Source organism: Battus philenor, unplaced genomic scaffold, assembly GCF_028537555.1.
Source record: "Battus philenor isolate CCGP_79_NKW_IND1 unplaced genomic scaffold, ilBatPhil1.0.hap1 SCAF_18, whole genome shotgun sequence".
Classification (NCBI taxonomy): Eukaryota; Metazoa; Arthropoda; class Insecta; order Lepidoptera; family Papilionidae; genus Battus; species Battus philenor.
In genome coordinates, this window is record NW_027181680.1 from 3,177,184 (window position 1) to 3,240,652 (window position 63,469).

Consider the following 63,469-nt stretch of genomic DNA (forward strand, 5'->3'; position numbering starts at 1 on the left):
AGATTTTACGAAATTCCATCCGGTTCCATGGGGTTGAAGGAGGCGTTCTTTAAAAGAAATGCATCTTTTCAAAGTATAGCTTTATAGGCATAAAACACTTTGTAGACCAAGCTTTACAGGCGGGTTAGCGATTGCAGTGTGGTATGGTATGGTATGGACACCTGGAACTCAGGAAACTTGTTTGTGTACTTATGTAATTAATGCACAAAGTGTGAATTATATGAGATTGTATCACGGGAGTCGAATCTTCTACCTACGATCACAAGTTTCAGTCCTCTACCGCCACGCTACGATAGTTCTTAAAAATTAACAAAAAAAGAATTTTCGAAATTACACGAACAAAGGACAGTGTAAGTAATTCAAAGTAGACGTTGCACAGACAATGTTAAACAAATAAATAATTAAAGAAAAACAAAGTATGGTCAGGTCATCATTCAATTTCTCTTAATAACCGACGAGTCATTGTGTAAATTAGTTGTTATCAAAATATTAAATATACGAATAAATACATCTTAAACGAGTTATCAAAATTCAAGGTCTGTTTATTAAGTTTTCGTTATACTGGTTCATTTAGTAAAAAGAATCGCTTGAGAGGCAACGTCGAGTGAAAATGTATTTTGGAAAAAATTGGATTTTATTTATCTTGTCATATATGTTGTTGGGAAGCGAAGGGCTCAAGATTTTAGTACTGTTTCCTATACCGGCACGAAGTCATTGTAACCTAGGCGATGGAATAGTTCGACATTTGTTGAAGGCTGGCCATGAGGTAAACAAATTAATTTTCATGTCTTATTTATAATTTTTAAGAGAGATGATAGTTTTGATGTAAGTGTTTATAAAATAATATAATTATTAGTGCAACCGACAGTCTTTGGCGCTGGCTGAAGACAGCGCACATTGTATTGACGTCTATTGGCGTATATAATGATGATATTAGATTTGATATAATTAATTACATAATTAAGATCCAGGTCAATTTGACGTTTTTATTTTTTACTTTTATTTATTATACCGTATTTATTATAGGTATATATTCTATATAAAAATGTATATAATTGTATGTAATATATAACTACCCGTTATTTATACTTCTACTGTTTCGTTGAGTGTATTTGCCTTATTCGAGGGGCAATATCTGATGAGGAAGCTCTTTGACTAGCGTATGTTACCGGTGATGATATTTAGATCTGATACGTGGTCATACGATGGGCCTTGTAAGAAAGCTCAAAGAGCAATAAAGATGCCTTTGCTCGTGCTCCGCGAGATCAAAGAAGAACCAAAGTAATCAACGTAGCTTGATGACTTGCACTTCTGAAGTAGCAATTAGTGGAGCACATCGCTCGTGCAACCGTCCGTAGTTGGAGTTGAAAGGTTCTCGATCAGCGACTGGATGGACTGACGAAACGGTGAAGGTTGCAGGAAGTCACTGGACACAGGCAGAGACCAGTCATAACGGCGTTCTTTGGGGGAGGCAGTTTACAGTTTATTTTATACTGTGCAGTGGGCGTATATTGGCGTATGATTGCTGATATGATGAGAATTTATGGCCATCATAACTAGATAAGTCGCGATTTAGTGTTACCAAAGTCTAAGTACGAAAGGGACGGATATAGCTACTTCCGCTATGTAGCAGTAGTCGTGCAATGAAGTGCACTGCCCGCCAGCCCGCTGATAAATGCGCATGCTGCAAACAATGCGAATTACACAACTACCACCGTTAAATCACTCAACACGTGTTTCACCCCTCCACGGGGCATCCTCAGGAGTAATGTTACACCGACCAGTGCCAAACAACGAGTACCCTTTATTTATATATTTTTATTACTCCTGAGTGAAACTATATATTAGTCCCTTTCTTACTTAGGATGGACTTCCGCAAAGTAACGCCTGAATCTATTAGATACCAACGTCTAAGTTGTACTCTATCATATTCCCAGTTTTCTCTCTCTATCTTCTCCTTTATTCCACTTCTTGCGTAGGTGTTAGTTCTATACGAATGGCTCACGATTCATATTTTTTTGTTCACGTTGGAATCTACATTCCATCATACATATGTATTTAAATGTGGACTATATCATTGTCTTGACTTTTGGAATGTGCTTAGCAAAGCAAATTCGAAGGAATAAATATGTGTTTCATTGTTTTTATATGAAGTTTTAATATTTAATTATGTACAATAATTTTGTCACTTTTGTTTTGCAGATAACATATATAACACCGTTTCCAGATGAAAATGCGAATCCGAATCTACGTCAGATTAGCGTGGCCGATAACCTAAAGGCCCTTGTCGGTACGTAGTTTTAAATTGTAAATCTGTGAAGGTCACATTTATTTATTAATTTAATTTAAAATAAAAAAATGTTTAATGAATTGTTCAATTGTAACTCTTTTGGTATTTCTTTATATATTTATTTTAAACGAACAATGAACAGATGTGATAACATTAAAGGGGTGAAGGTATAGCTATTTATTTAGCAAAAAGATTAAAAAAAAAATTTATATTTCCAATCATTCTATATAAACAAATCATTCGAAAATATGTAACATTAATTATTTTTTCCCACGAGATATATGAGACCTTCCTATTCTTAATTTTAAATCTATCTAAATTAACTGTATGTTATATATCTAATGGATTCAGGCGTTATTTTGCGGAAGTCCATCCTAAGTAAGAAAAGGACCAATGTATAGCTACTTCCGCCATGCAGCAGTTGTCGTGTAATAAAGTGCACCACCCGCCAGCCCGCTGATAATGATGCTGTTTGCCGCATGCGCATTTATCAGTCGGCTGGCGGGCGGTGCACTTTATTGCACGACTACTGCTGCATGGCGGAAGTAGATATATATTGGTCCTTTTCTTACTTAAATGTATGTTATTAATAAAACTTTATTAAAGCATTCAAGAGTTTTTAGTTGATCGAAATATATGGTACGTGGTTTCTTGACTCATATACACGATAGAAACATTGTTGAATTTCATTTAACAGAGCAATTTTTAGTTGCTGGCTCTTACCAGATCAGCATTTGGAGCTGGTAGTAGCTTACTATTTATAGTGTTACAATAATGGATTGAGTGTTATATATTATATATATATTATAATCGATTGTGAATAATTGATTGAGTGTTACAATAAACTATTCAAAAGCGCATGTAAATGTCTACTTGAATAAAGATATTTTTAATTTGAATTTAGAACACGACAGAACAATTGTCGTTTGACAGCCGCATTGGTCAATATTTATCGATTAGAAAATTAGTAATTTAATGAAAAAATTATGTGACTCTTCCAAAATACATAACATTAATATATTTTATAAGAATGCCGCAGGTCAATAACTTCTGGCAATATATAAGGAGATAGATAGTAAATAAAGATAATTTCTTTGGATCGCTATAGATTTTAAGTTCGTAAAGACCGTCTAATTTCCTTTCTTCTGAGTGAGCTTTTTAAGCATGTTATCTATAATTTGTGCTATTTTGATTCTCAATATCACAATTCTATTAAACCCACCAGTTGAGCTGTGCTAGAAAAGATCGGAAGTATAGTAATTCGTTGGTCATAAGTTAGATTCTCGGGGTACAATCTTATATTACTCACATATTGTGTATTAATTACATAGAGTTTACATTGTTTAGAAACAAGTTCCTAGAGGATGGGCAGCAGCATCCTCTGCGTACCATAACACAACACTGCAATCGCCAACTCACCTGCCAAACGTGGCGATTATGGCAAATCCCCTATAGACATCTTAGCGTCTATGGGAAGAAATAACAACGACGAAAGTGTACCGATTCATCTAGCCTTTTCATTTACAGGGCGACAATTTGACTTTAAATCGTTTATAAAAAGCGAGCCGATAATGGATCAGGAATCTATATTTCACTTAACAATGAACATCCTGAAGAAGACGATGGAAAATCCTGATGTGTTAAAGTTACTCAACGACCAGGAGGAAAAGTTCGACGTTGTGATAATGGAATGGATGTTCACAGAGATTTATTGCGGGTATGTAAATAGCTTTATATTGTTTACAACTCTCAACCAAAGTGTCCTCTTATGGTATTTAGTACCATCTGTACGTCTGTTAATCAAGCACTAAGGCACACTGCAGACTATTTATTTGTACACAAATCTTTATAAAACAGTTCTGTTATATTTTTAAGATAACTATAGGATATAACTCGTCAGATATGAACTATAGTCAACACTTTTGTGAATATGAGTTTATGAGGTATGCCAGACAATTTTTAATAGGTCACGCGGTAAGAAAATAAGTGTGGCGTGCATATCGCGCGTCACTCGCTAACCGCTCCGCCTTTGGACCGCGCCTCGAAACACGCGTTGCCTAGCAACGAGCTCTTACCCACGTGTCCGCGCAGTCGATCGCATCGCGGCAGCGTCGGTAATGAAACGGATAGATGATAGATGGCGCCACAGTAGACGCAACAAAAGTTTGCATCGCGCTGTTGAAAGTCTCCGCGCTCATTATAACTGCGAGCGGAGGTGTGGGAACAATAACAAGAAGCTACAGAACTACCTAGTCTCCCACAAAAGAAACACATGCGTTCGCCGCTGTGCCCGAGCTCTCACTAGGACGATCGATGTTTGCGAGAATTCGACGTCATCGATTCTCGCCGCCTGCGCACGCGGCTCTGCGCTTTGCACCCGACCTCGTTCACGGTAACTCCGCTAGATGACGTAGAGTAACATAGTTGTCACATATTTATGTTATGTGAATATTTCTCTCCTTTTAACCTTCAAAATTTTGATATATCTTTTTCTTTAACTTTCACAATATCTTTAACACTTACATTTTTCTCCTTTAAGAATTGCTGTGAATAGGCCCCTCGCTAGGTTGACCAACGACAAAGTTATGATCGCAGGTAGACGATGCATACGCAAGAGCTGTAAACGTTGCGATCTTTGAATAGAGGCCTTTCCTTATTTTGTTTTATTTTTTAATTATATCTATAACGTTAACACGAACAAAACATTATTAGAGCTAATCTTTAAATTAGTAAATAAACAAAACACTTTCTTTTTGAAACTATAAGACCATAAAAGAAAGAACTATGATACAGAATGACACAGAATGAAGAACAGGTGTCCGCCAGGGTTTTAAAGTTCTGGAGTGAAGATCACGAACCGGCAAGCGCAGCGTTGAACGTCCACCTAGATGATAGACAATCTTGTGAAGTTCCCGATGAATGCGTTGGATGCGTGTAGGTTCAGCTGGTTTTATAGAAAATCACTGAGGGAAGCCTACGTCTAGTAGATGTCATCCGCTGAAGTGATGTGATATAAACATAGAATTATTAGATGGACATTTAGCTGACAGACTTAGCAGTATAAAACAGTGTGTATGTACACACTGCTTTACAAAAGTGACAGTGACAACTCTTTTGATGAGATAAATTTGATTTAATTGAATAATCTTTAATTAATACATTAGAATTACATTTAACTGGACATGAAAAATATATGGTTTTAAATCATATTGCGAGAATAAGTAAATATTAAATAGTATTATTTCCTCAAATATATCAAAAATAATATTATTGTATATTTATAATAGGTATTGTTACAAAGCACAAGTTACAGAACCCTCTAAACAATGAACACGAGACTCTAGAATCAGGAAAAGCCGTAAACACGCGCGAACTTGAAATTATTTATAGATTTTTGTGTACGGTTCTCGGAAATTCTAACCGAGTACTATCTCGAACTTACTAGAACCTTCTCCGTAGTATAAATAGGTGTACTCTCCATGTCGACAGTTCAGTGTTGTTTTCCGAGTTATAATATTAAGATCTACGATCTTTCCGACTACGATCTCGATGTTATGTGGAGAGTGATTTCTTGAGCGATTTGGAAGAGAAGTTTGGATTAAGCGAAAGTATACTTTGTGCTAAACTAGGGCGATCATCTGATTTGTGAATATGGGACTCCTTTTGAACCAGTGGCATTTCACTCGAGTCAGAACCCACAGTACGTAATAGTATATATCGTAATATGTATTATACCTTATTTATTATAAGTTTATATGTTATACATTGTCTTGTATCAGCGGGCTGGTTTCCACAACCAAGCGACAATGTGCTCATTTTACGTAGTGGTTGGTCTTAATTAAGCCAATCCAACTCTTCGAGAAATCACAGCAAACCAACATCAGAGGTTTGCTGTCGATCTTAGATAGGCACCTCGTCGATCCGAGATGGGTAATCCTGAAGGGTGCTACACCCGTACACCTAAGTAGTACGTGAGGCACGCTCTGCACAAAGAACTGTTCGTAACGCCTAATGTAAATAGATGTTTGTTAAAAAAAACGGTTAAAATTACCGGTTAAGGTTCCTGCCTTCAAACGCAGTCGGGGTTAGAGGGCGTTAGAGAGCCGGCAGCTTATGGTAGACATTGGCCTCTTTGCTCTCTTCTTTTGCTTGTCGGCTCTCCTTATGGCTCATCCATTGCTCACTGTGTTGACACCTATGCTCCGCCACTAGATATCTGACCTTATTATTCATATATGTAGGAATGTTTGCATATATATATGTTTTGTACACGTTAACTACCCATTATTTATACTAATACCTTTTCCATAATAAGGTTGTTAGAGATTGCTTTGTGTGATAAGACCTTCCATTGTACTTTTTTGTTTATAATTATGAAACTATTTAAATGTATCCTAGCGTGTACAATAAAGGGTATTAAATAAATGAATATAAAATAAAAAAATCCTACCTTTAAGAGCGTGGGAGAAACTAATCCACTAAAGACTAAAATATTTGATCACTGAAATTATTCATTAGTTTTTTTTTTCTTTTTGTATATCCCCCGTTATTAGGGGTCTTCTTTAATAATTAATATTTTTTTTACATTTTATTTTATTTCCGCACTCTACATCCATTCATCTTAAGTTTATTCATTGTTTTTCTTATTTTCCACATTTCGCCTGTCTTACCCTTTCATTCTATTATCCTCTTTTCTGATTCCATTCATCTGTCACCTTCCTTAGTAATACAATTTTTCTCAAGTCTTATTTCGTTTTATTATGTCTTTTACAATTTTTCTACACAGTTTTAGGAATGTAGGTCTCGTATCTTCATCTTTTATTAGTAAAGCTGTAGTTTAATGGATTCAGGCGTTACATTGCGGAAGTCCATCCTAAATAAGAAAGGACCAATATCTAGCCACCTCCGCACATGCAGTGGTTGTCGTGCATGAAAGTGCACCGCCCGCCAGCCCGCTCGTAAATGCGCATGCGACAGACAATGCAAACTACAGTACTAGTACTAGTACCAGTACTAAGTCGGTGTTTAGCACTAATCTGTGTAACAACTCCTGAAGATGCCCCGTGGAGGGGTGAAACACGTGTTGAGTGAATTTACGGTGGCGGTTGTGTAGTTTGCATTGTCTGTCGCATGCGCATTTACGAGCGGGCTGGCGGGCGGTGCACTTTCATGCACGACAACCACTGCATGTGCGGAGGTGGCTAGATATTGGTCCTTTCTTATTTAAGCTGTAGTTTCTTCATCAACGTTCATGCTTAACCGGCATTCAGAGTCAACCCGGAGTTCTCCGAACGCAGGGCTACAAGGTGGACCACGGTCTGGTCCACGCCCGGTTCAGAGAAGCACGAGGGGACCTCCTTGAGTTTAAACCGGTGAAGATACTCGGAGAACCCCTATTATACGCTAGTTGTGTTAAAGAGTTTCGTAAATGTTTTTTTTCAGTTTTTCGGCTGTATTCAATTGTCCGTTCATCTGGTCGTTTCCATACGAGCCCAATTTCGTGGGCTTGAGTTTGATCGACGAGGCGACCAGTCCGGCGTACACTTCTAATGTTTTGTACAATGACATTCAGCCGTCGACCTTCACTCAGCGTGCAATAATGCTCTACAAACAAATAACTTATAGAATTAAATATAAACTGTAAGTATGATATTACTTTAATATTTTTTCGCCTTGTTAAGTATCGTTTTATTATTATATGGAAACGTATTTATGTTATCTATTTTATGTAGCAAACAAATGTTATAAAAAGTTGGAGTCTCTAGGAAGGTTGTTACGAATGAGCACCATAAGAGTTATTCTACTTTTTCTTTGTATGAGCTGTCACTCTTGCTTCGTACCTTTAATTTTTTATAAGACGACGCTATATTGTTCTATTGAAACATGGGTAATGTTGGAATTTACAGTTTCATCGGATTATCATTAAAAGCGCTTTCGTATTAGTCTCTTTGCAGTTACTAAGCTCGAAGACTTCTTTAGGAACTACATCTATTTGTACCTTAACATTATCAGTGGTAGCGCAGTGGTAGAGTACTGAGGTTTGCGATTGTAGATCGCGGGTTCGATTCTCGGGATACAATCTTATGTCATTTAAATTTGCATAGTATAGGCAGCATCGTCCTCTATTTACACATATCATACTACGATCGCTAACCCGCCTGCGGAGCATGGCGATTATGGTATATCCCCCATAGATATCTTTTGGGGTCGGCTTATGTCTTGTTAAGCTAAAGGAGCGAGCTTTAAATATTATTCATGAAAATTTAGCGTAAGAGCATTGACAGCTAGCGCCATCTATCGGCATGAATCAGTGACACGCGTCTCTAGCGCCATCTTGTATTAAACATCAGAAGCTAGCTAATAGATATGTTTATGTATGTATACTGTCAAATATATCATAAGAGAATTAATAGTCTATTTGGAATTTAGCAATGTTTGCCAGAATTTAAGACCCCATTAGCCGCTTGTTCGAAGGTTATATTCTAACATAAATTTTATTTATATCCATTGCAGTTTCTACGAAGGTATTGAAAACGATTTATATGAATCAATTTTCAAGCCAATTTTAGAAAAACGAGGCAGAGTATTACCACCGTATAGTGAGTTGAAATATAACGCCTCTCTAATGTTTGGAAATTCCCACGTTTCTCTTGGCGAAGCAACAAGGCTACCTCAAAACTATATCTCGATCGCAGGACATTACATAGATGATGTGAAACCTTTGCCTAAGGTAAAATAATTCGTGTTTAACTTTGTTTTATTTATAGAGTTTAATTTTTTAAATCAGACAATACGAGAAAATCCTTTAGATTTACAAAGTGATTAGTTACACGTAAATGCTTTTAAGGGGGCTCTCAATTAACATATACTTACGTAAATACTATCAAAAAATTAATGGTTTTAGAAATAATAAAAAACGTTATCATTATAGTTAGAAAAAGCGTTTTAAAAAGTCTAGTCATTTCGTATGAATTTTTTAATATTCTTTCCTTGTAGACGTCGTACTGTCAGAAGCGATAAATCTACACCTATAACCAACCACCCTGTATTTGTGCTATCAGAATTAATATAGTTAAAAAAAACATGACGTATAAAATATTAAAATGAAGTTAAATAGCAGATATAAAGGAAGAGATCTGTTTGGATTAGAATTAGGAGTAAAGATAGTATAAATTCAAGTTAGTTTAATTTAGTTAAAATCTTTGTTATTAACAATATTTCGCTTACAGGATTTTTCTCACTGAATTATGTCCCATTTTACAATATTATAATTTTGTCTTATCAAAGCAAATCATTTAACTTCTGTCTCGCCTTATGACGAGGTCTATAATGCTACATGCTTGCCTAGAAGAAACCTATTCACTCTTGACTTGAATACTCCCAGCTTATTCCTAAGACACCGATAGGATGCTTACATGCCTTGGCTGTTCGCACTATTAAAGTAGTATCAACGTACATTGTCTAAAATGTAGTCTATAGAACACCGCTAAACTGGAAACTCTTCGCCGATGCTCCAAGTTCTGTAGCTTAGCGCTTACCAAAACATCGTCATAGAACCTCTTGGTTTGTCTCTGTATGGAGTCTAGACTAAATATTTAATTTTATCATATTCTGTTTTTAATGCAGGGTTTTTGTTATTGGCTTTAATAGATATAATTGTTTATCTTACTTTATATAGGAAGTCAGGCACAAATTTCTGTTTATTGTTATTCAGCGCTAAATTGTCTCGTAATTCTATGGGTAGTCTATTAATCAATCTTATTAAGAGAGGAAACAATCGACTCGGTATATACAATATTAATAATAGACATCTTATTTATTTTTTATTTATCATTTATTGTACACCATAGATAATAACTAGAAAAGGAACAATTTATATAGGCGGTCTTTTTGCTCGAGGCGATCTCTACAAGAAAATCTTTGAATGGAGATGAGAGACATGAAGGAGAGGGCAGTTTAGGATGTATATACATTCAAATACAGACATTTTTATTATTTTATTCCAAAGGATTTACAAGATATAATGGACAATGCTAAGGATGGTGTTATATACTTCAGTCTGGGATCAAATTTAAAAAGCAAAGATATACCCGCTGATATGAAGGACGGCCTGATTAAAGTTTTCGGAGAACTGAAACAAACTGTAATATGGAAATTTGAAGAAGAATTATCAAACCTACCGAAGAATGTACATACTATCAAATGGGCACCACAATCAAGTATTTTAGGTAATTTTGTATTATTTCTAATTTCACTGTAGTCAGTATGGTTTTGAAGTGTATGTGCATCATGAAATTTGCGTATACGATGTTAGTAATGCGCAAACTATTTTACGGAACCATAGTAAGAATCGACTAGATAATTTTGCGAATTATCATTTTGTCTCCACAGTGATTGTTATTTAGTTTAATGGTTTTAATTTATAATGGCAATGGGTTTGACATGTCCTTAAAAAAAAAACCCCAAACCAAAAACAAAAAAATCCTATCGTTTGCTCGCAGGTTGGTGAGCGATACTGTTAAAAGAATAAAACAGTATAAATAAGTAGGTACCAATTAAACTGCACATAAAATAACTAGTCAAATAATTATAGGAAAATAGACTAAAATAGAATAATAAAAGTGTAGTAATGTATTTAAATAGTCAAACCCAAAAAAGAAAACTGTGATATAAAAAATAGGATACGTAATAAAATAAAATTAAATAATGTACCTATCCATCTAAGAGTAATAAGACGATGGAAGGAAGACGATGAAAGCAAGAAGGAATGAAAGAACAAAATGAAAGATATTGTAAAGGAAAAAAAGGTAAGAATAAAAGAAATTGAAAAGTATGAAAGAGAGTGAAGAATAAACATAAAATTTTGAAAAACTTATTTGTAAACAAAGACCCTGATCCCAACAAATTGGCGGTACGAGAGGCCTCCAATAGTGGGTGCCATAAAAGAAAACCATAAACAAAACATAAAAATTTTATTGTTGCACCACCAATGCCAATGTCCGAGTAGTGAGAAAATAAACATTAAAAACTATACAGAAGAACTGTGTGACTCAATGCTAATGCAATGTTTAAGTAATATATGGCATGCACAAAAATTATAAATAGCGTTATAGATAGAACAAATATTTTTAGATATAAAGAACATTGTACAAAATTATAAAAATAATATTTAAATAACGAAAATCGAAGTAAAAGTAATATTAAAGATCTATGAAAAAAAGCAGGAATAAATGTACAAGCTAACGTTAGTGGATCGAACAGATAAACAAATATAACAGTAAATACGGGCATAAATTTTAAAATGAAAGCTAAATGCAAAAATAATTTACCTTACATAAAAGGTCTCTGTAATTTGGCACGGTTTTCTGCAACGTCTTTTTTATATAATAATATCATGCGCTTGTATTGCATTTTATCTATAATATATACTCTTTGAATGAACCAGCCCTAGTACAGTTTATACACTCCACTTCATAAATCAAAGCCAACCGGCATTTTTGTTTACAAAAAATACATCAGACTTCCTTTCTTATCACTTGATATCCGCTGGTTCTATTATTAGTATTAGAGAGAGAACATGTTATAATATATGCAAGGTATATTTTTATTCTGTATTCATTTTCAGCTCATCCCAACTGCTTACTCTTCATCACACACGGAGGCTTGCTTTCCACGACAGAAGCCGTGCACTTTGCAGTGCCATTGATAGGAATTCCGTTTTTCATCGATCAAAACTTTAACGTGAATCAATACGTTAAAAAGGGCGTTGGTTTAGAAGTTGTTCTATCAGAAAATTTGGTTGAAGATTTAAAATCAGCAATTCACGTGATCATCAATGATTCTTCGTAAGTTTTTGTTCATTAAACTGTTAAATCAAGAGAGAAGGCTTTGGTTTATAATATATATGTAGAGATTGGAATTGTAGTCTCCGCAGATTTTGTACTGCAAAGAAGTTATCGACTTTTTGCAATCTATAAAAACCAAAATTATAATAATATATAGCTTATTCCAGAGTGATCATTTTATACATGCTGATTCACAGTAAATAGGAGGATATACGGGATAGATAGTAAACAAATAGTTTGTTTATGTATTATCATCGCGTCATTTACTATTTTTGAAACTTTTGATTTTTGGAAATTATCTATGCTATACAAGAATTGACAGCAAATCAGCTATATATAATATAGCTATAATTACAACAATATAGCTATATATTTACCGCTTTAAACTTTTACATCTATAACTAAATCAACCCGTATATAGCACAGAGTATTATATAATTTTATTTTACATTTACGTACTTATTTGTTGTCTGTGCACCATTCTCAGTTAACTGGGAGAGAATATTATACAATGTGTTAAAAGAGTATATATATAAAATATACTCGTATATTGTATATAAATGTGGAATGGAACGTTAAAGCATGCGTGAAAAGGATCGTCAGATGGTACAAGCGAGAGGCATGTAAGAGGAAAGAAGACAGACGACGTTTGAACGACGAAGGAAGCGTGCGCAGTTTAGGTTAGGAGTTCTTTTAAAATAAATATTTGTGCCCCACGAAGGACTTTAAATTCAATCCCTGCATCCCGATTACCACATATATATAAAAATATAGAGTATATATATAAAATAAACGTTGTTTTATATTTAGACAATTAATTGTACATATTACAGATATGGTAAAAAAATGAAAGAGTTATCATTTGTGTATCATCACCGTCCGGTACCACCAGGAAAGGAACTCGTTCATTGGGTGGAACACGTGGTAAAGACTGATGGCGCCCTCTATTACCGCTCCCCTGCGCTTTGGATGCCCTGGTACCAGAAGATGTTCTTGGATCTCGCTGCATTAATAGCTTCGATTGCATTCATTGCTATTTACGCACTTAGTTTATTATGCAATCGAAAAAGAAGAATCGAGAAGAAAAAAATGTCTTAGAAATTAATTTAGTTATTAGTACTCGTATGTGTAACTCTATTTAGACATTATTTAATACCTTAACTATTATGTACAACGTAATTTGTTAAACTAATATATCTTTATATAATTTTATTACAAGGATTTTAAGGTTTTATAAGAATTTTTCATTCCGAGGAGGGTCAAAACGAAGATTAATTTAAATAAAGATCAAAATAATTACTTGAGTTGAATATTGGTAATGTAACTTAGTGATGTAACGAACTAAAATATGCAAGAATAAAATTTCGATGAAGATGTTTTACTTTTATTTGTTTATTTAAACACTTCTTATACAATTTATGAATAATGGTGAACTTACCGTTTACCGTTTTTTGAACACAAAAGTCTGACGGGTGTTGCCAGTGAGAACATATGAATCCAAGAAAGGAGAGGAGAGAGCAGATCCGCAAAAGAACCATGTATATAGAAATGTTGTGTTAAAATTCCCAAGTTTTGCTAACACCTATACCAAGAGGTGAAATCATTTAAGAGGAACACTGCTTATTTAATCTCCTCTTAAGAGTTTTAGATAACTTTATCTTATTTTTAAAGAGACTAATCAGTGCCAATAAACAGAGTAACCATTAATACATTATAAATAGCATTAGTACGACAGTCTTAATAAATGTTTCATTACACTCGTATGACTTTATTGAAAGTATCTTGTTATATGATTTTTTTTAACTTCGATTAGTGGTATTTTATTATAAACAAGCTGACCCGGCGAACTTCGTACCGCCTAACAGTCAATGAATGTCGTGTTACCTTTTAGCTGAACTAATTTAGGCTTTGATGAACGTAATACAATGATACAAAATGATATTAATATAGATAGAAATATAAAAGTATTTTATTATGATGAATGATGAATGATGATGAACATATACAGAATGAGAATAAAAATTAAAAAAAATGATTGAAAATTATGCTGTGCAGATTGGGATACACTCGGATTAATTTATGAATCGGATTTTCATTCAAGCACCTTGTGGTAAACGACATTCATTGTTTTTTGGTCAGGCGCAAGAATATAAATAAACAAATAAAGCGGATGGTTCGCCGACACGTAAGCATGCCACGTACTATTGACTATAAGAAAAACATGCATTTTCTAGATTGAGGCCAGAAATTGTCAAGGATTGGTTTTATATATATAGATATATATACATATCAAATTCTAATTCATTAAACCTACGCGGAACAGACAAGGAAAATGATTGATTTCGGTAGTTACGAGGACCATTAGTTATAAATGATAATTACTGAGACCATTAGGAGCATTTATAAATATATTAACATACTACATATAGAAATATAGTAGCAAGGTCAGTGTGCAGTTCAGCGACCGAGTGAAAGCCTATGACATGATATTATCAATACGGCCAAATACAATAGCAATATTGACAATAAAAAACATATGTAATAAATATATTTTTGTAATCTCTAATTTATTTATCATTATACAATCGTTTACGTAAAATCCGTTTAAAAACGAACGTCATTGAAACTATAATAACGACTAATGTAGTGGTTAATGTTTCCTTGTGTTCATCAATTATGCTTTTCCGGAGCTGGTACGGAGTTCCAGCACGAATCGTATGGTTTACCCAATGCAAAAGTTCTCCTCTGGGTGATATTGTGCGGTTATGGTAAATAGATGATAGCTTCTTTACTTCACGGCGATAACTGAAATGGATAACATTCAAATTCAAATTCAAAATTTATTTGTAATGTATAAAAATTGTGATGAATAAAAAAGTAAAATATTCTATGCGTCCTTTCTCTCCTACAAAATACAGTTTGCGATAAAAATAAAATAAATTGTGATTCTCTGCTGGCTTAGTCACATCCCGTATATCAATTAAATTAGAAAGAGGCACACATAGACTCGACGGGTAACTATATTTTATTTTTAAAGTAAAAGATCTTAAATCTAAGTAAAATGACATCCTCAGTCATAATATTCAAAAGAGAAAAATCTGTAAGTAAACTTTTCAAATCTTAGTAGACATAACACTCTTTTTTGTTATGCTCCTTGAAGCTTAAGGTAACAGTAGGTGGCGTAAGATATTAAAGATGAACAATCCGCGTCTTGAGGATCACGATCCTTAGCAATGAGGGTAAATATGCAAGGAATAATAAAGCAAAAAAAAAAACTTAATGTACCTCGGATTACCCAACATTTCCACAACTGCCTTATTCAAATCTTCTGCAAACGAGTCCGACAAATCAACCCTCATTGCAATGCCTTTCATCACCGATGCCTCAATATTGACAAATTGATCACCGTATATTGGAATCCCAATTGTCGGAACACCAAAGTGAATCGATTCAATCTTCGACAGAATTCCTCCGTGGGTGATGAAGAGTATACAGTTCGGATGGGCTGAAAAGTTTTTTTGATATTAAATTAGTTATCTTAACGAGTTTTATACCATCAAAATTGATTAATGTCTCAATTGAAAACATACATAAATAAATCTTATTGATATTTCCGAGTAAATAAAAATTGGTTGACATGTCTCAATTGAAAACATACATAAATGAATCTCATTGATATTTCCGAGTAATCACTTCAACATTAAGTTAATGTTTTAATATTAAACAACTGTTACTTATCATCGATAAGTTTTTTGTTTATTTCCTATATGTGATTATATTTTCATTGTAATTGTTTTATAGTACACAAACGTTTTTTTAATTTTAAAAGTAAATGTAATAGATTTTTATTTCCCTTCCAACTTTTCTTTCTCTCTACATAAGAACCATCCTTGTGCTTTAATAAAAAAGGAAAAATAATAGCCGAATTAAAAAAGCTGCTCTTCGATTTTCGCTTAGAAAAATAATTCGCTAATTAAGTCGATTATATTAGATACATTATGAGAAATAGTATAAAACATATACTGAAATTGAATTATAAGGTGTTTCAAGAATTTTCTAGTTTTAAGTCTAAGTTTAATGAGTACATATTGTGAAAAAGAATTTCATAAAATTCTTTTTCACAATATGTATTAATTTGTTGCCTTGCACAAGTCGAGGTATTATTCTACTTCACAGTACCTTTCATCGCCATCATCATTATATTAGCTAATATACGCCTACTACAGGACCTGGGCTTTCCCTAAAGATCACCAAGACGACCAGTGTTATCATGCCCCCATCCAGCGACTTCCTTGACTATGACAACGGTTCATCTAGTGGAGGGCTTGCCCACGCCGTGTCTACCGGATCGTGTTTGCTTCGCGATAATTTTTGGCCCCAATGGTGGTTGGTTGTACAAGCGATATTCCACGCCTACTGCCACTTAAGACTTTTACCACACACAGTACCTTTAGGCACTCCTAATTGCAGACTATAAATTGCCAATAACTTTTTTTTTTGAAAAATCAGTGTTTATTAAAGTGAGGGGCCTACGCCCCACATGCGGGTAATTTGATTTTATAACTAGGTAATTCGATAATTGACTTAACACGAGTTTTACTCATTCAATCATTTAATTAATCATTATTTAATTTCAGAAAGGGTTAGGCGAGGTATGGCACGGAAATAGTTGGAATAACAATAACATAAACAATGTGTTAGGCAATATATTCAGAAACTTTCGGTCTACATAATTTATGTTATTTTGTTTCTAAAAATCAGATTTCATTGGATTCGGTTTTCAAAAGACAAAATACTACGCTCTCTGTTATGACGTACACAATGTTTTTGAATTGCTCAGCAATGTGCGTACACTTAGAACAAAATGAGGCAAAAAACGAATGGAAAAGAGCATTAGTGCCATCTCAAGGTCAACCAGACCTGCCAGCTATAGGGTAGTCAAATTTGGAATGTTGATAAAACAAAATTTACAAGCTACGCCAATATATACAGATTTTAGCACAAGTTAAAATAAAGGCGTTCTTTTTGAATCAAACTGTATATATAATCATAACTTACCTAAGATACTCTGCTGTGGAGCCCATTTCAAAACGTACAAGTTTCTTGGCAATCGAGGGAAATCAAGCTCGAGTTTCCAGAGAACTGTCTGTTTTAATCCACCAAACATATTGATAAGCCTTTGTATTTGTTCTTCGGGTATATCTTGACCATTCATATACGATCCAAAACTAAAGTATATCACTCCGTACTTCGCGTTGTCCATTATTCTCTTTAAATCCTAAGAAGGGAGGGAAATATTTACAATACTTAGTGGCACATAGCAGAAAGTTTTAACGAGAAAGTGTTGTGTGAAAATTTTTAAGCGCTTATGTTACCAATAATTTCTTTTTTGATGGTCTTAAATGTAATCGATTATTATACTGACAAATGTTTGCTACCACCAGTTCAATCATAGGATGTTCACTGCTGAATTTAGGTCTTCCTCGTAAATTTCAAAAAAGTCCGATTGAAAGCCACCTGCATCCAAAGTTTTCTGAGGACCTTGACAAAATCCCATTCCACCGATTGTCTGTCCGAAAAACCCCAGAGAACCTAAACCTCACAGTCCTAGCGACCAGTCGTTTTTTGCGCTATGTGATCATCTCACTGATATTTCAAACAAATCCTCACTGTTAGACCGATAACTTTTATTCGTCTACGGATTTCCTTACTTCTGATTCGATCTCGTAGAGAAATTGCAGATATATAAAGTATATTTGCTACAAATTACGTAATTTCCATATGTATACGTATGCCATAGTATAACATGTTACACTAAATTTTCGTTGTCCAAATAAATGCAAAAGAAATTAATTAAAATATACATCAGTTTTTAAAGTAACCTGGAAGTCGTAAAAGTTAATTGCACATAAAATTAAATATGGAATGGATTTATTCTTACTTTTAAAATGATGGTTTGAATAAAATATAACTAGCCAGGATTCTTTTTCAACTATACGGCCGACGTACCTCGGACGGAAGCATTTGTTTTTACAATTACATTTAATATCTATTCTTTTAAAATTCTAATCTTTCGTTCGCCTTTTCGCTTGTCAGTGTTTACTAAGTCTCTTATACTATTTCCTAGCTTCAATCTTAGGTTTTTAAATCATCGGTGTCTTGTTTATTTTTCACGATGCCCTTATAATGTCCAGTTTCGATTTGTCCTTATGGAAGTTCAAAATCAAATAATATAGATTAAATTATCCTAGAGAAAATTTTACCTTTGGCAATGGTTTTATGTTTTCATTAATATGGTATCCGGCGATAGATTTGAAACCATTTGGCCAGTCTTCAGCTTGACTTAGTTCTAAATGCGAATTCACTAAGACAAGAGATGCAATCGACATCATATCTTCGTATGATCGCATTGGTTTTCCTCTCATTGCCATCAATGGTCTAAATATCTTTGTAAAAGTCCCTTTTTCGTAACTGTAAGTTAAAATGTACATTTAAATCAAGAAGAATTTTTTTTTCCATAGATTTCATATCGGAAAACTGAAATTTCTAATAGGTTAATATCTACATATACGTAAATTAATTCTAAACTAGCGTAGGACAACAGAAATTTACACCTTATGAGTGGAAATTTATGAAATCGCGCTTTGCCCAGCTGTGGACATCATACGATTGAAATAATAATCCTGATGTGAAGGCAAATTTCTCAGGTAACGATGTGTTTCTTCGAATAATTTAAACACACATTTTGTTTGAAATTGGAAATCAATGAGGAAGGCCTATGTATGTCCACCAGTGGACTTCCCACGGCTGCAATGATGTTTATGTGATGATTTTTGAGTACCATTTTTGTAACCATGAATAGAGAGAAGTTGAATATCTAATAGATTTAGGCGTTACTTTGCGCAAGTCCATCCTAAGTAAGAAAAGGACTAATGTGTAGCTATTTCCGCTATGTAGCAGTAGTCGTCTGCCCGCCAGCCCGCTAATAAATGCGTATGCGGCAAACAATGCGAATTACACAACTACTATCGAAAAATCACTCAACACATGTTTCACCCCTCCACAGGGCATCCTCAGGAGTAATGTTACGTGTGTTACTTTATTACACGACTTCTGCTACATAGCGGAAGTAGCTATATCAGTTCTTTTCTTACTTAGAGAGAAATTAATACAAGATTTAATATTCGTTAAATATTAAATTGAGAATAGGTCTAGTAGTGTACTATTTGTTATTTTGATTTTATTTATTTACTGCATATTTCTTTTATTACACATCAACATATCACAAAAAAAGGGAAATTAGAAAAATAGGAAAAAAATTGTTAACGATTAATGTTGATAAATCCAAAAAAAAATCAAGTTACTTCACTTTTCACTTACATATCCTTAATAAGATTTGGTGAGGCACTGTCTTTGTGGATTGTACGTAACAGCATCCAATGGGGTTCTGTAGATGAAAACCAAATAAATGGACAATCATATAGTGCTGCCAGTCTGTAAAAATTAACTTGTGTTAAATGCTTACATCCTTTTACAAAGTCTGAACATGAAGGATTTCTTCTTTAATTTAAGAAGCTACGTTAGGAATTTAAGGCTTCAGGTTACTGGTTTTACAAATACAATTTCATCGGTAAAATTGGTTTACGTTATTTTGGACATGATTAAACAGAAAATGTCTTAAATTTATTACAATATATGTCGGGTTTCTTATTGACTATTGCTTATAATTATCAACCAACTCATCATTAGGTTTTCTTCTATGGACCGCACTTACAATACTATCAAAGTGGCTTTTACAGGTTCTGTGGGTTTTATTTTAATTCTTACTCCTTTACTATGTGTAAATCAGGGTATGTTTATACAATTAATAAATTTTCATTGCAGTGTTGTTTATGTGTTGCCCTATCATCCTTCTTAATATCATCTATTCAATCCTCTTTTCTCCCTTTACAATACTTTGCATTCCTTTTGTTATATTTCCTTTCGTACATCGCCTTCTTTGCGTTATTTTATTATTGTATGTCAATTATTAATTTTTATATTTATTAGCCTTAGTTTGACGATAGAGGCCTTGGGCCTTCATGATCGCGTTTTTAATACGACTATTGAACGTGATCATCAATTTCGAGGAATAGTATCAGGACCTCAGATCCTGCAGGTTTAAAGTGGCAGAGTGCAGTTTGCGCTGCAAATAAGATTTCTTTTAAAAGGTTGAGGGCGGCCTAGGGGCAGTGGCGTAGCTAGAATATTTGGGGCCCCTGGCAAAATTGTGGTCAGGTGCCCCCCCTCATTTTTTTACTGAGTTTATCTTTTCACGCACATAAGACCATATGGTGTCCTCTTGGGGAGTTTTTTTTAAAACTTCATATGGTGTTCTCTTCAAATGAATCTTTTTTTCTGAAAACGCCATATGGTGCTATCTTGAAGGTCAAAATTTACAAAAAATATAAGGTGCTATCTTAAAGAAAAAATTTTTTTAACAAATACATATTTAGTTATCTTAAAGGATTAAAAAAACGGGCGTTGGTAGCTTTGGGGAGAGGGTTCCAAAAATAAAACGAAAAAATTACCTTGTAAAAAGAAATTAGCCGAAATTTTAAAAATAACATAAACCGAACGGGACGCATTTGAACCTGATGACCAACTCCGACTAGTAAATGTTTCTGTAAAATATTGTGAATGCGGCTGACCCACGCATATTGAAAAGGGAAGATTCGCCACGCTATTGACGGACGAATGAGGTGTTCACAGAAAACATGTAAAAAAAGACTTCTCTATTTTATAACACAATTTGGAAAATTAACATATGGCGATTTCGGCCACTATGCGCATTTTATATATAAATTGTTTAGGCATGAAAATGAAGTATATTTCGGATGAAACAGATGTTAGCAGGTCTGCGATTTATGGTATAATTCATGGCTTCTCAAATTATTTAACTCGCGATACCCTTTCGGTTTATAAGTTTTTCGCGACCCCATTCAATAAAAAATTCCTTAGCGACCCCCTCCAAAAAAATAAAAAAGGAAAAAGTCTTATAGAAATTCATATTTTCGAAATCTCGCGACCCCCTAAAATTTTCAGGAGACACGCTAGGGGGTCCGAAACTCAGTTTTAGAAGCCTTGGTATAATCTATATATTTTTTAATAAATTCGATTATGGTTTTTTTAATACTTATTTCGATAAATTTGGGCCGTTTGATACGATTGTGGAGGTGGGCCAACCCCTACATGCAAAAAATAAATGAACATAAACGAATTTTACAAAACGAGAAAATATGGATAATTTGGTCAGTTTGCATATACACTGAGAATAGTGCTCTGAAAGTAACACATAGACATCGTATTGTACCGAACCAGTTTCGGCATATATTAAATTTGTAAATGTTCTTAGGGCCCCACTAATCTGTTGAATATGTCATTTTTGGCAAAAAAAGGCCCCACTGGAGATCTGAACACTGACATCGCTAGTTAAAATCGTGGTTTTCATTTTTCTTTTAACATTTTTTTGTTCATCAAAAAAAATATTTTCAATTTGGGTGCCCCCCTTGCCCGTGGTGCCCTAGGGCGACCGCCCCTCTTGCCACCCCCTAGCTACGCCACTGCCTAGGGGGTTTCGGCTCGGGTCGCAATATACTTCTGTTTAACCAATTTGGGAAGGCAACAAGTCCTTAGGTCTCTTCGACGCGTGCTACATAGAGTGACCATTCTCAAGGAACCCCATGAAAGATTCAGCTTGGGTTGTCACTCCTCAATAAAATGTTTCGCAATCTAATACAAGAACGCCCTCGACTTGGTCAGTTGCTGCTCTTTGATTAGTAACAGTAACAGCACTACATAAAGCGTTGGCGCTGACAGAAGAGGTGGCAAAAATTCCACCAACGTGTCGTTCTAGTGTGAGTGGGGTTAGTGTCTCCTGGAATACAGGACTTGGTCTCGTTTCAGATAAGACCGGTTGGTTACGGGCCAGTTCCGACGATGTGTAAGTGTACGTGGTCTGTGTGATGTTGTTAAGTCGTCTGCAAATGCAAAATGGTACGGAGTCTGAATGTATCGGATGTGATAGTAGATTACCGCATGTACAGTCAGCGAGATTCTATGTTGAGCGGCAGATACAAAGTAAGTAATCGACGTAAATTATTTAATAATAAGAACATACCCAGTGTACATATCGCTGAACAACCACTCCGCTATGACTAAGTCGAAGGTTTCTTTAGTGTCTTCGAGCAGCTTGTATGCGTTATCGTGTTGTAAAACTTTACTGAATAACCTCGTCACTAACTGAGTGAAATGCTTCCTACTGCTTTCTGTCTTCGCGTTGCTGAGTATACTTTTCACGTTAACCATTTTTGCTGTAAAATAATTTTATTTAATTAATGAAAGATAGATGAGCTATCAATTATTGAAAATATCTTTATATATATATATATATATATATATATATATATATATGTGATTTTATATATATGCATGTGTTTATGGTAATGTATGTACACCCTAAACTGCCCTATCTTTTATGTCTCTCACCTTCATCCAGAAGTTGTCTGGTAGAGACAGTCTCGAGCTATATGGCCACCTCTTGTACTTCAATATAAATTGTTTTTCTTTTTTTAATTTTCTATGGTGTTCAATAAAATATAAAAAAAATCCTTGACAACATATCCGAAAACTAAAATACTTTACGAACACAATAAGTTTCAAAGTGTGACAGCTAGGCGGCTATCACATACTTGAGATATATGAAGTACAAAAATACAGTATAATTAAAACACTCATTAAAAACTCAGTAAAAACACTCATTCAAACTGTTTTTAGTCAGTGCATAGGAACCGCCTAAAAGAAAACGCATAAAAATGGCAAATAAGCTTTTGTTTCACTTGACTCTTATATATCTTTTGCTAAATATATAAGATTCTAGCTACTATTTTCATAGAAAGCCTAATCAATATATATATAATGTTACAATTTATTTAAAACTCATATACCGCACGAAAAATACAACAAAACTAAAATCGCATAAACAGATTTGTGTGTATTAATCAAGAAACTTTTATCCAAAGGTTTATCTTTTTACAGTCAATATTATTATAGCGACCTCATAATATACTTATTATAATATTTTTACGTTTAAAATAATAATTATAAATTAAATAAAATAGGGACCCCATAGTGCATTTACAAGGCACCGTGAAAAATTGGCTGTACCAAAGTTCCGACTGCAAAAATCATCTTATTCATTTCTAATAAGAAGTCCGATTTTTTAATAAAAATCCGCAAAAAAATATTGTACTACTGTTAACTAAATTAAAACGCGTAGTAAAAGTATATTGACGAAAAGACTTATCCTACAATAAACGAATATTTAAATGACAAGAATCCTTGGGAATGATGTCGCTTGATCATTTTGCTTTAATTTAGGCTATATATATTAGTGTATATGTATATATAGGTGTTGTTAAACCATTAAAAGATGTGTTGAACTATAACACCTTCAAGTAGAGTCAAAAATAAAATAGTATATAACAAATAATGATAAGTTATGAATGAGAGTTCTGATAAAAATTCCAATTTTGAATAAATTAATTTTATCGTTATCTTTACAAATATCTCATGTGCGTATTATCAACGGAGCCCTACTCCTCTTACCGCTCACACATGTCGGGCGGAGACTGGCACTTTTGCGACCACAATTGTACCTAATTTTAGTATATCTAGAAAAACTATATATACAATTTTGCCAATAAAACAGCAAAACTACAAAGCGTTAAGAATTGTTTTAACAAGTTTTGACAGAGATAGTTTTGGTTAATTTTTAAAACAAAGTTATTAGAATATAGGTGAAAGTTATTACTGAATATCTATGGGGTAGATCTGTGTCCAGTAATGGAAGTTAAATGGTGATGACGATGCTGAGGAATGTGATAGGATTTTGAACTACAAAGTACCTAGTAACTATCACTAGTGTTGTTGATATTATATAGAGATACTTACCACGAACACTGTTAGAACTCACATCGATTTGACGTAGATTATTGTGACCAGTTTTCTGTGGAGCCACTGTTATGTGGGTTACCTAAAAGTTTCTATATATATTAATTTAAAGTGATAATCTAATGGATTCAGGCGTTATTTTGCTGTAGTCCATCCTAAGTAAGAAAAGGACCAATATATAGCTACTTTCGTTATGCAACAATAGTCGTGCAATAAAGTGCACCGCCCGCCAGCCCGCTGATAAATGCGTATGCGGCAAACAATGCTATTTACACAACTGCCACCGTTAAATCACCCAACACATATTTCACCCCTCCACGGGGCATTCTCAGGAGTAAAGTTACACCAATTAGTGCAAAACACAGAGTGTTACTGATGGTTATATATTAAAAAAATACGTTTAAAGGAATCAACGGAGTTAATTGCTTTTTATTTTATACAAGTAAATAAAAAGCTCTACTCGGATGATTAATATATCTGGGTTTATACTTATAAGTCGAAGTCGTACACGATGGGCCTTATAAGAAGGTTTTAGGTCACCTAGAGAGCATTGGATAGTGCTATGCTTGGAGTTTTGCTGTGAAATCAAATCAGAAATAATAAAAACCGTAGACGAACTAAGGTTACCGATATAGCTCTAAGAATTGTTCTTCTGAAGTATCAGCAGGCAAGGCACATCGCTTATGCTACTTACGGTGGAAAGTTTCATCTTAGGCAAACACGAGCCTTTAGACGCGGCCTGGGTTCCCCTTCCAGGTAGACCGACAACATAGTCAATTTCTCAGAAGTCGCTGGATATGGGCAGCGAAAGCCTTGTTCATGATGGCGATCTTTAAGTATTAGAGGTTATCATCAGGGGTTGTTTATAAACTTTATAATTTTCACTTTAAAGGTGTGTTTCACTAGAGTCCCTTGTAGCTTATGAGACAATGCTTGTCATAATCGAACCTTGATTTGTTTACATATATTCAATTATGAGTTTATATTTCATCAACACCATAATTTCAGCCGTACGGTGATCAGTATTGAATAATCAAAGGCCTCCCTCACAGATTTCAAAAAGGATTGGATTGAATGTCTTTTATTCAGGCGTCTTCCGACTTCCTTAACAAGAACGTTGTGTACAATACATAAAAATATACTTACATAAATAAAACTAATATTGTAATATCCTTAAATAATAAATATACTAAAAATCTGTGGCAAAATAAACATTTAACTGGCAACTTGTAATGTAACTGTGCTAGCAACATTATTAGTTTCATTCTTTTTGATATTATGATCAGTTTGGTACCAACGTACATTTTTATTACTAATGCAATAGATTAGTTAAAATTATACAAAACGGTTTCTTTAACACATTCTACAACGCATTTGGCGATTCGTTGTCATTACTTCAAAACCTTAAGGCCTTGGCGACATTTCGTTCTGACCCCCACATGGCGTGTTCATTGCCACTTGTCACCGCAGGGTTATACCGGTTACTTTCGTTTATTTACTATTAAACATTTAGTACCTTATATCCTGACTCCAAGAGCAGCTGGACCAAGACGTGGTTCAAAATCACATGGCTCTTTATTGGTATGGGAGAAACCACTAAAATTCTTTCTGTATTAATCAAAGACGTGATCAATAACAAGAACGTGCTTTGAAATATCAGATTAACTCCTAGCATACTAGATAAAAGACGTTGCTAAAATTATTTAAAAAAGTTAAAAATAATGAGTTAATATCAAATATTAATATATTTACAAAAAAATAGCAAATTATCCAGCACAATAAACAATCTTAATACGTCACAATTGAAATGTCATTTGCTACTTCTTAGCTCTCAAAGATCTTTAGTTTTTATTTATACAATAGCTGCATTGACAGACTTTGTACTGCCAGAAGTCATGTTTGCCGGTCATATTTCATTAGATAAAAAAAATTTGCAAATATTCCAGTGATTATTTTATTTATTGAATAAATAATTCTCAAATGAAAAGTATAAATGTGAAATAAAAAATTAATTTTGATGCAGCTGTCAAACGAAAATTTTAATTTGCAGCGCGTGAACTGTCAAACGCTCGAAATGCGCGCCAAATTGTCAAATGTGCGAAGTTCATAACGATCGAGTAGTAATAATTCCTGAAACATTTTAAGTTTCTACATGATTTCTCGGCTACTTTTTTTATTAGGATATGTTAGAAAATTTATTAAAAAAGTTGAATGGCATAGTTAAAGTTCTTCTAAAATTATTCAGGGACAAAAGGAAAAAGTGATTAAACTTAAAATGTAAAGAAGAATAATTATTAATTCATTTTAGGTTGTAGTGCTTCCAACTGATATTTTTGGAAATGTATGAGGCAAGTTTATAAAGCAGTCGACGCTTAACGGATAAAATAATAATGAAGATTTCTAATATAGAATGTATAACATAGAATTTCTCTATATCATACCAGTTCGACACTCGCTGCAAGTCACAGGCCTCCTCCAAAGGTTGTCGGCGTTGACTATGTCGTCGATCCCCCCAGTGGGAGACTTATCCACGTTACATCTAATGGCATGTGGTCGTCACTCAAGAACTTTGCTGCCCTAACAGTCATTCGTTACACGAACGACGTGCCCGACCAACTGCCACTTCAGATATTTATTACTCAGAAATTAGCAATCATTTATGTGGTAATAAATTGTACTTTTTAAAAATTCAAACTTCTCTTATATTCCAGGGGTGGTCAACCCCGACCCTAGTCCGAGTCGATCAAAATTAAAATTTTTCTCCAGCCGCAATTAAATAAGTTTTTGAAAGTTATACAAAAAAGATACTCATTTTTTTACAGTTATTACGTTAATTGAAAATTTAGAAGTGAAACATGTACATCAAAATTAAATATTGAAAATTAAAGACATTATTTAATGGAAAGTTAGTTAGTAGTTAGTTTAAGAAACTCCTGAAGATGCCCCATGGAAGGGTGAAATACATGTTGAGTAATTTGGTGGTGGTGGTTGTGTGATTCGCATTGTTTGCCGCATACGCATTTATCAGCGGGCTGGCGGGCGGTGCATTCCATTGCATGACTACCACTGCATGTGCGGAAGTGGCTAAATATTGGTCCTTTTCTTACTTAAAGACATTATTTTGCCTCAGTAATACTTTCGAATTTAGTTAATGATTATTAGTTGTCAGTAATTTAAAATTTATATTAGGAAATTTATATAGAACTGTATTAATGTTTTAAAAATATTATTAACACAATAATGAAAAGGGGAGGCGAGTATACTTTAAAAATAAAAACAAAATTTAATAACGAATTAATAGTTTATAATTTTTTTGGTACTTTTCGATTTCTATAAAGAAATCGTGACAGATAAGGAAGTGATATAATTTTAACTACGATTATTACAACTGTAGTAACAGAAATTGAATATAAAATGTTGTTGACATGACCATCTAATGTATAATGCTGATGATGTCGAATTCCGGTATGAATTGCCTTGTTCACCCAATGTATCACTTCCACGGTTGGTAACATCGGTCGGTTGTGGTAACTCGATGACAGCTCTTTAACTTTTTTCCGGTAACTGTAATACGTAACAGATAATATAACATAAAATAACAATGTAACTGGCTGACACGGCAGTTAAATAAAAAAAATGATACTTTTTATGTTTATGATAATGTTTTATGGTACAAAAAATTGTTAATTATATTTTCTGGCGCGTAAATAAATAATATCGATGCTATTTTAATGCTAAAACATAGATTTGCAACATTTATGCCAATAAAAGTTAAAAATTGCCCTTGCAAATGATTTACCGACAATGAAAATGCAATTCTACTAGGTAGTCGTCCGTTGCAAGGGATAGGTCTCCCCCAAAGTTCATCACGACGACCGATCTTGCACTGCCCGTATCAAGCGACTTCCCCTGATCTTAACTTTGTCATCAGTTCACTTAGTATGGGCCTAACCATGCCGCATCTATCCCCTCGTGGTCATCACACCAAAACCTTTCGAGCAATTCATCAAGCTTCTGTAACCTAGGTTCTTCTGCGAATTTCCTCATTACTGATACGACCTCGCAGCGAAACTTTGAGCATAGTTCTCTACATAGCTCTTTAGATGAACTTAAACCATCTAATAAGTCCCAAGGTAAGCGACTATCACCGGAAACACACTCAAGGTCAAAGAACTTCCCCTTTAAACATTGCGGTATTTTGAGAATCCAATGTGCATTAGAAATTGTAATTTTTGTACATAAGAACGTTGTACAAAGTATTATAAAACTTAGAAAAAAAGATTACATATACGGAGTCCCATGTCCAACAAGGAGGTCTTACAGCTGAAATAATGATGATAAATATATTTGTATTGATATGAATTCAATGTTCAGCTACTATGAGAATTTCGTAATACCTAGGTGTACGCAGCATTTCATCTATAGCTTCCTTAATATCTTCTACAAATTTCTTAGATAAATCAACTTTCTTTCCAAATCCTTTTCTAACAGCCTTCCTTACGTTCGTGAATTGGTCCCCGAACACTGGTATTCCTATGATAGGAACTCCAAAGTGTACTGCTTCAGTCAGAGAAAGTATACCGCCTTGTGTAATAAATAGTATGCAATTTGGATGCGCTGAAATAAATAAATATAATTAAAGAAGTTATTACCCTGGCTCAGTGCAATAAAAGAATAATTAAATCGATATCATTATCGTTTCAGATATCCCCTATAGATTTACAATAGCGTCTTTCGATGATATTAACAAGGCGGCCTTTCCATGTTGTTGTTGGACGTTTTCTGCACTTACCGTTCTGTGATCTTCACTACATGATAATTATTAAATAATATAACGAACTACAAAGTAAACATCTTATTTATTAATTATCGTTGTCGCTAATTCAGACCCTAGACGCCTACTGCACAGTATCCCTCAAACATATCTATGTGGGGATATATATAATTGCCTCGCTTGGCTGGGTAGCTGATCCTAGTATAGTGTTATGGTATGCAGAGGACGCTGCTGTCTATTCTCCGTACACTTTTTAGTGTGCAGTTGCAATTCCACATAATTAATGCACAAAGTGTGATTTACGTGAATTGAACCCGCGACCTGTGATCACAAGTCTCAGTCCTTTATCGTTGGGTTACCATTGCTCATACTGGACTTGGGTAATAAGGAATAGCGGTCATTTGATTGTTCTTTTTATCTCGTTTCTAGAATTTAGCCACAAAGATGAGCCATTTCAAAACCCATATTATTATTTTCAACTGAAGTGAAGATTTTGAAATTATAGGATATTATTTTAACTCATCATAATGAATACAGTATGTTCATAATTAATTATTGTATATCAATATATGTAATATTATTAAGATCAATTATATATAAGACTGTATCCCGGGAATCGAAGCCGTGACCTACGATCCCATGTTTCCGTACTCTACGGTTGGGCTACCACTGCTGTTATTTATTAAAAATAAACGACAATTAAAACAAGTTATCACCGTACATTACAAAACAAGTTATATTTTGATTATATATTCACTATAATTTTTTATGGTAAATATTGTTTTTTCTATTTTGAATGTGCCTATGGGAAAATAAAAAAAATGTAACACTTTTGTTGACTCAATTTCATATCATTATCAATATCATTATTTCAGTATTAGAACGTCAACTTCTGTACAAAGGCATCATTTCTAGATTTCCGAAAAGACCGATTGAAAGCGACCTAAGTCTAGTGTCTTCCGAGGAACGTAGTTGGATGTCCCACTCTAAACTCGCAGGTCCAACGTTTCGGTCACAGAATTTAATTATGTAATAAAATGTATATAAAATATAAACAAGAACAGACGTACATAAAATACTTTGTTGATGTACCCATTTCACGATATGAAGATTATTAGGTGTTATAGAAAATTTCATCTCTAATTTCCATATGACAACTTGTTTCAATTCACCGAACATATCAATAAGTTCCTTCTTAATATCATATGGTATATCTTCGCTTTTCAAATGGGATCCCATACTGAAGTATATAACTCCATGTCTTGCATTATCCATTGCGCTCTTTAAATCCTAAGAAACATTTTAAATTCTAGTTAACCTGGTTTAGAATGGTACCTGTAAAGTCGATTTGGTGCGATTTTAGCATAGTTTCTTTATCGCAATAGAGTTCATAGAAAGAGATGTCCGTGCGCTAAAAATTCACTATGAGTGATTGTATCTCAGTTACATCGAAGACGCACGCACAAAAAGGGACTATACCGGTGTAGATGTATAGTGTTGTTAAACGGTTTTATTTAGTTCAACCCGCACGGAATTTATTTGGATCAAAATTAGAAATTGAAATTTAAGCACCTTCCCGTTGTCAGATTGATTTGAAATTTGGTACACACATTTAATTTAGATGACAATACAATATAATAAAATCAATAACATTATAAATCTAAGATGGCCGCCGATATAAAATGGCGGATTACGTATTTTTCCTTAACTCCTTAAACATAAATATGGGTATCAAATGAAAAAGTCAAAATTTTAAATTCAAGATGGACGCCGTTCCAATATGGCGGACTAGGTACATATTTTTCCACAACCACCACAATATGGGTATCAAAAAAACCGTTTAACTTAAAAGTTTTTTAAATGTATTTTAACTGTATTGTAGTGGTTTTGCGAAGCGAGGACTACTTGGTGGTTGGGAGCAACACAGATATCTCCTGACAACCTTCACTTAAACGCAGGCGAGGCACACGCGGCCACTGTTATCGTGAGTACAAGAGACTAGTGTGCAGTGCTTCGTGTCCACCGGGGGCCCGGTGGGGGAGTGACCTGTAATTAAATTATTTCTTTTTTGCTCTCTATATTTAGGGATTGATATCAGTGATGTTACGTATGTACAATATCATCCATTTTTAGCCAATTATCAAGATATGGTTCGAAAATTTCGAACACCTTGGAATGCTAGACACATTCTTAGCTAAAGTCAAAGAGTCAATCAATATATATTATAACTTTTCGAAAAGAAGATAGGAAAAGAGAGAGAGCAAAGTAAACTGCATGGCTGTTTTATAATTAATGCTGCATTTATATATACAGTACGTTTTAAACACTAGTGGGAGTCGGAACCCTGATTGCGTTTGTTGGCAGTGATTTTAACCGGTCATGGTATTTTTGAAAGTCATCTGTGCAGGACGTTCCTGGAAAAGGACGAGACTGCTATACACGTACTACTTCGGTGTACTAGGATAGCACTCTTCAGGGCTACCTTACTTGTTACTTCATATTATATTATTTTTTATTCAAACGGTTCTATTAATAAATATAACACATTATTGTACACATAAATTCTTAAATTATTTCTGGTTGTAAACGAAAGATGTTTCCATATCGAGCAAGTTGCTCAAAAATACACGTCAATATCAAGTGTATTTAAGGCATGCAACTAGACTGTGAACTAGATAAATAAAAAACATAAATAAATAAAAATACCTTTGGTAATTGTTTTAACTTGTCATTGATGTGATATCCAGCTATTGGTTTAAAATTTTCCGGCCTCACCGAAGTATCCTCAAGCAGTTCATGCGAATAAATTAATACCATGGAACTATGGTGCATTAATTCAACAAACGGTCGTAAACTTTTTCCCCTTGATGCCATCAATGGTTCAAATATTTCGTAAAAAGCATCCTCGTCTAAGCTATTTAGATACCTATCAATTTAAAATTAGTTACACTGCTACCGAAACTGCTGTACCGCGTCTTAGGAAAGGCAAGGAGGGGGATGAAGAAAAAGATCATGATCGGTGACTCTCCCCTTCCCCGCCAATAGCCAAGGCGTGGTACAGCGGTTTCGGTAGCATTATAGTGGAGTGCAAGTCATACTAAGTAATACACGAATATGATAAATAACTTACGCTTCTCTCATTAATTTAGCTGTTAAATATGGCGCCATGCTTATGGATATAGACGACGAATATATGTTTGTTGTTTCTTCAATTCTTTGTAGTATCGTCCAATAGCATTCCATCGCCGAATACCAAATCAACGGACAATTATATAATGCTGCTATTCTGTTAAAATATTTGTGAATATAATTGTTTTGACTATTATATGATCGTTTATTGGTTTTCTATGACTATTGCGCTATAATTAAAATAAAAAATAACAACGTGGTCTAATTTCGGTATCTTGGCAAGCGTAGAGTCTCTCTATTGAATATGGACAGGGCTATGCTCTCGACTACATGACCGAACCAGATCTAAGAATATCCATAGACGAATAAAAGTAATAATTCAGTGGATTGGCAGTTTAAAGTGACAGGTCATATAAAAGTGGTGGTGGCTTCAAGGTTCTGGACTGACGACTATAGATTGGTAAAGCGGGATGTACTGTGTACTGGAAATCTATGCGAGAGGCCCAGATCCTGCAGAGGACGTTCCTATGACTGAAATGATGACAATGGTGATGAAAACCATCGCTTTAAACGGCCTACTGACCTATATTTATTTATTATCATTTTTTGTACACCATACTCAATAAATAGAGGAAAAAATGAGAAAAAAATGAAATAATTCATATGGATCAAGAGGCGGACTTATCGTTTGAGGCGATTTCTACTAGACAACCTTTGGATGGAGATGAGAGACATGAATGAGAGGGCGGTATAGGGTGTGCGTACAAATACATACATACAAGAATACTTACTACATACTACGTACGTACTACATAAACACGAATAATTAAGAGATCTTACACAATATCCTATTTTAGAGGCATAGGACGTGCTCTTTTACCATTTTCTTAAATACTGCCAGCGATTTAACGCATCTAATTGGATCTGGTAGCCTATTCCATAATCTAACAGTGACATTACTAAAACATTTCTCCATAAATATAGTAGAATGAGCAAGCATAGTCAATTTTAAGTTCTCCGATGATCTAAGCAACTTATCATGTGAGTCACGTAAGAAAAGAAATCAAGATTTAAGGTAAGAGGGAGTAAGTGGGTTAAACAAGATACTATAGAGATGCGGAGCAGGCAAAGTCGATTCGGCAATCACTAGAGCTAGTTATGAAATTCAGAAATATAGTCATATTTGCGCAGACCAAATATGAACCTAATACAAAAATTCTCAAGGCGCTCCAGCTTATGATATTAAGTTGTTTTTTATTAATATTAATATAACTTGCATCAGGATAATCAAGGATAGGAATAAGAAGTGTTAAATAGACTTGGTTGATTGAAACTCACCCAATACATAGATCATTAAACATCCATTCGGCTATAACCAAATCGAATGTTTTTGACGTATCCCTGAGTAAGCGGGCAACATCTTCATGTTGCATTGTCGCAGTGAAAATCTTCTTCGAAATCTGCGCATACAACTCTAAACCTTTCTCTGTTAAAATGAATTAATAAATATAAATTTTTAATAATTTAAACCACACACAACACAACACACAAATTCTCGTAATTATTGCGGTGTGATATGCAGAATGCGCTGGATCTTTGATCCCTGTTTTGTAATGTTTTTATTTGTTTTGTCATTGTTTGACTATAAATCATATGTTCTTAGTGAAATAGTTATAAGGTAACAATTGTAACTAATTTTATATTTCTAAGTTTTTACTTTCTTACTGCCTTTTGTTACTGTTTATCTCCAATAAAGTAAATAAATATAAACACATGATATCGGCAAACACAGCGACGGAGGTCCGTCCACAAGGTTACTTAAAGGTTGTTGGAATAGAGATGGGCAAAACGGATTCCTGACAATAAAAGAGTGACTTATATCTTTTCAATATTGAATATATCACTCTTATATCTATAACTCATTTAGATCAGTACCGCTCAGAGAGATAATAAGGCAGCTAGCTAACACTAAAAATATATCCTTTATATCTTCGGCTCTTTTAGCTCAGACTTAGAACTCAAACGGAATAAAACGTGTGAAATTAAAATAATTGAATCTATCAGAGCCAATGAGATTCCATCATACTTAACAGGCTTAAGACTGTCAACCTAAATTAATTTTTGTTCTGTTATTGCGTCACGACAAAAGTATGAAACTAAGAATTGAATGTAAATAAACAAATCATCGTTCGCGAAATAGTGAGCTTTTTTTGTTGAATTTACTTATTATTAAACGTTATGTGTTTTTGTCACAAAACAAAAAAAAAAACGCCCGCGCGTACGATGTTGTCGTTCCGAAATTCCGTAGTTTACATTTTTAATACAAATATGCAACAGCTATCAGTCTCTCACTCTTTTGCGTGTAAATTTCTATATAAGCCCAAATCTTTCTCTCTAACTTTGAATGAGCAGTAACTCATCACGATAGAGATATAATTGAAACACACGCAAGCTAGAGAGTGATTATGTTTTTTACAAAGGTATGTATGTACCTTTCTTGTCTTTACCTCGCGACCTACCCATCTCGTTGAAAGACGCTGGTTGCAGCCCGCTTCCCACAGGTCCTATTGAAAATCTATGAAGGAGGCTTTTGTCTAGCAATGGAGGTTCTATGGCTAAAACAGTGACGTTGAACGCTTTCGCTTTGGACAGTTTTTCGCCTGTTAATCTTGTATATATATAGTAGACTTTCCTCTTCTACATCTGCTCAACAATTGTAACATACTTTAATACTTACCCTGGACATATTTGTTATTGTAACTGACGTCGATTTGACGAAGTTTCGGATGGGTGTAATTAAACGGAATCATAGCAATTTGGGTGACCTAGAAATAAAGCCTCTATTTATATAAATGTACTAGCTCTCCCAAGTGTTATTAACTTATCGAATTTTAATAAAAAAAACGAATTAAGATATCGTAATTCAAAGTGATGACTTCAAAATCTTGTGATCTATAACTACTTGTTGTTGTAGCTGTTAAATACATGATATAAAAATTCAGCGCGTGAAGTGACAAATGTTCGAAATTCAAAGCTAAGTGACAAATGCGCAGTTTCAATAGTAATTACATGTCCACAAAAATTTAACACTTTTTGCTTTTTTCTGAATTTATATATTTTGCAAAGTATTAGGGAAATTTTAAATAAAAGTAGATTGTTGACACCGTATTTGGAACCTCTCTTTCAACCCCTGTCATGGATGGACTGGGTTTTTTTAATATAATATTTTTATATTTTTATTCCTATACTCATCTTTTGTCCTTCTCATCTCTTTCTTTCTTTGTCTCTCATTTCTTTCGACACTTTTCTTCCAAATATCACATCACTTCCTTCGCCTTTCCTCCTTCACTTAGAGATTTGGAACATAGTTTACGATCGATTCTCAGATCAACTAAATATACATATGAAATTTCATAAAAATCGGTTAAACCGTTCCAGAAGTGTATGGCTACTACTAATAGTGTGACACTAGAACTTTATATACACACACACACATATATATATATATATATATATATATATATATAAACACATATAGTTCCACTCTTTACTATTTAAAAGATATTAAATTTTAAGGTTGTATTTAGTATTAAGAAACTCTGTGCTCGATGCATATCGCTTCCAACTGGTTCTATTGGATAAAAAATAAAGAATTGGAAGACCATGTCTAACATAATAATGATATAATGAATATAAACAATATACCTCATGTCCTGCTTCGAGGAGTAATTCCACGAGTGCATTGTTTAAAATAGCATGGCTCTTAATCGGTAAATGTGTCACGACTAAAATCTTGTGGAAATCATTAGCAGAAGCCATTATTAACAATACAATCATAACATTCAACGGATACATTTTTATATAAACATTACACAAGAATGTCCCCGTTATTACAGATTTGGAAGGTTATATTGTACTAAAAGAAAATATTAAATTTGTTTTTACTTGAAACTGCGTTCACATATTTGACATTTGCTGTCAAAATAGACCTAGTAGTGTAGGCAATAAAGTGTCAGTGTTAAATGACAATTAAAAGTAACATATGCGATGTCAAAGCAGCACAGATTTGTGAAAGTTTTTTAAAAAAATGTTTTGTGTAGTTACAATGTAAATTAATAGTTAATTTATTACATTTTTGTTCATTTTATAAACAAAATAGAAATAATATATTGAAGTGAAATTATCGCTCGTGTATTTTTGCATACAACTTTTGAATGAATTAAAAAAAAGTGCTTTAAGGGCTGCCAATGAACGTTTGTATGTTAAAGGTTGTTACACAGTAAATGACGTCGTAAACGAAAGCCTTTGGAATGACGTGTTCGCATTCGGGATATTTTAATGTTCATTAAATATTTAATTTTAAATTATATCTATTATATTGTTACGTACTTAGGATTCCGACTCGAAATGAAACACTACTGGTTCACAAAGAGTCTTTTATTCACAAATCAGATGGTCACCCTTCTTTAACATAAAGTATACTTTCGCTTAGTCCAAACTACACTTCGAAATCGCTCAAGAAATCACTGTCCAAATAACTTACCAAATAGTCATTTCATATCACTGATCGAAGATCTTAATCTTATAACTCAAAAAACAACACTGTCGACATGGGGAGTACACATTTTTATACTACGGAGAAGGTTCTAGTAAGTTAGCGATAGTATTATACTTGGTTAGAATTTCCGAGAAACGTACACAGAAATCTATAAATAACTTCAAGGTCACGCGTGTTAACGGCACTTCTAGATCCTAAGGTTCCGTGTTTATTGTTTAGAGGGTTCTGTAACTCGTGCTTTGTAACAATATATATACATATCTTCATAGATTCTTTCCCTGTTCCTCTCATATCTGAGGGATTTCATCTAAACAAATGGCTGGATTGACGTCAGTATGTGATATAATCCATCGTATTTTGAATAAATAATTTTTGAATAGGAGTTTAAGATGAACGCCATGTAAACTATGGTTATTGAGATAAAGCAGCGTAACTGTCTGCCTTCAAACTAGTGTTTGCTATGTTTTTTTGAATAATCGCACCGATACCTATGTTCAACTTTCTCCAGTCTTATACCTACAAGAAGTTTTTGACAAAACGTCTAATAATGACCACTTTGTGAAGGCGATAAAGAAGCGTGTGAACACTACTGTTTAAAATAAAAAATAGGAGGAGGTAAGATTCTGGGATAGACCGCGGACCTGCAAGAGTAGTTCAGGAAGTCTTTACAAGTCGGACAAATAACCTTTTCAAGATTGTCGAAAGGCGCTAGACGTACACTGCTTCCAAATGGTCTCATTACAATTTTATGAGAGGGTTATGTATGTACAACAGTAAACGTATTTTGCTTGAAATTTTCACGAAAAAAAAACATTTACTAGCATCACATATAATATATAAATAAGTAAACTGTAAAATATGAACAATAAAAATATTTATAAATGTTAATAAATAGATATTTTCGAATGCATTTGTTGCAATGTTTTCCACTATTCCTCTCACATAATTTTTAAGTTTTTCTCTATAAAACGCTTCATGATAAAATCAATTATAATCCAAACAAATATTCCAATAACACTAAGCTGAAGATACGTATTCTTGTACATTGTGCCTTCAGGAACTTTTTTATTGACTGACACTCTAAAACGTATAGCCTCATTCACCCAGTGTACTAATTCAACGGTGGGTGGAGTCGAACGGTTATGATAAATAGATGATAACTCTTCAGCTGTCTCCCGGTACCTATTAGAGAATAGAAATAAAATAGATATATTTGTTCAGAAGAATTAAAATCACTGACGTAGAAGAATTGCACGATTGAAGTGACAGACGGATCGACGACATAGTCAATGTCACGCGAAGTCGCTGGATACGAGCATTGTCGAACTTTTGGGGAGGTCTATACTTTGCAGTGGAAGAGAATAAGAAGAAGAAGAATTAGATTGAACTCTCTTTAATGGAGTCTCTCAAATTTAAGTTACGGGGTTTCTTAAAGCGCCTTGATTTGTGAAAAGTCCTCAACAAACTCGATTTTTGTGGTCACTTGTACAATCTTCTTAATATAGTAGTTAGGTAATTTATTTACAAGAACGCTTTGATATGATTATTGTTTTCTGCTTTAGTGCAAAAAACTAGGATAGTAAATGTTGATTTGTATAATATTACATCCACAATCGATATTTACAATGCTTGTAGTTTCGCGATTGGGAACGATGAATGTTAAGTTAAGAGAGTCGCCATAAGGATTATTAAAAATGGTTTATTTTTTCTTTTGACATCTTTACTTCACCATTATAAATGATTTAAATATGAAAGAAATATGCACGTGTGCATAAAAGAATATCAACAACTTGTATAAAATAAATATGAATATCTTTCCCTTAATAAAATGCAATACGATTGGACGGGTTTATGTTTACATACGTATGTTAACAATAGTGTACTGCATACTTAGGGTTTCTTAACATTTCGTTGACAGCTTCCTTTATATCTTCAGCCATTGAATAAGTTCTGTCCACTTTTATTGCAAAACCTTTTTCTACAGCCCTCTCTATGTTAGTGAATTGATCAGCCAGTATTGGAACTCCTATTATCGGCACTCCGAAATGTAAAGCTTCAGTTGTAGAAAGAACACCGCCTTGTGTTATAAAGAGTATACAGTTTGGATGTGCTGAAATGTATTCCTTTGATTTATTCTATTTTCTTTATACTAACTATATATGGTACAGTCAGATTACATACTGCTAAATATGAAAACACAATTCAAGACCATCAATTTATTTATTTACTTAATGCGTTAATAATATGTCGACGGCCCAAATATGACACAAAGAAGATCACGGGGAAAAAAGAACGATCGCGCCAGTCGGGGCTGACGCGTGTCGAAGCGAAGTAAAGGTCATGTAGTAATGGTTTAGTGTTCGCGTTATTACCATATTGTATGCAAAATGTTCGTCGATTTATATTTTTAGCTTCGTTGTCTTGAATAAATGCATCTTATAAATATAAATGTCGATGTAATTCGAGCTCCATGCTGACACGTAACGATAATAAACAAAGATTACTCACAAAAACAAGTTTACTGTTGCGCATCGCAAGACTTTTAATAATGCTATCATGCTTTATTGTGTTTAAGTTTTAAATTTTGATTACTACCTGCTATGCCTTTTCTGGTTTTAATGTTTTACAATTATTCAACAGATACGACTGCTTTATATCTGTGGTCATTCTTTACATTTTTTTAAATAAAAATTTTCTTCGTATGTTAACGCAAATATGAAACAAAGTGCCACAGAGTTATCTTGCAAAAAAATAATAATATATCAATGGTGCCCTAAAATAGGTCAGAAAACTAAAACTTTTATATTATAGTCCCTGGAGGGTTTTTCAAAAAGATTTTTCCATTAATAATTTTAGATCATTGTTTAAAACTCACCTAAAACACTTTGCTGTGGAAACCATTCTCGAATATGCACATTGTACGGTAAATCCGTAACTTTCAAATCATTCTTCCAAAGTACTGTCTGTTTAAGACCACTAAAAACATTAATAAGTTTCTCATTGAAAATTCCCGTAATTTCATGACTATTTAAGTTTGATCCCATGCTGAAGTATATAACACCATGCTTCGCGTTGTCCATTATACTTTTCAGATTCTAAAATTAATCATAGAATGTATTGCATTACTTACATTATACTCGTATAGTTATTATAAATGACGAAAAAAATGTGACATGATTACATATATTTTATGGAATCAGGTGTTACCTCGCGGAAGTCCATCCTAAGTAAGAAAAGGATCAATATTTAGCCACCTCCGCACATGCAGTGGTAGTCATGCAATAAAATGCACCGCCCGCCAGCCCGCTGATAAATGCGTATGCGGCAAACAAAGCGATTCACACAACCGCCACCGCCAAATTACTCAACACGTGTTTCACCCCTCCACGGGGCATCTTCAGGAGTTATGTTACACCGATTAGTGCTCTGTGTTTGGCACTAATCGGTGCACTAATCGGCTTAATATTGGTCCTTTTATGACTACATATATATAGATAGTGATTTATTCGTAAAGTTAAATTAAGAACGCAGTGCAAAAATAAAGGCTTTGTACACCTTCTTAGAAATTGAGTCCGCGGAAACAGGAGGTCTGCGTACTAAAAATTTACGCTGGGTGATCGTACCCCAATTGCAACGAAGATGCACACACGTAGAGAGACTATATCCGTGTAGGTGTATAATGTAGTGCAGAGTTCCCCAAACTTTTTTGTGTCGTAGACCCCTTGCTATGTTTTTCCGTGTTGGGTAGACCCCTACTTACCGGATATTGATTTTCTGTAAATTTCTAACTGTAGTGAAATTAGTGTTAAAAACTTAAAGTGTCAATTTATACATTTATTAATTAAATTTAAATTAAAACTACTTAAAATAGAATTTTGTATTTGTTATGTAAAATATACGTAACATTAAATAAACATAAAATAAACTATAAATAAAATAACATAAGCAATAAGTCAATATTTTTAGTGAGAAGGATGAACCTGATGCTTTAATAATAAATTATCAACATTTGGCGTCAATTTTGTAAGTAATTAAAGTAATTTTATAAACATATTTAATAATTTTTTTACTTCATAGGTACTATTATAAATAATGTAAACGTTTTGATATTATAAGATAGTATGATGTAAGTAAATAGGTACTATCAGTGTATGTGTTAAGATCCACTATTGCGGACCCCCAAATTTTTTTTCGCTGACGTAGTCCCCTTGCAGGTTGTCATAGACCCCTAGGGGTCGATATAGACCACTTTAGGAATCACTGGTGTAGTGTAAGTTTTGCGAAGCGAGGACTACTTGGCGGTGGTGGTGATCGTTCGGAACGGTATTATATCTTTTCTTCTTAACGTCATAAATGATTCGAATATATTCTCGTATGGTTATTTACTTAATGCTCGTCTGAAGAGTGCGGTGTGCATTGCTCGTGCAACCTGGCGTGGTTAAACCCCCCGACTAGGTGGACTGTTCGGGTGAAGTAGCTGGATGCAGGTAGCGCAAGGTTACCGTAGCGATATTTGGGAGAGGCATAGGCCTTGCAGTGGGAGTATATCGTTGAAAATAAGAAGATATCACAGGCATATCCAGGCCTTTTTAGACACTTATTTTTCGGGCGAATCCTCAAAATTTGGAAGTGTATATTTTTTGTACCCTAACTTTTTGCCACTTTGTGATCAAGAAAAAAATCAAATAAAATTATGTTATCATTTCAAAGTAACAATGTTTTTGAAAAAATAAATAAGTTTAAACAATTTTGGGCTTATAAAAACGAGCTAATTTTTATTAAAGTTGTTCATCGAAATTTTATTTAAAGGCTCTGCGTAGTTTCATGTGCCCCTAAAAAAGCCTTGGGTATACCTACACACTTTGTACTCCACACATTGTATCTGGAACTACTTTTTTAACAATTTTTAATACATTGAAATAAAATTAGAGATCTAATTATGAGGTCAAATAAATCAGTTATTAACAAATTTAGTTACATGTACTTAAAAGCTCATAAATATTAAAAACTAACAAGCATGTTCAGATATAATACCGAAAGATATGATAAGTTGTAGTTACTGTGACATTAAACTCTAATTTATTTAAATTCATGAGTTGCTTTAATATAAGAAAAATATTTTTTATGGTCACGTAAAAACAATCTTTCTGTCAAATGTCGTAAGTCTTAATATCTACGTGTTTAACGTGACGGTACTACAGGTAAGATATCACTTGTATGAAGTTTAAGGAAATTAAAATCGTCATTTCAGTCTATAGACGTTGACTGCAAGGATAGGGATCCCCCAAAGATATCTATGGGGAGATACACTATAATAGTCATGCTTGGCAAGCGGATTGGCGATCGCAGTGTGGTATTGTGGTATGTAGGGACGTTCCTGGCAATCCTCTGGAAACTTAAGTGTCAATTTAAAGTAATTAATACACAAAGCCAGAATTATTGTTTCTATCTAGGGAATCGAAACCGCGACTTACGATCGCAAGTTTAGTTCTCCGCCACTGAGAAAATAAAATAAAATTTTATTTAAAATACCTTTGGTAATGGTTTCGCTACGGCATCGATGTGATATCCAGCGATCGGTTTGAACTTTTGAGGCAACGTTTTAGCTTCATACGGCAAAATATTTAAATAAATCAGTACTAAGGATTCAAAGCATTTTGATTCTTCGAACGGAATTAATTGTTTTCCTCTTAACGCCATTAATGGTTTAAATATATTTTCGTATGCCCGTTTTTCATAATTATACAAACGTCTATAAGAATAAATTGTTTGATTATAATTTTAAATTTATATTTTTGGACGAATGAGAGATAGCTACATAGACGAATGAAGAATGAAAGTGACCAATTAGCATTGTTAAAGTGACAGTCGATAGGCAATATAGCGCAAAGGAAACATAGTTTTAAGATTATGGATATGGAGATCACGGATTGGCACTTTTATTATCTTTTATATAATTCATATTATTAGAGTGGCAAACGCAGCGTGGGATGTACGCCCCCTAGGTTGATAGACGAAATTTTAAACTCAGTCGGAAAAAGCTGGATGCATGTCGCTTCTTATCGGTCTTATAGCAGAAATGGTAATGGTGAATTCTCGGAAACATGTTCGTAAAAATTCAAAAGTTTATACACTGTGTTTTATATATTTTCAAAATAATCAATGTCAACCTTACGATGTCAAAATTGATTTTCCAGATAAGGAACTTACTAAGTTTTATAATTAGGTCATGTAATCGTTACCGTTTCAACACAAGTTATACGAAACTTGCAGGATATAACATACATTGTGTATCGACTTATTTAAAGAATTATATAATATATTTAATTAAAACGTATCGACAAATCATGCCTAAATTGGTATAAAATGAAAAACTCTGCAAGTCAATGGTCATTGACAAGTTAATACAAGATATAAGACTGTACAAGTCTTTCAGGAACATTTTAATTTGCTTTGTATTTGAAGTAAAATCTCTTTTGCCAATAATAGTTTGGGAATACTTTTTATTAAATATTGACTTTTATAAAACGCCTTTTATTAAATATTATTCCACCTTTCTTTCTCTTAAATTCTCTCTCTTTTATATACTAAGATTCGACAAGAACTATATTAATATTCCTTCATAAACATTAAAAATGTTACTTGTTAACAACGGAAAACTGGTAAAATGTGACTTACAGATCGTTCATTAAATAAATTGACACGAATGGCGGCTCTTTAGTAAACCATGTGTATATATTTTCAGAATTTATACTGTCTTCAATTAGACGTAACATCATCCAATGTGATTCTGTTGCGGAAAACCATAGGATTGGGCAGTCGTATAAAGCCGACAATCTAAAACATGTCTCTATTTCAATCAGTGTTTAACTTAATAATATTTTTTAACAACAATGGTTTATTAAGTTCTTAATGTTATTATCCATAGGATCATTAACAGGGCTATTTAATAGAATCAGGAGTTACCTTGCGGAAGTCCTTCCTCAGTAAGAAAAGGACCAATATTTAGCCACTTCCGCACATGCAGTGGTAGTTTTTTTTGTTTCAACTCTGTGTTTGGCACTAATCGGTGTTACATAACTCCTGAAGGTGCACCGTGGAGGGGTGAAACACGTGTTGAGTAATTTGACGGTGGCGGTTGTGTAATTCGCATTGTTTGCCGCATACGCATTTATCAGCGGGCTGGCGGGCGGTGTACTTTGTTGCACGACTACCACTGCATGTGCGGAAGTGGCTAAATATTGGTCCTTTTGTTAATTAACTGGGCTCTTACGTACTTCCAAGATGAATTCCAGAACAGTTCAATTTAATATAAATACGTATCAGATTGAGTTCTCCCGTAATGATTTCAAGCCCGCCCAGAAATGAAAAGATCCCAAAACAGGCTAAAACGGCTATTTTTTGCGATCACTTTTGTAATATACTTAATAAAGTAAGTAAACAATTAATTTTTAAGTTTTATTTATGTAAACACTTTTTAAACATTTTAGGTATAGCAGCGAATTTAATACTAAAGGCTTCTCTACTAGTTAACTGTTTGAGCGGTTTAAAAATAACTTAATAAAGGTAGGTGAAACATGGTAGTATCATAAAACACAAAAAAGTTAAATCAAATTGAGAAGGAGTACAATCACATAAAAACGTTTATCATCTCTGAAAAATTTCTTCATAAGATCATACGATTTTTTTTACTAGTGTATAAAGTACTTATTAAATTTATTGTATGATAAATCAAAGACATTACTTAACAGCTTATGAAACTACAACTAATAATAAATCTTATAACACTGTTTATTGATTTTCACATTTAATGATAATAGAACTTGGTATTGAGTTATTCCATTGTAATAAGTATATTCATGATACAAAAAAAATCGCCTGTATTTGTTGTGGACTTTTATCAGATATTCCCGAATAGATATCTGTCCATATCTTCTGTTTAAAATTTTATTATAATTATAATACGGCTGAAACAAGCTGTTTCGTGCGAGATAGGAGATTGATACATCTCTAGGAGATTACAGCATATTAACACCGAGAATAGGCATCTTCCCTTCAATGAAAATTCAAACAGGTAATCTGACTATAGAATATACAAGAGATTTCTACCAATGTACTGACTCAACACGCTTCTACGCTTAGAAACATAATTAAAGAATTTTGAAGGAATATTACTTTTGACGATTAAGTCAGCTAAATACCACATATCATAATACCATATTACGCACCACAATACCACACTAAAATTGCCACCCCGCCTGCCAACCGTGGAGATTATGGTATATTCCCCCTCAGATATCCTTAAAGTAGGCTTTTGTGTTGCAGTGGACGTCTATGTTCTGAAACTACGACAAAGATAATATTTCATGAAATTTCATCCGCAAGAGTGGGAACAGCTAGTAATGATTTATGACAATAGATAATTACAATCATATTTAATAAGGCTCACCCATAGTAAACATCGTTAAACATCCATTCAGATATGACTAAATCAAATTTCTGCGCGACGTCTGTCAAAAGACCGACAACGCTCTCGTGTTGTAATGTTGTCAGAAATAGATTCGTTACAAGATGAGCAAAGTATTTTGGATTATCCGCACCTAAATCATAAGTTTTTAATAAGTTTATCTAATAACAAAGAACGTTATTTCTCACATTACGAGTAGTACGTCTAGGATAGGCGATAAACATTACAGCTGTTTTAGATATGAAATGCATTAATAAATTTTTATATATAAAGTGATGAGTTATAGATGTAAAAGCTTCACAAAAAATATATGGTACACCCTATTCAAAAATAATTGTTTCAGAAATAATAAACTACGTAATAATGAAATTGCCTACAGAAAAGTTTTCAAAATATGCATAACAACATATTAAATTTAATTATGGTTTACTATCTGTCCCAGCAGACTTTGTACAACTAAAATCTATTCGCATTTAACTAGAAAATAAATGAATAATAACTAATTAACATATATTCTTATACTTATCCTACGACAACCAATTTATCAAAACTCTGGTTGCCTCAGTTATGTGGCCGAAATAGCTATAAGACCAAGAGAGCGGTCGACAACCCTATTGATAAAATCTATGCGAGTGGTGTCGGGTCACACACTATTAGAATCACTCAATAAAGCGGTCATGAATCAAGGCTCTCATAGAAAATAAATGACCAAGAACTATCATATTTCAGAGTGATACCTTTATACAAGGTAATTAGAAATAGGTGCAAAAGCTATAAGCTTTTTGCTGACAAATAATACAGATACAAAAAGCTTAATGAGATCGGTTATTGCAAAATAAACTCTAAATCTACGAATAAATAACATAGTTACACGCGAGTAAGAGGCAGAGAAACCATAAAATTGATATAAACATATTTGAGCAGTGGCTAGCAAGCGAGGATTAAGGCTTGCGATAATAGGTCGCGAGTTCGATTCCCGGGATACAATACAATTCATACTTTGTGCATTAATTATATAGGGTTGCTACTGCTCACAAACATTTCTCCAGAGGACGGTTAACTTTGGAGTCTTTGTGTAGTCTATGAGATGAAATGAAAAAAACATAGAAAACATTGTAATATATTATAAATTGAATAAGAAAAATTATTCCTCACTGGGTAAACTTTCATCGTAATAATAATTGATGTCGATTCGTCGTAGTCTTTTATGTGAAATATTGTAGGGAATCCCCGAGATGTGGGTAATCTGAAAATTAAATTTTTATTATAAGCAAATTATTATTGAATATTTTGTTAATATGGTTTTGACTCCAGGCAAATAAAGAGAAGGTTGCTATTTAGATTCAGAGACGCCCGCTCCAAGGTATATAGGCCTTCTATAAAGATATCTATGGAGGATTATCAGAATCGCTACACTTGGAAGCCCTGTTGGCGATTGCAGTGTGGTATTATGGTACGCAAAGGACGCTGTTGCCCATCTTCTGGAAACTTATGCGAGCACTGGGAATCCTGTATAATTAATACAAAGTGTGAATCATGTACATACATACATATATATATATATATATATATATGTGTGACCGTATCTCGAGAATCGAGCTCGCGGTCTACTACAAAAAAACTCAGTCTTGAACTTTTGAGCTGTCCCTGTTCGAATAAATGACAGCCAAGATTGAGGATTTTGTTCATAAGATTATACGAGTGTACCGGGAATTGAAGCCGCGTCCTACGATCGAAAGCTTCAGTCATCTACCGCTTGACTCAGGAAAGAAAGGGTAAGCATTATATATTTTTACCGATTATTTCAATACTAAGTTGATATAATTTAGCTTATTGCTAAAATACTTTACGCTTAATTGCTACGTATGCCTGCATGTACTTGGGACAAACACATGTCAATCATCGACATCACATTGACATGTGTTCGAGAAACTACGAAACATCTTATCGACCAGCGTGTGTTTCAAATGATGCTTTAATACTATAAAACGTGATCCTTCTTTTCATAAAGAAGATGCGATTCGTGGTCAAGCCTATGCAACCGACATAGGCTAGCGGGTAAGCAAGTTGAAGTGACAGTATGTAGGCTACACAGAGCAGTGCTGGTAGTAGCTAGGGTCTTCAACTTCTAAAGTGGAGAACGCTGAGCAGTAAACCCATCGTAAAAGATTTTAAAGTTCATAAGAAGCATATACTTGTTGGTACGAGGTTTATATAATAGCAAACACTTAAATACATTCTAATATACTTATAATTTACTAGCTGATCCCGCAAACGTTATTTGCAAAAAAATTAAAGTTTTTAATTAACAAATGTAAGATAAGGGTTGATCGTAGAGGGGTAAAAATTTAGGTCTGTATGTATTTTGCATGCTGTATCATAATAAAATAAAAATCAAAAAAATTATCTAAAAAATTAAAAATAAAATTTAGGGGTGGACCACCCTTATCACTTAGGGGTATGGAAAATAGATAGTAGCCGATTCTCAGACATACTGAATACGCATGTAAAATTTGGTAAAAATCGGTCAAGCCGTTTCGGAGGAGTTCAAGTTCGAACACCGTGACACGAGAATTGTATATATTAGATTACTATAACTTATGTTAGCGTTTAAATTCATTCTATTAACTATTTTTAGACAATTTTTTTTAATCTTTTGTAACTAAGTTTCTATCCGCAGGTGGAAGTTGTTAACTATTGTTATCTACCGTGTTAGAACAAATGGCCGCTGAGGCCATAAGGTCTTGCAGTGGAGACCACAGACCCACAAACACAGCCTTCGACGTGCACGTAAAAGGTGGACAGGTGACCTTGTTAAGGTTGTCGAAAGCCGCAGGATGTAAGCCGCTTCCTTTCTGTCATATAGAAATCTACGTAGAAGGCTATGTCCAGCAGTGAACACACTCAGGTAAAATGATGATGACGATGATGAATTTTGCTAATTGTTTATTGATGATAATAACGTTTAGTTAATAATTTTAGTGAATTAGAGCAGTAAAAAAATAAATTAATTAAGATTGTGAACAATAAAAAATATTTTTTTAATAAAATAGAGCATTAAATGATCAAGAGAATAAAAAATATTTAAGGAATGTTGTTGTCAATATTCTTAATGATAAAATTATAAATAACATACCTCGTGGCCGGCGTTTAATAATAGTTTCACGAAGGCATTACCTAAAATCACATGACTCTTCACTGGTAATGGAGATATTACTAAAATTTTGTGACACTCGCATAAAAGTGACAAAATCAATACATGTATATAGAAAGTTTTCCAAAACTCCATTTTCAGATTTCATATCAAATTATTATCATCCACTGAAATAATTATTAGTTATTTGTAAATATTTGCATTTATTTTGTCATATATATAAAATAAAATATGCGCAAAAAAGAAAGAAAACTAAAAATTAATAAATCCAAGCATTTGTCAAAAAGTCTTCAAAATTCACTGTCAAAAATATATTTTATTATTTTTACGGAGTTGTTGCAATAAAAAATAATTCAAAATACAGATATCATGTGGTATTTTATTATTTGCGTAATTCTATGGTTTAGGTTTTTAATATTTAACAATAAAATATATTGAATTACGTTAAATATATCACAACATTACGAAAACTGTTCGTCATAAATATATATTTTTATTTGAAATTAGGACAGAATGAACGCTATTGGTAAAATAATATTAGTAATAAAAATCATTGGTTAACCTTGCTACTATATTTTTAAGGGAAGGCTTTATAATGTTAAGGTTTGACTGGTACCATGGCACTGATACCATAAAACGTATACAATGACGAAGCAAGTGAATTATTCCAATGCAAGTCATTTTAACAATGTGAATCGATGGCAATTAAGCAATTTTCTACTATATTATTAACATGTAGTTAAGGATAATTATTAGAGTACCTGATATTTAAATAAACGATTTATTATATTTTTTTAAATTAATTATATAACTATGTTTTCTGTTAATAATAAGACAGTTGTCAATAATTTACCGGTTATGTACATTTTATATATGTATAAATAATGTACACACATTCTATTCATAAAAAAATAAAATGGTTAAGTAAACGTGTTTGTTTGAATAAAACTCTTATCACGAGTTATCCTCACTTAAGGACAGTATTCTTTTTTGTTTGTATAAATACAAATATGTCTTCAATAAAGAATACAAAAAATAAAAGAAAAATATTTAAAAGAAAGTCGTAACATGCAAAAAATATTTTATTTAACATAATAATTTACAATAATTTTTGTTTATACCTTCTAAAATTTCTTCCTAAAACTATAATACGTGTTAATAACATTATCGTAAAGTTAATTGTTAAATATAACGCAACAATGATTACAACTGCAAGGTCGAGATACATTTTCTGGTACCAGGGCACAAGAAATCCAGGAGAACGGAGGTGAGGGGCGCCTTGTGTCCGTATCACATGCCGTACCCACTGCTTCACTTCTTTTTGAGGCGATATTAATCGATCGTGGTAGATATAAGAATATTCTTTCGCTTTTTCGGCGTACCTGAAAAACGATTTTTGTTTTTTCGAATTGGATATTTATAATAAAATGAGGAAATAATTGAAGTGATAAATGAACTATTTACAAGAAGATTTACTACTCCTTTTTATACGGACACTGTTTATTAACTGGATTTAGAAATTCCGTGGTCTTGTTGGCGCAGATGATGCTTATCCAAAGGGTTGGAGTATCATCACCATCTCGTCTGTTGATAGACGCCCACAACAAGGACAGGCCTCCGTCAAAGTTCGCCACGATGATCGACCTTGCACTGCTCGCATTTAGCGTCTGTTTTGTCGATCGTTACCCAACTAGAGTTTGGATTGTATCGGATCTGATACGTAATATTAATATTTAATAGAATCAGGCGTTACCTTGCGGAAGTCTATCCTAAATAAGTAGTAGTCCTGCAACAAAGTGCACCGCTCGCCAGCCCGCTGATAAATGCGTATGCGGCAAACAATGCGAATTACACAACTGCCACCGAATCACTCAACACGTGTTTCATCCCTCCACGGGGCATCCTCAGGAGTTATGTTACACCGATTAGTGCCAGACACAGAGTCACTCTGGCTAAAGATTGGTCCTTTTCTTACGTAATATTAATATTTACGTGGTTTAATGATTGCAATGCCCACACAAAAATTACGCGCTTTGAGATGGAGTTTTTAGATACGAGTCACTTCACACAGAGAAGATACGGATCTAAGCCATCACGTAGTCTGTGTAAATTTTATATTTAGTTTTTTAATTCTTTGGCACTTAAGTAATCATAAGGAATACGAGGCCGAACTACAAAGATCACACATCTTGTTACTGTTAACAGTAACGTATCAAAAAGCGCTTATTAGCGCCATCTAGGGGACTAGTTAAATAAGCAAATAATATCTACTAATAGGCAATCAATTTGTAATAGTTCTAATTTTGGCCAAGTGGCGCGCATGCATCTACTGCTTAACTGATATGTAATGTAGAATTATCCCCTTTTCGTATTAAACCTCCCAATGCAATACACGGTCGACTACCTGATCAAAATATTTTATTTTAGCCATCTTGTTCATCAACGGCACCCGTACACATCTTTTATTGAGTAATTCTAACCGATTTCTCTCTACTTTTTGTCGTCAGGTCCTTGCGGTAGAAGTCCTTACTTACCTTTTCAATGTCATCAAAACCAGCCCGATACAAATAGATTTTATTACAAGTTTATACGTATTATTAATAAAAAATCCTTGCGATGCTCTAATATAATTTTGACATAAGAAAGATGTAATTTTAAATTGATTGTACCAGATTTTAAGTCAACAGATTCCTTAATAAGTTTTTCTTCATTTATTATGGATATCGTCGATGTTGTATAGTGTATTAAATGTGTGTTTATCTATTTACCATTATCATTAAAGCCTACTTTGGCTTGTTCTCCGAAGGACAAAGGTTTATCTATCATAATACTATTATTTACCTGGGATCCTCAATAATTTCCTTAATAGCTGCCTCCATATTGCGAGCGACTTCTTTATTCAAATCTACTCTCTTTCCAAAACCTTTCTGTACGATTCTGTTGATATTCAAAGGTTGGTCTCCGAAAAATGGCATACCGATTATCGGTACAGCAAAATGCAACGACTCCAAGATTGAAAGTAAGCCGCCGTGGGTTATAAAGAGTTTACAATTTGGATGCGCTGGAAAGTGAAATTTAATATTTAGTTATCGATTTAAAATTAAAACTTGTCATTTATTTATGTATATGACTGAATATAACACGTGCTAACTCACTTTTTATTTTAAGAAAATGGTTAAGAACTATTTATTAGACCTATGTTTATCTATCTGTTAATACATTTCTTTTTCTTCATTTGTTTCTTTGTTCTTTATGAGGCAAGTGCGATCGAAATCAGTTTGATGTTTTTGTTTATTATTGTATTATATTTACAATATGTATTATACCCTGTTTATAATAAATATATATGTTATATACATATGTATGTATGTTTAAGTATATACGTATTTGTATGATTATGTATGTTTGTTTGTAAATACGTATGTTTTGTAAACGTGAACCACCCATTATAAGTACTTCTACCTTTTCCATACTATGGTTGTCTGTAAGAGATTACCTTGTGTAATAAAACCGCACCTTGTACTTTTTTGTATATTATTGAGAAACTATTTAAATGTGCCCTAAGGTGTACAATAAAGAATATTAGTGTTTCGTTGGTGGCTGTACACTTCAATGGTCATAAATTGTGCTTCAGCCGACAGCCTTCTTCTCCATACGCAGCGAAATATAATTAAGCTCACTACATTTTTATATATGTATTACATATGAATAGTTACGTATTTAAATGAAGAAGTACCTAAATACCATGGAGGGACATTGTCCAAAAGTCTTTATAAGCAAAACCTGTTTTAAGAGCATTAAAATGCGAACATATATAAAGGAGAAAATCCCATTTTAGGTAGATGTTTGTTTATGCTACTACAATATACTTAAAATTAATTTATTCTTTAATGTGTGAACTAGTGTATCCACATATGGGCATATGCATTCGTGCGTGTCTGAATGTGTGTAATACATTAATTCGATAAGTTGAAATCAAATCAATCAAACTTGTGATCGAAATTTATAATAAAATATAGTAAAATGTATTACAATATAATATAATGTAATATAACATAATATAATATAATATAATATAATATAATATAATATAATATAATATAATATAATATAATATAATATAATATAATATAATATAATATAATATAATATAATATAATATAATATAATACAATCTCTATGATTATTTACAAAGCTAAATTGTAGCGTAAAAGTATTATTATTATTACTGTGATTGATTGTACTGTTGGTTTAAATTTGTAACCCATTTTTTTAATTACTATCTAAATAACGTTCTACGAAAGTATATTATTACTATTGTTCAAACATGATTACTAAAAACAAAAACAGATTTTGACTTGCCCAAGATACTTTGCTGTGGAGCCCAAGGCGTGATATGTACATTCTTCGGAGCATCAGGTAATAACTCTTCGAACTTCCATATAACTGTCTGGTTTAGTCTGCTGAATATTTCTAAGAGTCCTGTTTTCATTTCGCTGGGAATCCTGCTACTTTTTAACATACTACCTAAGCTGAAGTAAATGAATCCTTCCTTAGCTTCGTCCGTTATCTTTTGTAAATTCTGAAATTTAATTTAAAAAAAACAGTATGTTAAGATTTCAGGGTATAAAGAAATTATAAGATATCTTTATGTTTTGGTCTTATTTTTTAAATAAGTATCAGTATAATATCATAAGTATTTTCAATAATCTGTACAATAATATTGACCTTTCAGCATATTGAATATGTAAGAAGAGAACAAAAGAAGACAAAACAAAATATGATTTACATGTAGGAACCTTTCTTAGTACGAGTATAAGATTTTAATTTAAATTCTTTTATGTAAATTTTACAACAATGAGTAAAAAGATAAACTGTTTTATAGTTAAGAGCAGTTTTTACCAGTTAAACTTTAATATTGAAAAATACGTTGGCATACTTACTTCCGGTAAGGGATCTGTATTTTCATTTATGTGATATCCCCCAATGGGGATGTAATTCGGAGGTAGCCTGTTCGCGATTCCACTGGACACATGAGAGTTCCCGAACATCAGCGAACCGTTGTATTTTGCTTCATAGAAAGACGGTAAGGTCCGACCTCGATTTGCAACAGCGGGACCGAATGCGTTGTTGAAAATTCGATTTTCTTTATGTCTGAGTCTCCTGATACATAGGATTTGTGTAAAAGATTATTTTGCAAAATTTATATATATCATTGTTTATTCATGTTAAGATAGCGCTTAATCGTTTGATTTAGCTACACCTATTGATATTTGAAATTAGAAAGCCGTGTTTACATTGACCAGTTGAAATTTCCCTTAAGCACAACTCCCAAACACCCGCCCACAGTGAAGGTGAAGGTTCAAGTGGAATCTACAGCGCAGTCTGGGGTGTGGGGTTGGCTCATTAAGGGTGGTCAGGCTTGGCTTGATGAGCACGAGGGCAGCGGAGTAGATATGGAAGTGTTTTTCTTTGCTTCTGCAGCAGAGAGGGAATCGTAGAGGGAGAGGATTATGACACGCTTCTCTCCCTATTTTCTAGTAATATTGCTGTGGTGGTATTCTGTACGAACTGACTGGTTTGGACTTAAAAAAATCCGTAACTTGCATTATGTGGAAAGACTGAGAAATAAAGAACGATAGGTTCGCACCTTTACTTAAAAAGAGAATGGTACATCTTCTCCCCTAAGATGGAGCAGCTTGGGCGGCCTATGTGTGGTAATGTTTCTGGAGTTCAGGCATACAGCGACGATAGTGGAACATCGATATTTTAGTTCGGGGTAAGTCACACATAAATTAATAAAGCCCTCAACAAAGTACGAATAAATGAATTAGATCTTTATTTAATCAAAATAATAGTTATAAGTTTTATTACAATAGTATATACATGTAATAGAGTAATAAGTCAAACTATTGGATATCTAACTATTATTAATTATATTATATTATTATAACTTTTATTATTAGCAATACTGTTTTGATCAAAAGGACGCTGACTCAATCTGCCGAGCAATATACAAATCATTATGACAGCGCTATTTTTCCTTCAGGATCATATTTACAAGTCAGCACGGCTCCGGCCATAGTGCACATTATTTGGAATATACTTTAGTTGTGTATAAAATATATAGCTTGCTGCGTATATAGTGATCACTATATGTTTACATACATAAAATTGTTATAAAAAGTAAGTAGCTATAGATAATACATATTAATAAAGAGACAGTAAAATATTATTAAACTTGTCATTTATATAGGTAATGATATTGTTTTATATATATTTTATTTTTCAATGCAAAATTATAAAAAATGTGAATGATCCAGGCAGTTTTAAAAATAGGGAGGTGAATTCGATACGGGAGAAGATGAGTTGGTTCAGATATCTACGTCTAAGTGTAAACGCGCTTTTTGTTAAGGAGTGTGGTAACACTGAGAACTTTTCACACGTTGAAATATTTGACATGTCTAGTACCATCCTAATGGCAATAAAATTACATAACGCTGGGAGTAATCCTTTTCATTGATACATAGCTAATATATATTTTTTTAAAGAATATTAACAAAATAGTATAATTAAATAAGTAAATTAAAACACTTACCATTTCAAATATTTAGTATTTATAATAGACCATAACTGTTGTACTCGTTCGAAGAAGTTAAAAGGTGGCAAAGCGTCTGAAAGGTGCTGAGGATTGTACGCAGGGTTGAATGATTCGTCTATCAGCTCTGTCACCAGCCAGTGCGGTTCCATAGAAGACGACCAAATAAGCGGACAGTTGAATACTGACGAAAATCTACAAGTAATTATTGTGTTACACGATTTTACTTCTTATTACAAATATAAATACAGTTGTTTTTGGTATAATCAATGAAATAGTAAATTCTCATGATGAATTGTGATCACGGCAATGAATATATAAAATGCTCTATTACCTCACCTTAAACGATTTTATCCATAATTTATTTTATATACAGGATGATTGGTTATTGGACCAGAAGCTATGAATGGATAAATGTATAGCTCATTTCACAGCAAATAGTTTTAAAACTATTACTTACTTATTATTAAATATATGTATTTATACAAAGTGATCACTCTGAAGTATGTAACATTAATTATTTTTTCTATTCAAATACAGAGGTCAATGACTTCTGGCAGAATAAAGTTTGCAAAGATAGTAGACAATAATTAATTTTAATATGTTGCATTCCGATATTGTTCACAAAATATTATTTTCGAAGCTATAGATTCGTGAATAGAATGTATATTTTTTGGCAGCAAATGAGGTTTACTATATCCCCTTTAAAGATATGTACCTATAACCAATCATACTGTTTATTGTTTGTGTTGCTTTTAATATCAAGAGAGCATTGTCGCTATAATTTTTTTCCGCGTTTTTCATCTAAAAACATTTAGTTATAAAATTACAGAAACCGTATATATATTCATACGCATGTAGCAGTTATTTTAATATTACAAATAGAGACTTCAGTTTTATTTATTTCTATAGATACATAAATAGTGTACGTGTGTCATATCTTGTTTATTTTTTCCATTTTTAATTTTGATTTTATTTCACTTATATATTTACTAATTTCATTAATTTATCTCGGCATCGCTAAAATGGTTAACAGGCAGAAAAGAATCTCGATCGAGAAAAAAGTCAAGGATAATAAATTTAAAAATAATATGTAGATATTCTTTATAATGAATAATTTCTTGATCCGACAAGGACATATCATACGATATGACTGCATTCTGCATAAAAATATTCTTATTTACATACATACATATTTTTCTCATATTTATGGAATGAGTCAAAATGTTTTTTACGCTTTATTTTCTTAATTCCACTTTTTAATTATGAACTTCTTTGTAAAAAAAAATTAAATAAGTCAGATTTACGCAGTATATGAAAACAAATCATATATAAATAAGTTTTATGACCAGATACGCTATATATGATGACAATATGTTGCATTAATTTATTTTTCTATTCGTATTCGATAGGTAAATGATAATAATTAATTTTAAAATGTATTAATTTATTATTTATGAAACTATAAATTTTTGTGTAATTTTGCATAAATGAGATATACATTCACTCCTTTAAAGTATCTACACCTTCAACTAATCATCCTGTATATCTTAATTCATATAACACGTATCTGTGTAATAATTAAACGGTTTTATTTAGTTCGACCCGTACGGAATTTATTTGTTTATTTATTTGGGTCAAAATTAGAAATTGAAATTTAAGCACCTTCCCGTTGTCAGATTGATCTGAAATTTGGTACACACATTTAATTTAGATGACAATACAATATAATAAAATCAATAACATTATAAATCTAAGATGGCCGCCGATACAAAATGGCGGATTACATATTTTTCCTTAACCCCCTCAATATGGGTACCAAATAAAAGGGCTACACTAGTAAAACACGATGATTATGTCAAAATTTAAAATTCAAGATGGACGCCGTTCCAATATGGCGGAATAAGTACATATTTTACCACAACCATCACAATATGTGTATCAAATAACACCGTTTAAGAAACCGTTTGACTTGAAAGTTTTTTTTACCGATTTTTATATTTATAAATAGTTGTTTTAATGTTTAACTTACCCAGAATAAAGTTCGCTATACAACCATTCAACGATGACAGCATCAAAATGTTCGGCAGGGTCTTGGATCAAGCGCTGCACTGCCGGATGGTTTATCGTTCCATTTGCAAAATCGACAGTCAAATAAACCATTACCCTCGGGTCTGTGAAGTCTAATATTTTGTTCAATACGTTTGTGGTATCAAATAAATGATCTGAAATATAAAATTAGAGACGTATTTCAATTATCTTTCGAATCGCAAAATCAGTCATCGTCGCCATCTTGGATTCATCTTGCGGTGGGCATCTATCAGTACATAATGACGATCCTTGAAAAAAAGTGACGATAACTTGTCTCTGAACATAAATTGAAGTTTTAATTGAAACGATTTTTTTCTTCTGCTGAAACAATTGCTAAGGTAAAAGCTCAAGCAGTGGCCCTTGTGGTACCCCTTAAACTTAGTTACTATAGAGATTTAAGCGCCTTCGGCTCTTTGTTACTTGAAATCGTTGTAAATAATAACATGAAAATAATGTTCGTATAAAATTATGAAGAAATTAATTTTAGTGTAACAAAATGAGGCAAGTTAGTATAAGTGACTATAAAAATTCATTTAAAAATGATTCAGATGTAATACAGGTGGATTTAGAATTCACCTCTCTCTCGGACCAGTGAGATTAAAGATTCAGCGACTAAACAAATGATTTTGTCTACGCAGTATTTGTTACGCAAATAAGTTGTCGAATACGTTGTTAAATTTTGTTAAGACTTTAATTGTGTGAACTCTCCTTTTAAATAAATAAACCGTATTGTTAAATTTATAAACTACAAGTAGTTTATATATTAAAACCTTTTTCTATGTTTCGCATTTGTCTTACTGCTTATTATCGCCTTGTAGCGGTTAATTCATTATCATTTCAGACAAAGGACGTGCACTGCTGCAAATAGCTTCCTTTCCCTGACCTTATAATAGCTGGTTGGAAACGTTCAGTGGTCTTCATTCTATAACCTCAACACCCTAGCTGTCTACGCCTTGCAGTGGTCGTCTGTTGGCTGTCATGATTAGTAATATGCTAAAAAAAGTAACCATTTAACTTACCAGTGGGCATGAGTTTGAAATTGGAAGATATATCAATCTGTCTTAATTTGGGATGAGTTGTTTTCATTACAAACGGTGTTATATATGTTATCTGTGGAGTATTTATTGTGTTAATAAATGGAATAATTATTGTTTAATTATTCTTTACTAGTTGACCGGACAGACATTGTCCTTTCTTTTATATAAATAATCAATAGGAGTCTTAGTAAAGAAAAAAGGCTAAGTCAAAGACAAAGTTTAATTATATTTTCTGATGCGTTAATAATAATGTTAATGTTTTTCTAAAATCCATTTCAAAACATGCCATTTGAAAATGGATTTTATATATACTTCCGATTTTATTTATCGACATTGCAAATGCAAGCCTAATTGGAAATTATATTTCTCGTTTATGAAAATATGATATTTATAGGTAAAATTAGTGAATTTGTAAAAAAAGATGAAAGAATTCAGTAAAGTCGTTTTCAAGTCATAACTTTGGCGATATTTTTAAATACCGATTGGGAATTAATACATTATGCTATACGTATAAAGATTTTAAAAATAAAACTCTATCACATAATGTGCGAAGAACAGATAGCCGTTAAGGCCTTGAGGTTCTAGAAAAAAAGATCGGCACGCGCAATGCAGGACAATCACCCACAAGGTGGACACGTGACCTAAGGTAGTCGTAAAACACTAAATGCCGGCTGCCACCTATCGGTCTTATTAATATAAATAAAAATATAAATCTATAGGAGATCTTTTTTTCCGGATGTTCAAGATACCCTGCCTCTAGGGGGTGGACAGGACCGTCTGCGCTATTTAGGGGACCGCAGTATTTTAAATCGCTTGTCCCGGGGTATGCCTATGCTACACGCTATCCTCGAAACCCTCGTGGTGCTATCACGATGTATTATAGGAGATCTATGTTAAGCGTGGCTGAAATGATAAGGACGACAAAAATGTATTTAAACAATACGCTACCATCTATTTGCTAGTAAAGAAAATAGTTTAGTACTACAATGTAATTATAATGTATGTATAAATATATATATGTATATATATTAACCCTATCGGGTATGATTTAATCAGAACGTCAGACGTGTTTTAATTTTAGTGTTAGCCCAAACTAAAGATTCCGCTGCGTGAGTTAGGTTCCCACTACAGGTAGACCGACCACATAGTTAATTTATTATATATATATTTAAAATATACATATATATATATGTATGTATATATATACATATATGTATGTATATATATATATATATATATATATATATATATATATATATTCAAATATGTACATCGTGGCGATCTTCGGGGGCAGCCTATGCATGGTAGAAGGTATAAATCGGTTGATATAATGACGGGGATGATGATATACGTAATATATACCAAATAGTTAACGCCTGGCTTGCATTTTTCTCGCCGACAAAAGGAACAATTACGTGCATAGATGGTCTTACTGTTACAGTAATGCGTATAGTTATACAGCTGTATGAAGGTTTACCAATGCGCCTCCAGCGAAAGTCGAACGATGTAGCCTAATGCAAAGGGGCATACGGCACATCTTTTTTTTCTTTATGACTAAAAATTTAAATTACGAACAAATTACACACACGTTGACATTTTTTTTTAATTTTCATTGCTTGGTCAAAGGCCGAAACGAGACAATACCTTCTGTTATTGTCACACGCTACCTGACGGAATAGTTTTAGTAATTACGTGTTAAGATGCAATTATTGCGTGTTAATCACATTGGGGAGATTAAAGTCGCTCAACGAGCTATGGAGAGGTCTGTCCTCGGGAATTCTTGCTGAGTTTTTATTTATTTAATATTCTTTATTGTACACGATAAGATACATTTAATAAGTTTTACAATAATATACAGAAAAGTACAATGGACGGTCTTATCACACAAGGCAATCTCTTACAGACAACCATAGTAAGTAAAAGATAAAAGAACTTATAAAGGGAGATTGAATTAGGTAAGAGGAAAATCGTAAAAACAAAAGACATTGATTGATGCAGTCTCTCAGATTGGAAAATTGAAGTAGCAGTGGAGTGGCCATATAGAGCTGAACACATGACTGCTGTGGCCATAAGATCCCGGAATAGAGAACATGGATGGTATGTGCATGGAAGCTTTGTTTACAAAATAGTGTCATGCTTTGATTCCGGCGATTTAATGTTCCTTTTGGAAAACTATAAAGAAGGTTTATGTCCATCTGCGGACGTTATTCGGCTAAAATAACGATGATAAATTTTATGTTTTCACAAATTAAATAAACAAAAAAAAGTTATATTGTTCATTGAATAGCTTTAAAATTAGCGTGTTAAATATTGACAGAGAAAATAAAAAAGGAACACAGAGCACATTATTTTACAATTATCGTTTAAAAAAAAACTATAAATCATTACTAGTTATTATAGCCGTCATTTAAATAAACATTGATATCAATTCCGTTAATGACATGTTATTTGATAACAATTATATCATAATTGCATTTTAATTGAACGCAATTTTTTAACGATTAGTGTAATGAAACGTTACAATAATTGAAGAGTGAAATGAAATGCTTTCGATTTAATGATAAATACAATATCATGATACAAACGAATACAATATGTATCTACGTGGAAACGTCATCGTTGTATCTGAAGTACAATCGGCTAGCGCAGAGTTCCCCAAACTTTTTTGTGTCGTAGACCCCTTGCCATGTTTTTCCGTGTTGGGTAGACCCCCTACTTACCTGATATTGTTTTTCTGTAAATTTCTAACTGCAGTGAAGTTTAGTGTTAAAAACTTAAAGTAAAAACACATGTTAATTAATAGATTTATTAATTGAATTTGAATTAAAACTACTCAAAATAAAATTTTGTGTCTGTTATGTAAAATACACGTAGCATATTAATATTTTTTTACTTCATAGGTACTTTTATAAATAATGTAAATGTTTTGATATTATGAGATAGTATGATGTAAGTAAATAGGTACTATCAGTGTATGTGTTGAGATCCACTATCGTGGACTCCCATTTTCATTTCATGGACCCCCAAATTTTGTTTCGCTGACGTAGATCCCTTGCAGGTTGTCATAGACCCCTAGGAGTCGATATAGACCCCTTTGGGAATCACTGGGCTAGCGTATAGTTTTAGCTCACGGACCTCTAATTTCTGCTTGCTTAATATCGATGAAGGAGCACAAAGCTTAACCCGGCTGCCTGTATAACGTCCGTCAAATAACATACGCAAGACAAGACAAGGTGACCAAACGATCGCGCTTAAAATAACAAAAGAGTATTTAATTACGTTAATTTTATTCTCTCGTTTTATGTGGGTACAAATATAGAAACCTTATTGTTCATTATATACCTGTAATGACTCGGTGATAATTTTCTTAGCACTTAGACATAATTTCATGTACACTTTAATAGCATTGCTTAGCAAAATAATAGACTTAAAAAGCGAGTCATAGATGTTTTGATAAGGCATCAAAACACGTAAGTTAGATATGTTTCATCTGCTAGATTTATATGTATGAATTTTTCAATGTATTTTAAGTTATTCATCAAAATTTCGCGGAGTGCACAATTTTCGAAATCTAGTTAATTTTATTTGTTACTTGTATCTAAACTTTTTAATTTTTTTTCAAATTAAATAGAATATTCATCGTTATTTTATTCATAGGATGTCCACTGCTGGGTATGGGTCTTTTTTCATTTCAAATAAGACCGGTTGCTAGTACTTCACAACCACTCAAGTCCCCAGCGACGGTCTGTTCTGCGCACTATGTGGTTTATACCAATTCAACTTTCTAATTTCCTCTGCTATATCTATTACATTAATTTTTGAAATTTAATATGTCCTAATTTTTTTTGGAATGAGCTCTAGAAATGCGTTCACGCTCCTATTCCTGGCCGCTAATGTTATATACTTTTATATCAAATAATTCTTGCGCATTTGAATTTGTATTCGACGTTCGACGTTCGAACGATTTGAATTCAGAAGTCATCAGTGATGTGATCGTTGACGTTGCGTTTGGGTCGGAATTGTAAATTGTAGTATTTGTATAAACCTATAAATATTCTTTCTTTGATCACTCTCGGCTATCATCGTTCTTGCCATTTTGCGTGGTAACACCTCCGCCCTCTATTTTGTATACAAAGTAATATTATGGAAGGGAGAGATATCTGTGAATATGAACGTCAATGCATTGCAAAAATGCCTTCATAAACCTGTTACGGATCGATAGCCCCGAGCACCGAACCCGGCTCTTCCTACAACGCGACAGCCACTAATACTTTGGATCCATGGAATGTTGAATTGAAGAGAGAAAGTTACGTCCCTATACACGTAGCTATTTGCTAGTCAATTAAAATATGCGCCATATAAGATAAAAAAAAATTACAACAGGAATATTTATTCATTCATTCATATTGTTATTCACATCGGATCATTCACAGTGATCATTTGTGTAGTTCCTCAAGAATGCTAGAAAATCTAATTTTATAGAAATTACAATCGGATTGAAGCTTAATAATATCCTTCACCATAAAGTTACGAGGGTCAAAGGAGCCTTCATATTATAGAGCTCACGACAAACTCAAACTGTTTTTTTTGTTGTCACTTTTACAATAGCACATGGATTTATTCCCGAATTTTGTTTATTTATTTCTTTTATTTAAACACGTCTTATGAAATTCATGTATAACGGCGAATTTAATACCTAAGTAATTTTCTACCCGTTAACCATTTGGGTTTGTGCAGAGATAGTTCAAGGCAGGTAGGTAAAATAAGTATATATATATATATCTCTCTTTCTATCTCTCCTGAGCATTATTAATCCCATCTGATCATGAGGTCTGCTTTCCTTATCTTCTTTCTCCACCTCACGCGATTGGACACGTCGTTCGCGGTTCTTTGCAGGCAGTAATGTCTTTCGCTATGGTATCTGCCCATCTTGTTTTCGGTCTTCCTCTTCTTCTGGATCCAGTAATGTTTAGATCCATAGCGATATTCCCGATGTATTCAGGAGATCTCCTCTTTACGTGTCCGTACCATCTAAGCAGACTCTCTTGTAACTTATCGGCGATGTCACGTACCCCGAGGCAACCGCGAACGTACTCGTTGCGTATTTTATCGAGCCTCGTTACTCCGCACATACACCGAAGTATCTTTGTGTCATAACCCATAATAATATATAAGTACTAGCTGATCCCGCAAACGTTGTTTTGCAAAAAAATTAAAGTTTTTAATTAACAAATAAAAAATAAGGGTCAAACGTAGAGGGGTGAAAATTTAAGGTTGTATGTATTTTGGTATGCTGTATCATAATAAAATAAAAACCAAAAAATTTGTTAAAAAAAAAAATTAGGGGTGGACCACCCTTATCACTTAGGATATATATAGTATGGAAAATAGATAGTAGCCGATTCTCATACCTACTGAATACGCATATAAAATTTGGTAAAAATCGGTCGAGCCGTTTCAGAGGAGTTCAAGTTCGAACACCGTGACACGAGAATTTTATATATTAGATATATAATAAGAAATAAGTATATATCG

General features: G+C 33.3%; 4 protein-coding genes across 4 annotated transcripts in view; 1 reads left to right on the plus strand and 3 right to left on the minus strand.

Annotated features, from left to right (window-relative positions):
- Positions 1 to 587: 587 nt before the first annotated feature.
- LOC137920446 (UDP-glucosyltransferase 2-like) lies at positions 588 to 13,343 on the plus strand. The gene is made up of 8 exons (XM_068763811.1): positions 588 to 766; positions 2,203 to 2,290; positions 3,818 to 4,007; positions 7,733 to 7,930; positions 8,804 to 9,020; positions 10,299 to 10,518; positions 11,916 to 12,135; positions 12,969 to 13,343. The coding sequence occupies exons 1-8, from the start codon at positions 611 to 613 to the stop codon at positions 13,231 to 13,233; spliced, it is 1,554 nt and encodes a 517-aa protein (XP_068619912.1). The 5' UTR covers positions 588 to 610; the 3' UTR covers positions 13,234 to 13,343.
- A 1,359-nt stretch (positions 13,344 to 14,702) lies between these two features.
- On the minus strand, positions 14,703 to 25,801 carry LOC137920447 (UDP-glucosyltransferase 2-like). Its single transcript, XM_068763813.1, has 8 exons — positions 25,643 to 25,801; positions 24,136 to 24,208; positions 22,295 to 22,487; positions 19,516 to 19,629; positions 18,399 to 18,606; positions 17,194 to 17,413; positions 15,421 to 15,640; positions 14,703 to 14,940 (listed from the first exon to the last, which is right to left on the minus strand). The coding sequence occupies exons 1-8, from the start codon at positions 25,799 to 25,801 to the stop codon at positions 14,703 to 14,705; spliced, it is 1,425 nt and encodes a 474-aa protein (XP_068619914.1).
- A 3,464-nt stretch (positions 25,802 to 29,265) lies between these two features.
- On the minus strand, positions 29,266 to 42,287 carry LOC137920448 (UDP-glucosyltransferase 2-like). Its single transcript, XM_068763814.1, has 5 exons — positions 42,120 to 42,287; positions 39,463 to 39,682; positions 38,471 to 38,697; positions 29,993 to 30,190; positions 29,266 to 29,325 (listed from the first exon to the last, which is right to left on the minus strand). Exons 1-5 carry the CDS (start codon positions 42,285 to 42,287, stop codon positions 29,266 to 29,268), a joined length of 873 nt encoding a protein of 290 aa, XP_068619915.1.
- A 6,990-nt stretch (positions 42,288 to 49,277) lies between these two features.
- Positions 49,278 to 63,469, minus strand: part of LOC137920203 (UDP-glucosyltransferase 2-like) — a 20,308-nt gene continuing 6,116 nt past the window's right edge. Inside the window, exons 2-8 of the mRNA XM_068763470.1 lie at positions 57,917 to 58,007; positions 56,839 to 57,031; positions 54,807 to 55,001; positions 53,152 to 53,371; positions 52,571 to 52,790; positions 51,050 to 51,269; positions 49,278 to 49,590 (exon numbers count right to left, since the gene is read on the minus strand). Coding sequence (XP_068619571.1) covers positions 49,308 to 49,590; positions 51,050 to 51,269; positions 52,571 to 52,790; positions 53,152 to 53,371; positions 54,807 to 55,001; positions 56,839 to 57,031; positions 57,917 to 58,007 — 1,422 coding nt within the window. The 3' untranslated portion in view covers positions 49,278 to 49,307. The remainder of the gene's footprint in view (positions 49,591 to 51,049; positions 51,270 to 52,570; positions 52,791 to 53,151; positions 53,372 to 54,806; positions 55,002 to 56,838; positions 57,032 to 57,916; positions 58,008 to 63,469) is intronic.

Bases quoted from the DNA above. Each gene is read 5' to 3' on its own strand.
- LOC137920446 (XM_068763811.1), top strand. From the start codon at position 611: ATGTATTTTGGAAAAAATTGGATTTTATTTATCTTGTCATATATGTTG. The intron at 2,291-3,817 runs GTACGTAGTTTT...TTTCATTTACAG, and splicing joins TAACCTAAAGGCCCTTGTCG to GGCGACAATTTGACTTTAAA. The intron at 10,519-11,915 runs GTAATTTTGTAT...ATTCATTTTCAG, and splicing joins ACCACAATCAAGTATTTTAG to CTCATCCCAACTGCTTACTC.
- LOC137920447 (XM_068763813.1), bottom strand. From the start codon at position 25,801: ATGCTAGGAGTTAATCTGATATTTCAAAGCACGTTCTTGTTATTGATC. The intron at 19,630-22,294 runs GTATGTTCTTAT...TAATTTTTACAG, and splicing joins TTCAGCGATATGTACACTGG to ACTGGCAGCACTATATGATT. The intron at 15,641-17,193 runs GTAAGTTATGAT...AAAACTTTTCAG, and splicing joins TCCACAGCAGAGTATCTTAG to CCCATCCGAACTGTATACTC.
- LOC137920448 (XM_068763814.1), bottom strand. From the start codon at position 42,287: ATGGCGTTAAGAGGAAAACAATTAATTCCGTTCGAAGAATCAAAATGC. The intron at 39,683-42,119 runs GTATTTTAAATA...GATTAATTTTAG, and splicing joins TAGCGAAACCATTACCAAAG to AATCTGAAAAGTATAATGGA. The intron at 30,191-38,470 runs GTACACTATTGT...AATGTTTCTTAG, and splicing joins TAAGAAACCCTAAGTATGCA to GATTTAAAGAGCGCAATGGA.